The following is a 72,089-nucleotide window of genomic DNA, read 5'->3' on the forward strand; positions in this document are numbered from 1 at the left end:
TGTGCACGATAGGGCTCTAGTGACGGTCATGATTGAGCGCTGGCGACCGGAGACCCATACATTTCATCTCCGCACTGGCGAGGCTACCATCACCCTGCAGGATGTCGAGGTGATTTATGGTCTCACGATTAATGGACGGTCCTCCCTCCATGCATTGTATAGAGTGGAGCCTCGGAGATGCTTCGTATCGCCGAAGGATCGTCGGGGATTGGCTAGGCTCTCGGTTTCGAGCCTCCGCAGCAGAGGATATGCGTGGACGGAGTCGAGCTTGTTATTTAAGGTCCTCCCTCCATGCTCACTCGCGCCTTTTAGATCTACGCATCCGATTGGCGAGACGACGCCTCATGTCAGCCGATGTTGACCGACGTACTCGCTTATATCTTCTCATCATAATCGGGGGCATCATGTTCCCGAACACACACCGTCATGGTGCGATATGAGCATTAGGTATCGCACTTTATCGAGGACCTGAACGATGTACCGGGATGTTATAGTGGGGGGCGCCACTTCTCCGCTTATATGTACGAGAGGATTTGATCGAGCCTCTACGGGCGAAGAGGCTTGAGGTCGCCGCATTTAGCCCTCTTCTTCGTGTAATATATTTAAGTGTGTGTAGATAAAACACTAAATATATTTTTCAAAACGTCGACCGATAAATAATTTTTTTGATGACTATGACGAGATATAGGTGTGGACTAGGTTGAGACCTTTTCGACCCATACCGCTCACCCTCCCGATGACTATCTTTGCTGAGGATATGCCATACGCGCGGAGATGGTCGCGAGGTCGTACCAGAGGTGTGGAGACGCATCATGTCATTCTCTCGTTTAGGGATCAGTAAGACCGCGTGACGGCGCTCGAGGTAAGTTTTTTTAATTTAACATTAGTTTGTTATTTTTGTTAGTCTTTTATTGTTAACTAGTTGAATTCCTTTTATAGGCTTTCATATAGATGCCGTATGATCGCCATAAATCATTTTGGGTCGGTTGCCCGGCGTTTTTTGTGGGGCTAGTGAGCACGTATGTGGACCGTACGGTGTCCATTGATCCATATGGACATCGTTGAACATCACGCACCGACCGCGTATTACGGCAGTTGGACATGTGCGATAATATACCCGCGCCATATACACATTAGGAGCACACCCACTACACCAGGGACGAGCGTTCGATCGACGGTGCGGCATGGCGGATTATTGTTATAAAAAGTACTTTTGGCACAAAAAAAAAGCTGTTGTATGTTGTTGCAATAATAGCCGTTACGAAAAGTTCATGCAACAAAATATTTTTTTTGTTGCCAAAATTATTTTTTACAATAATAATCAATTTATAGCGATAAAAAAAAAATTATTGCCAAATATATTTTTTTCTTGTAGCGTGTGAAGATTAGTACATTGGAAAAAATTGCAATAACATCAAAGTACACTGATTTTTTAAAATAATATTTTTCATTGTAAATATATATATATATGCCTACTTTAAATTGAATCCTTATCTTGTTTATAAGCAATAAAAGAAGTAAAAGAAAATTACTGAAGGAAAAGGATAGAACGAGAGTGGTGACGAATGACGTTAAAGTTGGGCCGTACAATTCTGCGAAATCTGACATGTCGACATGCCCAAATCTAGTTGCAAATCTCTTTTTCAGGAAGTAACTGCACGGTTTGTCCTTCAAATGAACTGGTCTTTAATTTTTGCCATTCAAAATAGAACTTATGCCTAGTGGCATAAGTTTTTTAAAAAAATTGCATAACTAATAAATATTATGATGCATAGCATAAATTTTGAATGACAAAAATTAAAGACCAGCACAAAAGAGGGATAAAAGTGCAAATGACCCCTTGCTTTTGTCACTACAGCCCTTTTGTCCTGGATGACAAATTCTAATGGGCTGGGCCTGGTGGCCCTTTCAAAGGTCATAACGGGCTGAGCTCAGTCACTTAGATGCTCGATTCCAGGGCTGGCCTTTAATTGGTGTCTAACATTTTTTTTTTCATTTTTTTTACGGATTAGTTTTTTTTTATTTACATGTATTATATTTTCATTTTCATGTTGTGTTTTTTAAGTTTTCGCTCGCTTGAACCGAGGCTCGGGTTCGAATCGCCATTGCATAAAATAAAAAATAATTTCGCAATAGGCGGAGGAGTGTATGGAAGTACATTGATTTGTAAAAAAACTAAAGTTATGTTAGAGAGATGGCGAGGCCTTTTCGAGACATATATTTTATTTTTTTTTACTTTTCAAGACAAACTTTTAATTATGCCTAAATGTATTATATGTTATTTCATACTTTTAGTTATTTACTGAAAAGTGTGTCATAAAATATAACTAATATTAGTATGCCCCATAAAGTTCGTTAACTTTTCTGCGTAGTAACAAAAAGTTTGCCTTAGAAGGAAAGTTCGCCATGAGGCATACTTGAGTTGCTTAATTAAAGAGACCGCCATAATGGCATAGTTTCAAAAATTTAGGAAAAGCATATTTTCATAGGCATAACTAAACTAGTGGAAAAAAGATGCCCCTCCGTCATAACTTTAATTTCTTAAGGAGGAGAGAGGTCGGATCCGCATACACTTAAAGGAGGATTGCGATTTGCCTCTTAGACATATATTTTATTTTTTTTAGGTATATTTTATGCAAACTTTTGTATTTGGGTATTATTTTTTAATAATATACTTTTAGTTATTTTAACTAAAAGTATTTATAAAATATAACTAAAAGTATGCGTCCATAATTAGGCGGAACCCTTTTCCTTAACACGATCTAAATTATATATAAAAAAGTTTCAAAGGCATTTATTTTTGTGTTATGCCTTAATTAAAAATCTCGCCCCATAAGGCATAGTTCCTTAAGTAAAAGTTTTGATGTAAATAGGCATAACTAAACTATGCCTTGAGCAAAAGTTATGCCCCTTCTAGATAACTTTAGTTTTTCCTTAAGGACTTTATTCGACACAAATCTACAAATTTTCCTCCAAAGTATGCACTTTACGAAATTATTTTTTATTTTATGCCGAGCAGGGGTTCGAACCATAACCTTAGTGTATCCAAGCTAAGGGCAAAACTTAAAGACCACAAAATGAGGGGTAAAATTTAAAGACCGCAAATGAGGGCAAAATTTAAAGACCACCCCAAAGAAAGCCTATTGCCGCGTTTTTTTTTTTTTTTTTTTTTTTTTTTTTGCGCGGATTGTTCTTCATTTGGGGTGGTCTTTAATTTTTGTCCTTCAAATTGGTGGTCTTTAAGTTTTACCCTCGCCTAACACCCCGAGGTTGTGGGTTCGAACCCCAGTTCAATAAAAAAAAAAAATCGCAAGGAAGAATTTTACAAATCTGTCCAGCGAAATTCTGCCTTAAGGCAGAATTTGGACCGCATAAGCATAATTCTAACCATGCAAATTCTGCTTGCAAATAATTCGTTATAGTATGTAATTTCTGCCTGAAGGAAAAAATTTAAAGACCACCATTTTGAGGGATAAAAATTAAAGACCATCCCCAGCGAAGGCCAATCCTGCAAATTGCCCTTGAGCGTTTGGACGGACCTTGAGTAGTAATCAGTTTTGGGCTTGGGATTCTTACACCACTGAGCAGATCAAAGTGGCCCACTTCAAAAACAACTATAATTTTTAGTTTTTGTTAAATTTAAGCTAATATAATTAGTGTATACCGTAAACATAGACCATACGATTATTATAGGGTCATTGGCACTTAGGCCCCTATTTTGTGCTGGTATTTAATTTTGTCCCCCATAACAAATAACCTTTTAGTAGGGTATAAATATATATTTTCATATCATAATATCCCACATGTTATGCCCCGTTAGGTATAAATTTGATTGCTAAAGAACAAAATTTAAAGACAAGCCCATTTGAAGGAAAAATGTGCAATTTCATTATAGGCTTATTATACACATGGTATGCACTTGTTGTTCGTTGAGTGTACATTTGCGATGACTATAAAAGTTTATAGCTATGTGCTTCTGAGTATTTTTATTTGCGCGATTAAAACCATAAACTTCCCTTTTGGGTTAGGTTCCTTCTTAACAAATTCCCTTTCGTGACCCAATTACTTTTCTTATTTTTTCTTCTGAATTTTTTTGCCTAATATATCGACTAGTGAGTGAATTTAATTTCTTCTCCAAGGAAACAATCCAACAATCAAGAGGATACAATTCACATGAATCCAATAGCTTCAAATCTTGTATATGTATTAAGAAATTCAATAAATATATATAAATATTTGACTGAAAATATAATTATTACTGTTTATTAACTTGACGTCGCTATAAGAACTAAATACTTTAAAGAATGAGAAAATATATTTAACAAATGTAGTATATTATGTATCATGTAAATAGACATTTGATTAGATGAAGATCCAATTCAGAAGTTATTTGAATTCGACACTCCTTTCAATGACTTTGAACACTATTGACCAATGCGAACAAATATACATGCTCCTCAATCGAGAAAAGGATCAAAATAGTATATTATTTTTGAGTTTGAACCTAAAATCATACATATTCTTTCCTCACGTGAAGACTAATAGTACATTATGTTTGCGTAAATAACTTTTAGTCAAACTCCCAAATATCTTTTTTAAAATATAACGAAAAAGGGCAAAAATAAAGAACTTTTAGAAAAGATATAAAAATACCATTTATTCATCTATTTTGCTAAAACTACCCCTCAATTCAACTTTTTGGCCGATTTATGTCCTTAGACTAATGGACAACACTAATTTTTTTCTTTTCAAAAAGCTGAAAAAGGATTTTTATAAAAATGACTAAAAAATTAAATTTTTTTATGGCCCCTATTTTGTGTTTTTGATTTTTCCCCATAACAAAATCTTTTTTTAAATCTAGAAGAAAATTATGGAGTATTAGTTTTGCACATTTTACTTAAAAAAACAATCATATTTTCAGATTTAAAAATTGAATTTTCTAAAAAAATGGGGTTTCCACCCGTTAAAAAAAGTTTTCCAAATTTAAAAAAATTCCACATGTTTTAATGAAAATCCAATTCTGTTTTATATATATATATATATATATATATATATAAGGCTTACTACATTTGTTTTTTAAAAAAACGGGTTTTGAAAAATTATTTTTCCTTATTCTACAAATAACGATTTTTATTTCTTTTTAAAAAATAAATCAGCTTTTTTGCCTAATAAAATGTCATGTGTAATTTAAATATTTTTTTTTAAAAAACAAAATTAGTGTTGTCCGTTAGTCAAAGGAATAAATGAGCCAAAAAGTTGAATTGAGGGGTAGTTTTAGCAAAATAGATGAATAAAGGGTATTTTTATACCTTTTCTAAAAGTTCGGGGGCATTTTCGTTCTTTTTCGTTAAATTTCTAAAAAAAATATTTATTTGACTAAAAGTAGTACCATTATGCAAACATGTAATGTTTATTAGTGGTCTATGTGAAGAATATGTATGATTTGAACTCGAACCTTTCAAAGATAATGTACTATTTTGGTCCTTTTCTCCTCCTCAATCACCAAAAAGTTTCAATATCTCCACCCAAGAATTGCATGCAAGGCCATGCAGAAAGCACAATAATCACAACAAAATTATGTTGTTTGCTAAATTTTAATAGCTACTCCTAGCATAATATTAGCACACCAGGCCAAACTCCCAAAACAAGAACAACTCAGATGTTTTCAGCTTTCTTGCTGCAAGGGATGCATTAAACTTCGTATCAATTATCACCTCCATTTGCTTAACAAATTAAAACTTGCATGCTTTTTATTTATCTTTTGGCTTCCTGCGCCGTGTTCAGTTCTCATATTAGGGTTCTGATTAATTCAAAGTCGTACTACGTAAGACTCATTAAATAAGTGAGCTCCCTACCAAAATTTTTTTCATACCCAAAAATCAAATCCGAAACTTCTGATTAAACATCAACGAAGAAATCCTATCCATTCCACGGTAATCCTAGATGAAACATTCTTTTTATTTACGATAGTAATATAGTAATTTCTTTCAGTGCAAGACTTCTCTTCCTCGGCATTACCATAAAGAGGCTCTGCACAAACTTCTTGATGGGGAATTAACTAAAAAAATATCTTAAAATGATTGTCTTCTTCATAGTTGTCGAATGAATTATTGTTTTACAGCAAAGAAAAAATAAAGCAGCATTCGTATCAATCTAGTACTAATTAAACTGCAGCCTTATTCCTGTTAGCTTTTACTATAATATTTCTAATATTCTTAAAAGGAAAAGCTTAATTATTGCTCGTGTTCTGCGCATGCTTCCTACCTCTCACATTAATATTGGTTTACAGGGGTTTCTGAAGTTTACCTATTATTAATTAATAGTCCCTCCGTCCCATAATAAGTGTAACTTGAGCTAAAAAAATTTGTCCCATAATATGTATCATCTTAGGAAATCAAGACATAAATTGACTAGTTTTTTTTCAATTCTACCCTTAGACAATACAGTAACATCTAAATGATGATTGGAAAAGCCACATAGTAACTTGGTATTGTTGAATTTCCAATGTCAAAAGGTTTACTTCTTGTGCATGCTCTACTCAAAAGGTAAAAGTAATTTATTTTTATTAGATAGAGTAATTTGGTAAACTTCACATTACATTATTGGTTTTTAATATGCGTGTTTTTGACTAAGGTGACATTTATTATGGAACGGAGGGAGTATGTCTTAAACTCCCTTCTTTGGCTCTTTAGCTTTACTTCTTTCTACATACCGACGTAGGATTCAAGTTAGCAATGGCAAGCACAATCCCTTGATAAAAAGTGTTAACTGACATCGCTTCTTCAAAAGTTATTTACATAAATTAAGTACACTAGAATAACTTTACCTCAATTCTAAGCTTTGCGTGTACGAGCTTAGTCACATTATTGGTTTCAAGCCCGATAAACGAGAAAAGTTACAATAGATTGGAAGCCAGCATAATACTTGCCAATACATGAAGCAGACCGGCACTCTTTAAAAATAATAGTACAATATAATTAAGCATCAATTTAAGACAAGAAGTAAAACTTAGAACTTTTATTGCTCTAAACCTAAACTTGCATACAAATTGAGTTGTGATAACGTACAGGTATTCGTTGCTGGCAAAAAAATCTTGCGACATAGAGGTTAGCAAATGAAAAGGATCACTTGGCATTCCTCTTTATAGTTAATATAATACTTGAGAAAACGCAAATTTTTGACGAAATAAATCAAAGAGACGAAATACCATCAACTTTGTATAAGTTAATATTTTGGATTGGAGGTCCTAGATTTGAGGTGGGGGTTAGGTGACACGTCTACCCTCCCTGCATTCACATGGTGGGATTATACTGGGCTTGTTGTTGTTGTTGTTGTTGAGGTCCTAGATGCTTGGATTGATCGACTCCTGTTTTTTCTCACTACAACTTTTTCAGCTCCACCACCCAGTTAAATTTTATCTAATAGAGCTTCATAAGTTATGGTTTGATCAAAATATGATATTAATTAATGCAAGATTTAAAATAGAAATATTTTGCATTCATTTTTGTATGCGTTTGTATTTATATGTATTTTAGTTCTGGGAAAGTGTAGTAATATTTATCTAATCTCTCATAAAAAAAAAATAGGATAGAGTAGTTTGATTATATATTGAGATTTGGCTTCCTCAATTTCTATTTTAATTTATTGTCACGTCTTGTTTATGGAGTGACTATTCAATCTAGGTTTCATTTTACTTAGCATGAGAGGAGGTTAAAGACAATAAAATATCATTGAGTTATTACAAGTCATATTTTATAGGAATATAGCAAAAAGAAATACTGCATATTCAATTCATCATAAAACTTATAAAACTACATGGACTATTTGTACGACGTGGCTTTCTTTAACAATTTAACCAAAAAAAGAAACTTACCACATTGAGTGAGTGTTGAATTGTATGACCAGTTCATCTAAAAGCTTAAGACATCGTGCAGACATGATTCTTTTTATAGCTAAGCATATAAAATTTCTTTTTTTAATAATGATAGCGGTGAGATTCGAAACCAACAAAATCTTTGTCTGCTCTAATAATATATTGAAGTGCGTGGTCATCTCATTTCAAAGCTTAAGCGGTTAGAAAGAGCACATCCTTAGTAGTAGTACTTAATTAATATATCGGAAAAGGCTCAAATATGCCATCCAACTATTTCATTTATGCCACTCGTCAATAGTTTGGCTCATTTAATGTAACTATAGAAATGGGCTCGTTTATGCCGTCAACTATAGGAAAACCATTTATGCCACTCATCAATATTTTGACTCATTTATTCGTTCCAAAATGACTCATCCATGCCATTTTTTATTAATGCCGATTTTATAATACCGGATATGACACGTGGCCTCCAATTAGAGGTCTACATCGTTCAATTAAACCATTTTAATTTTAAATACCAAATTAATAAAAATCCGACTCATACACCTTACCCACTCACAACCATAATCTAGTTGGAGGCCACGTGTCATATATGATATTGTAAAATCGAACTTTAATGAAATATGGAATTGATGAGCAGATAAATCTTTAGTAAATAGTACTTAATTAATATATTATGTTGGATGGCATATTTGAGCTTTTCGTTAATATATTATGTCTCGATTGTGATCAAGAAAGAGGGTGGGGGCTGTTGCGTTAAAAACTAACAACAAATAAACAATACCACTATACTATACTTTGATGGTGTATATATATGTTCTATATTTGAGGTTAGTTTATGCCATTTTAAATTTTTGATTAAGATAAACCGAATAATTAGTAATTCTTTCCTCTCAATAGGGGAGAGGGGGTTTGATGGTCCAACTTTTCACAAACAATAGTGATTACAAAGCTTGTTCCAGAATTTAATAATAATGTTAATATAGAAAAGGGGATTGGAAGTATGGCATAAAGCAAAGCATGAACTGAATTTCTTAATCTGGAACTTGATTATGTTTAAAGTTAAAGAATCTGATTAGGCACATATAAGCTTTAGAGATTCTTCTCTTTGAGGTATCAAACTCATCATTGCTTAATGGGCAGGACCACAATCTATGTGAGAACTCAAAATAAAAGGCCCACTTGCCTAAAAAGCCCATAATAAGCCGCATGCGTTTTCGTCTGGTTGTCCATTGCATTTTCGAGTTTTTACATGGTTTTAATTATGACGTTTTAATCACTAAACTAGTTTAGTTAATTATGATTAAGGAGGATTTACAATTACTACTACAAATTTTTTGAAAACAAACCGTGCGACTTCCAAATCATTCCCACGAATGCCCCTATTTCGGGGTGGTCCTTAATTTTTGCCTTTCAGCACTTAGCGTGACATAAGTTTAGATTTCGCTAGGTATAAGTTTATATTTCTTTCCACAAGTTATGGCGAACACAATAAAACTTTCAAAAATAAACATAAAAATGGCCAAAAACACATCAAACTCCACAAAATCAGACACGAAAAAAAGGATAAAGAACATATGCCCCAAAAAATATAACTCCAGTTTCTGAACACTACAACAAATTCTGAAATATTATAGAACTTATACCGCATAACATAATTCCTATAGAACTTATGGCAAGCGACGCAAATGTTCAATTTCCAAAAATACAATGTTACAAAACTTATGCCGAGCGAAGCAGATCTGAATATTTTCATTAAATGAACAACAGAGGAAAAAATCAAAGACCACAGATACGAAGGGCAAAAATTAAAGAACAGTGCGTTTGAAGGCCAATTCGTGCAACAACTTCATTATTCATTGTTTCTCACTAATTGAATCAGTTTGGGTTCAAACTTGTAGAGTTGCTACACAATGGGTAGGTACTAAGGGCAGCACTGTTAATTTTTGGTGTGATAGATGGATCCTCAATACCCCAACCATTAGGGAAACCATCCAAGGTCCTTTGAATGGAGGAGAAGATCAATTGAAGGTAATGGACATTAAAAGAGGTATTAATCTCTCATTTGATCTTCCACCCCAAACTAAACACCTCATTTCTAATACCTTTATACCTCCCAACAATATTGAAGAGGACTATAACTATTGGAGGTTGACTAGTAATGGGGAATTCTCATCAAGGACTGCTTACAATTTCATTTCTAGTAGGAGCTCCAACCCCACTACCAGAACCAACCTTAAGATCAGCTGGATTTGGAAATTAAAAGTTCCAGACAAGATTAAGTTTTTCCTTTGGCTCATGAACCATAACAAGCTACCCACTAGTTCCTATCTTCATCATATTGAGCTCAATGTTAACCCCAGTGCAAGTACTGTAATCATCCTGATCCATATTTTCTTTGAGTGCATTGTTACCACAAATTTCTGAAATGCTGTCGTTCACCACTGTAGTCATGCAAATGCAACCCTTACTTTTTTTAACTGTAGCACTAACTTTTATAATAGTTGGTGGTCTCTGAAAAGGAAAGGTATAACCATCTCCTAAATTGGAACACCTTTCTACCATTTTGTCTATGGCAAATCTGGCTTAATAGAAATGCAAATCTCTTCAATGATAAAATTGACCAGCCCATTTTTGAAAACTCCTATGGAAAAGTTGTTGAGTACACTCAACTCACACAACACTCAAACCCAGAGCATAGCAACATCAGAATTTCTCTTAAATGGGAACCCCCCAATAATGGCATCTTTAAACTTAATACTGATGGCTCTTGTCTAGGAAACCCAGGAGTAGGAGGGGTTATTCAGACTAATAGAGGGGATTGGGTGGTGGGTTTCACCAAAGGCTTGCCAAACACTACAAATACATATACAGAACTAGCAACTCTTATGCAGGGTCTTCAATTGGCATATGAACACAATCTCAAGCCATTGGAAATCAACTGTGATTCCACAGAGGTAATTAACGTGTTGAAAAATAGACATACTCCTTACAATGCTATTATTTCGGAATGCAGGTTGTTCATGCAGAGGCTGGGCCTTCCGGTGCTTAAACACACATACCGGGAACAGAACAGGGTGGCGGATTTGTTGGCCAAGGAAGGTGCTAGGCAGAAGCTTTTTGATGCAGTCAAAGTCAATGTGGTTCCTCCTTTTTTTGTTATCAAGGCTTTTTGGGATGATATGAGGGGAGCTACTTTTGAAAGATTTGTAAATTTGACTAATGTTCAAACAATGGCTGAAACGCCAGGGCATGTAACGGGCATAAGCCTAGACAGCGGTTAACCTTTGTTTTGTTACATAGTGCACTAGTATCTATTTAACCTAAAAAAAAAAAAAAAAAAAAAAAAACAGTTTGGGTTTCTTTATACCCTTTTCTCTCTCCAGTGTTGTTTATGAGTATTAAATCTCAAGGTCGTTTGGTTTGAGGTTTAAGACATTATCTATGGTTTTGCTAATAACATGATTTATATGTCAAGATTACTTGTCTTATAACTTACGGGAATTTTAGTATCGAAAATCAAATGTTGTATAATTAATATAGGTATAAGTTATGCAAGAATTAATGTAATATTTTATACAATATAGAAGGTGAAATAAGTAAAATGTGTATTAAGCGCATCTAAAGACAAAAAATATCCTTACAATAAGTAATCTAAAATGCAATTCTTGTAATTATTTATTCAGCGTATAATAATTCTTGTATTAGTTATTTTCCTCATAACAATCCCCTTATTATTAATCGCCGTACAAACAATCCATATTATAATTCCCATATAATTAATAAATCAAACTGAATGACCCCTTGTAAGATTCAAAGTAAACATAATTTCCTGGGTCAGTTAAGTTAGACATCAGATCAATATTACCGGATTTCGTCATTCTTAAGGTAATACTTTGCACCATAATCACTAGAGCATAAATTAAAGCTTTCATTTATAACCACAAAGTCCACTCTTAACTTTTATGTTTTAACATATTCTGAAATTTTCTGAAAGTCATTTAATTTATTTTATTTTATTCTATTTCAATGTATGAAAATTGTAAGTAGATTTCCCACACTACCCCTCAATCTCATCTCTCATGTAGATGGGGATACCCTTATATATTCAATTGTCATGAGAGGAATGATTTGATGTGAGTGCCCACACTGTTAAGTTTGGTATGCCGTCCCAATCATCTCTCATCTTGTCATCATCTTTGTCTTTTGAAACATTTGAAGCATAAGTTTGCATAAATTTGTAAATTAAGGTACTTGTAATAATTTGCCCATACAGTACAGCATTTTTTCCTTCTAGAAATTTCAAGAGACTTTGAATTTTAAATTTTCATTTTTGTGTTTTTGATTCTAGGGCTTCATTCAATAGAAGACAATTTGATTGCTATCATTATAATATCACAAAGTGCTCACCACAGAGTGTTCACCAATTCAAGGGCAGAGTACACATGAGAGGTTGTATGCGTTATGGTTATCCCAAATTTAAAAAAAAAAAAAAAAAAAACATTTACTTTCATACGGCATATTTACCCGACACTATTATCATTTGGAAAGTCAAATTAATTATTTTCTTGGCCTTTTTTCTTTTACTATACCAGATGGGAGACTTGTAGTGCCACAATAATAATATGTACTCCTTGAAAGTCCACGTCCAGTTCCGATAATCCTACATATAATAATGTTACCCCAAAAAAAAAAAACCTATACATAATAGATCTAGTAATTCAACTATCCACATGCATTTCATCTTGAATTATTAGTAACTATCACGTTATGATTGATGGAAGCCAAATTGTTGATGTAGAACTAGATAATTGCCGTGACGGAATTAAGAACTTTCTTGACTAATGCATGAACTTCGTAAAATTTAGGCAGATTCTTCATTATGATCCACGTACGTAACATAAAAAAAGAAGAAGATAATAATGTGTTATCACAACCATTAAAATCTTATAACGTAACACAGTACAAAATCAGAAGCTTAGAATGCACAATTAGAGGCTTAAACGAATTATATAGAGCCAAGCTAAAGGTGTAGTAACTTTAATTCCTCGTTGTTGATGTAGTTGTATGCACAGATGGTATACAAAATATTACATAATCAAGTCACTTATTATCTCTTGATAAACATTTTTTTTTCTTCTCTTTACATAGGCTAGGGGAAGGGGAAATAGGGGAGGGAATTACAATGTTGGGATTCGAACCCTCACCAACAAGGTGAAAGTTCAGGTAGCGAACCAACTGAGCTACTAGATCCCTACCTTGATAAACATTACTTGATGTCTATAATATCATTTCTTCTATATAATACTAATCGACAGGACCTCACTTGAATAATTTGATAAAAATGACAACCTTGCTATCATTTATTATAAATTCATTGATAATAGTTATTTTTTAACATTACAATATATATGACGTAAATAGATATTAATTATGAAGTGCTGCAAATTTATGTCGGAATACCTAGGGATCTCCTTAAACTTAACACGTTTTATTTATTAATTACACATTCAAACATAGCATTTCGATAGCTTCGAGCCCCTAACTAAGCTTACCTGATTGGGCTGAGACACACACACCCCTTAAAGAGAGTGTATCCACATTCTTTACCACATCAACGTTTAGGGGTTAAGACTATCAAACTGCCAAGTTCACGGGATAATTAAGACAAAAATAATATAAGACACATGTCATGCATCTATCGAGTTAATATAAATATAAAGTACTGTATGAAATACTCTACTTTTTTCCAAGAGGATTTATACTTATGAATCCATAATCAAGAATCTGCTCCAAATTGGATCAAGACTTTGGATGAGAGAGGAGCCAATAAGCCGTTAATTTCGGAATAATCTTGAATTTCCAGCAAGATCACAGCCTTAATCAAGAGAGTGTTGACCAGACAACATGGTTTGACCAAGTTTTAAGGTTGGGACCTTAGGTACAGTGCTACATGAAAAAAAACTCAGTAATTAAACAGTAGTATAAACAGACAGCCCCTACAGCTGGAAACAGTACTACTAGGACAATGAGGTAAAATTATGGGGATTAGATTCCCTAATTCCTTGTTATGTTCTGAGGACTAATGGCCCATGGGGAGGAAATTATTTATATTTCTTAAAAACAATTAATTTTAGAAAAGAAAAAGATGGGACTGACACATCAATTAACAAACAAATAGTAAATGAATGGAAAGCAGAAGAGATAGGAGTATTATTCAGTAGTACTTTGTCAATAGCACCACTATCTTTTCAATTGTACAATCTTAAACCTCACACTTTACTCTACCCATCAATCAAAGCAACTTCTCTAGACAGCATCTTTTCCACACAACTTGGGGGCCCCATATCCTTTTTCATTTCATTTTTAATTCTTAAAAACTCAATATTGTAAATATTGAGAAGCAGAAATTTCAACTCTCATACTTGCTCTTGTATCTCACTAACTCCTTTCATATATTTATCAGAGGTTTCGGCTTCAAACTTTGTGAACAAAGTAGTCTTTGGTAGAGTGCATTTTATTCTCATGGTGAAATTATTTGCTACGAATTCAAATTAGCCAGGCTCTAAAACGGATAGCGGCCACCAAATGAGAGACAAAAAATATCCATCTATTCTATTTTTGTGATTCCATAGTTATTCAGAGAATCAAATACTATTCTTTATTAAAATTTTGAGAAAAATTAATTTTTATAAATTTGTTATATGAAATTTGGTTTTATGTCGTTTTTTAATATATAAAAGAATATTTTACAAATTTAAGAAATCAGTATCCAAATCCACATCAAGATTACATAATTGACACCCATACTTTGAGTCCATTTTTTCTCTCCAGAAGAGAGTATTAAAAGAAACTCTAATATTTGTTTCATATTCTTGGATATGAAGATTGTTATAAGCTAAATTGAGTTGCATCAAATGTTAATTGTAAAAGGAAAAAAAAGTATAAACAATATTACTATTATTATCCAAGATTTAATTGTTCTTGTGGGGAATATTACATTGCTATTTACATATCTGTGTTACTGTGTACAAGCATCAAACAAGAAATGCAGGCCTAGTACAATGGTATACATCATCAATCAAAATGTAGAAGTGATTTGGTGGGCCATGACATGCATAGTACACAGTAGAAATGAACAGTAGAACTCAAGAAGTTTGATGGACCACAGTAGCACAAGATTATTTCTGAAAGAAGAGAAGAATTGTTAGGTTGGTTGGCACTGAGAGAAAAATGAGTGTGTAACAGCAAAGAGAGGTCTGTTAGAACAGTTGGCAAATGTGTCAGTTAAAAATTAGAAAAAAAAAAAAGAAGAAAAAGTTATGTCAAGCTTGGTCTTCAAGAGAAGAACAAGAACCTCTTCCAATCTAGTGTATATAGTACTAGTATGTGAAATCATTTATTAATTGGAAATAAAAAAAAGCATAGTGTATAGGACTGAGTGTATGTATTACATTATTTTAAAGGAAAGAAAATTACAAGGAGTAAAGTATGGGGGAAAAAAAGGGGTAGGATTAGGTTCTGTAATAATTTAAGCAACCATTTCTGTAAGAGCAGTTGGCAGTAGTTAGTATGTCTTTTAAAATCATAGATGTCACCATTTTGCTTGGGCAGGTAAAATACCTTTCACTCTCTCTCTCTCTCTCTCTCTATATTATTGTATAGTATAAAGTTTGCTTCTTTGCTAGTTCTTGAAAGTTGAAAGTACCCATTGGGTGAATTTACGTGGTGTAAAAAGGAAACTATCAAGAACCCAATTCAGGCTACTGTTTGCTATATAATTGGGGTTAGGATTTGGTGCTTTTTATTGTCATTTTTAGCTAACATATTTCAGAATATCTGAAAAGTCTTATTGAGTCTATTCTTTTTCTTGATACTTGTGGGGCTTTTTTCTTTGAGTTGTCTTTGATTCTAAGCTTCAACTGAGACAATTGGTATATTTCCTTAACAAGAACCATTTTTTTCTTTCTTTAACACCCCATTCTCATCTCCATATTGAAATTTGCTGGAAGATAAATAAAGAAGAGTGAAGAGATTAATGTGAAGCTTGTAACTTTCTCTCTGCTGTTGTTTTTAAATAAACAAAAGGAATCTGCTTTCTTTTCATTAGTGTGTGAGCTGTTATTTCACCAATGCTTTTCACTTGTTCATTTCTCTACTTTATGCTCTGAAAGTTTCATACTTTCTTGTCCCTGGGAATTACTTTTTTCTCTTATTAGACTATAGGTTTGATCCTAGGGTTCTTGAAAACAAACAAGGGGGTAAAGATTTTATGCCTGCTACTTTGGATTTTTTTTACCTTTGTGTGTGTATCTACATTGAGAGATTTCTTTTGCTTTAACCTCTTCCTCTCATTACTACTATATAAAGCTGCCAGGTTATTTTGTTCCTTGTTGAGTCTTGCAAGATATTACCACTTCTTTTTGGTCAAACCCCACTTACCTTTTCTTTTTTATTTTTCTTGCACAGAGTTCCTTTCTGTCAAATAGCAATCAAACACTTAGCTTGGGTTAAAAACATTGCATTGGGTGTTGCCTTTTTGAAGGTGCACACGAACTGAGTTCAGAACAACATTTGTGGATCCTCTTTGTATTTTCTTGAAAATGGGTACTAAGGAAAATGGTGATACTTCCTTCAATTCCCTTTCTACAGGGATGATTAATAGAGCAGATTCAATGACCAATGTTGACCCTTTTAGTGGTTCTGGTTGGGATCCACTTCTTTCATTGAATCACAAGGGTAATTTTAAAGGATCTTCAGTTGTTAGTCACAATGAGTTTACCAATTTGCCTTATCAATCATCTCACTTTGTTAACTATCCATCTGATTCAAATCTGGCTGAAATGGTCCCAAAGATTCCATCTTTTGGAAATGAAAGTTACTCAGAGTTGGTCAATACTTTTCCTTTACAAGAACAGCTTAGAGGGGCAAATTGTTATGCTAACTATGTCAAGAATAGAGGAATTGCCACTGAAGGAGAATGCCAAATTTCTGGTGAAGGTGCTGTGGAGGTTTCACCTAATGGGAAGAGAAAAATATCCAATGCCAACAAGGTATATTGCCATCTTTCTAAGTCTTTCTGATTACTCAAATGGTCACTCAACTATCTGAATTTACCTAGTAAAGTTATGTTTCTTTTATTTGTAACAGAAGAGTCATTTTACTATGCATATAGCACTCAGAAGGTCACTAAACCGGCTAAATACCTATGTTACATTCTAAATTATCAATCTTTATCACTTAAATGTGCATGTAGTCTGCACTATCCGGTATGCTAGCATCATGATTCAAAATGTCCATTTAGTTTTTGTTCTTTCTTCAATGTAGACTGTTGAAGGGGAGCTGCAGAAGGCTCCATCAAGGGATAGTTCAGACTGTTCAAAAGAACAAGATGGAAAAAGACTCAAAACAGACCGAAATAATAGCTCTAATTTAAGAAGCAAGCAAGCAGGGAAACAAGTTATTAAGGATGACTCTGATGGTGGGGAAAATCCAAAGGATAATTATGTTCATGTTAGGGCTAAAAGAGGGCAAGCCACAAACAGCCACAGCCTTGCAGAAAGGGTAACTCCTACTTGCTCCAAAAGATAATGTTGCAATTCAATCTAAGTTGTTTATCCTTTTTGACATATTGGATGAATCTTTAAAGTTTTTCTGGCTGGCAGGTGAGGAGAGAAAGGATCAGTGAGAGGATGAGATTGCTTCAAGAACTAGTCCCAGGCTGCAATAAGGTAGTTACTGGCTTTTATGTTGCTTAAGTTCTTGGTCATTTGTCCTTATATAAAAAGTTCTTGGTTATTTGTTATACATAGTTAAAATTGGTAATTTTGTTCCGACAGATAACTGGGAAAGCTGTGATGCTTGATGAGATTATCAACTACGTGCAATCGCTGCAACAGCAAGTTGAGGTAAACATTCTTTGTTAGTGTATAATATAGCCCCCGGTTCATAATATTGTGTTTACTGTGCCTGAGTAGATTGAATCTTGATTTTACCAATGAAACACAATTTTAGACTATGTTGCTCAGACCCTTAAGAAATGTCGATAGTATGCGTTTCGGATCCTCTAAAAGCAGTGTATTTCCAGAGGATCTGACACACGTGCTCCGAGCAACATAGGTTCTAGATAGACACGCTAAAACATGTAGGATTAATCCAATGGTACTTTAACTTGTTCTGTTAGTATGAATTTTTTTTTCGTCTGATGAAGAATCTTAGGTGATCATGGTTTTGTTTTGGAATAGTAAGCTTAGCCTAGCAAGTTGATGGGAATTCAGTCATAAGATATCCGTCAAAATGAGTATTAATTTGACTAAGAATATGTTCATTGCCCAGGTCCAATACAGGGAGGAATATTCTTTTTGTCAGTCATACTTTAATTCTGATCATCCTTTGTTAGAATGAGTGCTCCATCCTTTCAAGAACTGATTAAACTGATACTGAAATTGATGTGATTTGATGCTGCAGTTCCTGTCAATGAAACTTGCTACTGTAAATCCAGAGCTGAACTTCGATATTGATCGTATTTTATCAAAAGAGGTAAGTTTAAGTATAGTGGATGTGATCATCCATATTCAATTTTTTCACTATGAAGTTGAAAATTCATCTGCCTCACCGTTAAATGTAGATGCTCCATCAGCAAACTAGCAATGCAGCTCTTCTTGGTCTTGGTCCAGGGCTGAGTTCCTCTCTTCCTTTTCCTGGAATTTCACATGGAAGTTTTCCTGGTATCCCAGGAACAACGCAACCCTTCCACCCCTTGCCCCAGGTATAAACAAAGCTCTCTCATCTGAAAAGACTTAATCTGCACCCGATGTTTACACTAAGAAAATGAATGCAAGACATGACTTTGCATATAAGCTTTTCTCACTTAACCTTAGTTAAGTTATATGAGATCTTAGTTTGATATGTGACTCATATTTTTAAATTGTTTGGTATGGGTTAAATACCGAGTGCGGAAAAGTATTTTCGATCCCTCATCTTTGCAGTGCAAAGACGGGAATTTCGTTATGGGTGTTCAAGATTAATATATAAAAAAAGTAAACTTAGACGTATATACTTACTATATATATATATATATATATATATATAACTGAACACCCTTCACTGTATGTCGCTACACCACTGCATCCTTGTTGCACATTCTACTCATCGTCAAAGAAATGATAATAATCAAAACCTACTTTTTCATGCAGAATTTATGGGACAATGAGCTCCAAAGCCTTCTTCAAATGGGATTTGATTCTACTTCATCTATGAACAATATGGGACCAAATGGTAATAACCATTAGCTACTAATACACATTCATTTTGAAAGAACATTAAATTTGGTTTATTTTTCTGTTTCTTAAGTTTAAAACTGATTTCATGTAAGCAGGGCGGTCAAAGTTGGATCTGTAGATTTTTGGGACATGTTTATCATAATCAAGATTCAATTACCCCAATTGACTGCAAAATCTGTTTGCATACCTGGACAGAAGATATAGTGAAAATTTACTTTACTTTTCTGGAGTTGTATAGGATATTAGCTCCTAACTCATTTTGTGTTCTTCGAGTTTTAGCAGAAGAGAATATTTTAGATTTTAAGAAATGACTGTACATTGAAAACAAGTCATCATTTGGGGAAAGATGGCTTGTTTCAATTATGTTTGTGCAAGTGTAAGAATTTGTTTCTAAGCTTTACGAGGATTTTTTGAGAGAAGAACACTACTAATTTTCTTGTAAAGTCTTGTGATATCGGAAATGAGATGGAATGGTACATCAATTTATTAGTGCTTTCTCTTTTCCTGAGACAAATTCAATTCTTGAGAGCTTATAAAATGTCTTTTTTATGTTTCTTGCTTTTCCTTTCCCCTCCCTCTAAACTCAATTATTCAGTAAAATAAAACTCAAAAAGTCCCTTAAGTTTTCCATTAAAAAAAGTCGTTTCCGGTTAAAGTGAACTCAACAGTAGCTTCCTCTTTCTTGCTTCTGATTGAATACTTATGTTGGTAAAACGAGAGTGTGAAGACCATTGGAAAGTTGAGGCAGCTTTCGATCTCTCTCCCTGGACTCTGCTACAGCTAAGCGTATGGACTCAGTCATGATTATTTTATAGTGTTGCTTTCTCACGTTCAGTTTCTCTTCTCTAATTTTCTTTTTACCCAGAAGAACTTGTATATTATTAATTGTTTACCCCAAAATTTGAGTTCTTTCTTGAATGAAATCTTCGCGAAGCCCCCAGTTTTCTTGGACCGTATATCTGCTTTCCGGTGATTTGTACATAATGCATAGGAAATAGGGGTGGATATCGGTAAAAATTTGCAAGAATTGATGTCTCATATGTTAAGAATAGATGTCTGGAAAATCTTCTTCTTTGGTTTAAGTATAGGCGGGTAAAAAGTATAGAGTCCACACAGGACTTTTTATATAGCATAAGCTAATTGCTATAATGAAAGTTCTGTTCATGCTTCGTGATGGTGAGTTTATGTGAAAATAATTCAAATTATAAAATACATGAAGAATTTGTTGTTTACCTTATCGAAAAGGCAAAATGGCTAATGAATTTATTATATAGTCAGTTCATGTTTTTTTATTTTTTATGTCAAGTTTTTGTTATCTATTCTTGCTATTGTTGTGTGCTTACTGATCAGAATGACTTGGCATAGGGTACAAACAGGGGTAGGAACACCCTCGGCAAAAAATTACAGTGTATATATAGGGTAGATTTTCTATGTTTATGTATATATATTAACTTTTGAATACCCTGAACAAATGCAAAAGTTAGCTCAAGCGGTCCAGGTGTTCAAAATTGTCTCTATTTCGAACCCCCTGAATGAAAATCCTGGATCTGCCACTGGCTACAAAAGCATTTTGTAGTGATGATCCATAACTAAGAGCTAGGGAGGAAGGTTATACTGGACCGGTTATGAAAGCTTTTAGTTGAATTTTTTAGATTTACAGGTAAAGCAATGTTCCATTTTCTTTTAAGTTATTTCAAAATAGTTTTGCCTTAACCACATAGAATCAGTTGATTTTTTGGAAATTTACATTTATTTGGGTTCTACATCTCAGCTGTGTTAATTTGGAACTTCTCTTTCCCATTATGAAATGTTAGTTCCAATGTTTTCCCTGTAGGCTAATTATGATAGACAAGATGGTGGCATTTCTGTGTTATTAAGCTGCAGTTTCTGGTATTTTTTTGTTTTGCTTGCCTAAAATTGGTGGCTAGAAGAAATGCATTCTAATCTTCAACTTCGTTGTCTGGAATTTTTTTATTTTGTTTTATCGTGTATGAAATCCATGTGGATTTGCATAAGTTGGCTGGAAACTTTTTTCTGCCTCCGACCCTGCAGCATTAACAAAGTCACATATCTATGTGCTTTTCTAATAACTATAAAAATCAGAATTTACACTCTGATGGTTACCTAGATGTGAAAAGTATTATTACTTGAATATGAGGCATAGCACTAGAGATTACTCATTCTAATCATCATTGAGTGACTGAAATCTAAATAGAAATTTGTGGCTGAAAGGGAACTTAGATGATTGCTTAAAAAGCTATTCTTGCAATATGTATAGGTAAAACTGCATAGACCTATCAACTTTATTATTAGGAAAAGTAAGAAGGAAATACAATTTTTGAAAGCCGAAAGTTATCACAACAAGCTACGTGTGTTTAACTATTTGTTGTGGTCAATTCATGTTAGAAGGGAATCTCTTCTTTGTCTCTTTTAGTGGTCTTATGGGTTGAAAATGAGACTTTTAGATTAATGACATCAAAATATAATGCATGAAGTTAAAAGTGGAAATGTTGAATGACAAATCAGATCTGTTGTGATTTCTAAGAACTTGTATGGTTATGCAAATGCAGTTTTAATGTGACTAGAGTATTATACTAGTACTGAAGGAAGAGCTAATTACTGAACAAAGTTCTGCTTCATAGTTAGTAACGAAAGTTGGTGCAAATAAAGAAGAGATTATGACATAAGAAATTAGTGCATCCAACTTGAATGCAACCTTCACAATAGTAACATGAAGAGAGTGAATACTAGGTAGCCAGAAAACCGTTCTTGCTTTAAACTTTGACCAGAAGTTGTATATTAGGGTTGTAGAATATTTTTGAAACTGTGAAGTTTATGACGCAGAATAAGATGTGGAATTTAGGCATGATAGCTGGATAGCATGCATTTGTAGCAAAACTGATTATGCTGGAAAAATTTAAGGCTTAGGTGCAACATACTTCTAGCAGGAAGTTTGATCCTGAAATACCTATACCCGAGAATGTGGTGGTAGATACATATGAAAGAGATTATTCACGCACTTTAGCCCAACCAACATTGACTACACTGCTAGAGGAGGTATGTGAAGCTGTGCAGAAATATTTAAGCTTAATTTGTCCATGGTAATATGCAGATTATTGTTTTCTTCTACAAGGGGATGATTCCTATAGCTAAATGGAATACCTATTTTGAACTGAAAGATCTTGAAGTTCTCTTAATAAGCACCCTGTTAGAGGTTCTTGAAATTCTGTAGTATTTCATTTGCTGAATTGTACCTCCTATATGTTATGCACTTAGACTCAGACATCATCGAACGATGGAGTGAAAAATCTAATTCATGTTGCTCAGTGGGCACAGCTTGAGGAGAATGTTTCCAGCTCCTTGTTCCTCTTCTAAGGCATGTGAGCCATTTCTGCTTTATTGCATCCAGACAGTCATTTGTTCTACATATTTTTGGCTTCAAACTCCAATGGAGTCCTGCTGGCATTGCTAAATGCTCTGCCACGAAGCAAGCTTTCACGAATACGACAGATGTGGAAGTGGCTAAAGAAGTCGGAGGAAGAAAGTAGTTGGGCAACTGTATACACGAGGGTACATTAGTATTCTGGGAATTAACAGATGTTGCTTAACTTTACAATAGTGACCTCTTGGAGTGCATTTAAAACTAGCGAGCAGAGGCATGTATTATTATTGATATTGCTTGAAGTGCATTAACCACATTTTACTCGTAAATGAGAACTGTCATATACTATGAGAAAAGATAGGAAGGTTTGACTTACTTTAATGAGTGACGCAACTAGCTCTTTATGATTTATTCTCTATACATAGATATTTCCATTTCCATGTTCATATTGTAGCAGCAACATCCATCCCAACAGCTTGCACCTTTGATGTACAACTCTTTTCTTTGTAATATTCGGTATTTTATATACTCCTATATGTTGATGAGATCTGATGTTTAACATGGACCGTAATTACATATATGATTAGATTTGAGCCTGCATACATGTATCTGATGCTTTGGGCCCATGCTCAATTTTATTTTTACAATCAGCATATGCAACTTTGCACTTAACTTTGTATGCTGTTGCTCAGTGATTGGAACCATCTCATGATAGAAATAAGTGCTAATCATACATGTAAAAAGTTGCTCTTCTAAGCATATGCAGATACCATCTAGCCCTTCTATTCTCCTACACCTAGATATTATTAGCTAGGTAATCTTTAAGTAAGTCCTATGTTTAGTTTGATATGTGCCTAAAAGTTTGATCGGCTATATGCTTTTGCAGGTCCACTTTAAAGTTACAGAGAGCAGATAAACACAACACAGAAACATAAGTTCTTAATAGAGCCGCTGCTTTACAACATGGTTCTTGTGGCTGCAAGGGCACAAATTTTATTAAGAATTAAACTACTCTAAAATACTAATAAGGGCTTTGTATCAAACATCGTCATAATTATTTGGCATGGTGTGTTAACTGCTAGATCTAATTGGCAGATATTAGCCAAATTTTAATAAGTTGGCATAAAATGATTTTTAATTGTACCACATAACCCATAAAATAGCTCCCACATCCGTTTGTTTTGCATTTCTCACACAACTTTCTCCTCTCTCCCTAAAATCTATTTCTCTCTCTCTCTCTCTCTCTCTCTCTCTCTCTCTCTCTTATTTTTCCATCTCTCCTCCACTTTTTCACTCTCTTTCCTTCCATCTCCTAAAATTTGGCCAATCAAAATCGAAAATCTATCATGATATATCATGTATACACTCTGGGAATTCAATGGAGAAGAAAAGTACCATGTATACTTTCTGATATATATTGTGAAGTATCATGTATACATTTTGATATATGTTGTGAAGTACCATGTATGCATTATGATATACATTCTGTGAAGTACCATGCAGACATTATAATATATACGCTGTGAAGTACCATGTATACATTCTAATATATAATGTGAAATACCATGTATACATTCTAGGAATTATGAAGCATCATGTATACATTATGGGAATTGTGAAGCACCATGTATACATTCTGAGAATTGGATGTGGACAAACTTTCAGATACATATTGGGAAGACATTTTCAGTTATGTATACAAATTATAATAATGTATACAATGTAGCACATTCATATAATAAGCTAAAATATTTCTGATTAAAATTTTAATCTACCAAACTTATTTTATAAATATTTAATGCGTGTTGCTAATATAACAAAATTAGTTTTGTGAAAGAATTTTGAGCGAGCATACAATCTGAAATTTGATGGGGAAGAAGAATATTTTGTGACCTACTCCCTCCGTCCCTATATGATATAGTTTGATTGGGCGCGGAGTTTAAGAAATAAAGAAAGACTTTTTGAATCTTGTGATCTAAAATAAGTCAAAGATATTTGTGTGGTTATAAATCATCTCATTAAGCATAAAAGGTAAAGTTTAAAGTTAAATTGTTGTCAAATAAGAAAATGTATCATTCTTTTTGGGACAGACTAAAAAGAAAAATGTATCACATAAATTGCGACAGAGGTAGTAATATTTTGAAAGAAGTTTGAGCGTGTATACATTCTAAAATTCAATGGGAAGAAAAATATTTTGTCAATTAATTTTTGAAAGAAATTTGAGCAAGTATATATTCTGAAATTCGTTGTGGAAGACGATATCTAACTTTTTAAGTTTATAATAATTGGGTAAAGATACCTAATTAATATAGTATAGCATGATATAAGGAAGAAGATATTTCTTCCCCTATTTTAGGATAGACAATATTACGTGAATAAGGAGGAAAAAAAATTGTAACTGAATTGTGTTGGCATCCCTATCATTAAGCCATCTCTTTACCTATTTGGCTACTTAGTGTCAATCTTTTTAGGCTTAAAATATGCCAACATGTTTTGGGCTAAAAATATGCCAATACTAAGAATACCTGTAGCAAAGCATCAATTCCCCCATAATTTGCATAGTCTGGCGTTGCTTGTAGAATCACGAAAAGCCCATCATTTACCTGCAATATGGGGATATACCAAACAACCCAGTAGCTTTATGTTCCGAATAGCCCAATAACTAACATATATCTTTGTGAAATGACAACATAACTTTTTGAGAAATCTTTTCTTACAGTCCAGTTAATACAAAAATAGATAATTGCATATAGTATACATAAGAAAAGTATCCGCTCTGACTTTCGAGGAAGAACGAGAAAAAGCTTTTAAAACTTCTAACCTACGTTTTCAGAATTTTAACTTTCGCTTAGTTCTATTGGCTCCATTTATAATAACTTAAAATACGTTTTTTTATTTGTCGATTGAATGGAATGGAAATTTTGTGGTAAAAAACCGACTTGCATTTTTGAATTGAAACTTGTAAATGTCATTCTTATCCATTCCCCCTTGCAAAGCCTTTTTTGCAAAAAGTAAAGATGTTCCTTTTAGTAATTTTTGAAGACAGCAAAATGTGGCAACAGTTGTTTGAACTCGCATGAGATGGATACACATAAAAACTAGAACTAGAAAGAAGTCCACACATAAAAGTCGGAGGGAACCCACAGTACATTATCGAATAATACAATACACATTGCCATTAGATGCCGGCAAATCACTTCAATATATTATGATGGAACATTAAGGCAAATTTAAGGTTATCATGACGAAATTTCGAAGCCAATATGTTAGGCTTTATTTCTAGGACATCTCACATGACCAAACAAACCATGATGGACATTCGTTAAAATTGAAACGACACCCATAGAATAGCATGACCTCTGCGCAAGAATTACACGTTAATTCTTGTTCGACATTCGATAAATTAAAACGATACAAAATAGAATTGCATGCCTTTTGCGGAAAATGTCACGTACAAATCAAGGAAGTAAGATTTCAATACTACTTCCAAAAGAATCATAAGTTTTGATAACTCAAAAGTATAAAAAGAAAACAAGACTTCACTAGATACATAAATTCTTTTTCTTTCATATCATTAACAGGGGAATTGAACTTTGGCTCTGCGAGCAGCTGGTCCTAAGTCCGGTTAGGAGGAAGGTTGTGATACGCAGGTTGACGTAAAATTAGTCAATTAATCATAATGATTAATTTATATGCAATGTCAGTGTAAAAAGATTACACCATCTTATCACATTTACCAGTTGTAACAAGTATTCTATCTTATTTTCGAGATTACAAATCCACATTTTAAGAAAGCTTACATGTAGAAATTCTTTGAATGACCTGACATAGTACAACAACAACAATAAGCCCAGTATAATCCCACCAAAAAGGTCCGGAGGGTAAAGTTCTTGATGATACCTAACCCCCACCTTGAAAAGGTAAAAGAATTGTTTAAGAAAAACCGACATAGTAATTTTTTAAATTTTTTTTTACACTACCGATACATATAAGTTAAACTTATATAAAATACGTTGAGGTATGTTCATCTGACCTTATATTGTTTGAGATTAATGTGTATTAGTTATTCTTATTACATTACCATGGGAGGAAAAGTTTAACGAATGTTCGGCCCCGTTTGGACATGTAATTTGGATATTTTAAGGAGTATTTTCTCTCATAGCTACATAAAAACCCCACAACTTGTGAAAACTATCAAAACATTCTCAATTTTTATACAATCTTACCAAATGAGCAAGTCATACTTCATAACAAAATTAATACGCTAATTCATAACAACCGACTCAAAATTAATACTAAAAGACCTTTATAAAAATACAACATCAATTGATCAAATTTTAGTTCAATAAATAAAATTAAACTATGGGTCTTTTTTTACAAAATTAAAAGGTTAGTAGACATGAATAAAATTTGATGGAAGTTAATGAGATTGGTAAATGATTGATGGAGGTAATTATTAAAAATATCTACCAACTTATGTATCTTTTTTTACAAAATATAAACTTATGGGTTAAATTTTATATTTCAAAAAATTGAAACCGTGGTTTCAAATCATGCGTAAAAATACATGTTAAATGCTGGTTTAAAATCATGCTTTCAAAACTTATGACGAAACGCCTACTTAGTAACCAAGAAGAAAACGGAAAGGAACAACAAGTGGGGTCGTCACACTCAATTCAAAGAGTAAATAAATTAAGATATAGACAGGTTGAAGATACCCCTAACTTTCTTTTTTGACAAAATGAACATGAAGCTCTCAAGTTTAACAGAACCTTGGATCGTGACACCCGTTTGAGTTAAAGCTATTGGACTGTTCAATGGAGTCGAGAATATTTGAGCAAATCTATAAAAGTACTCCTAACAAGAAAGTAATGAACTGGCAATTGATATAGCAAAGATACTTTCTATCTAGCACGTCACTATTTAACGTGTCTAATTCACGGATATCAGGGAAGTTTGTTAAGTAATAAAACAAACAAACAATCAGCCAGCTCAACTATTATTAATACAGACAGAAGAGAAAACATAAGAATTTCTTTGACCAAAATATAGTATAGTATAATTATATTAATTAAAATAAGGTAGAATAAATAATCTTTTTTTTTTCTTGAAAAAAAAAGACATGGGGTAGTTAACAAGTCACATAAAAGCCAGTAGGTTGCGCCACCAAACACCACATCAATTTTTCCCTGCCCCTCTTTTAAATTTATTAAATATTTAATGCAGTCATGTTGATGTTCATGCTCCCCAACTTCCACTTGAGAGTGTTACACTCTCACCACGTACTGTACTAATTAAGGCCTCCATCTTCAACTTTAATACTCTTCCTTCCAGCTACAAACACATTAATTACATGATCAACTCTTTTGCCCTTTCCAGTCATTTAGCCAAAATAGGGTTTGTATAAAAAAAATTTGTACAACTATTAATATGTTAATTTTAGCCGACTATCATTGACTCGATGATAATATAAAGTAGCGTAATCAGAATTTTCACTAAAAATATTCAAAATATAAAAAAGTAGACATAAGAAGAAGTCAATTAGATTCAATATCTAATATATACAATATGATTTTTCAACAAAAAGAATTCGGATGAACCCCTTATGCCTCAAGCTCTACTTGTGAATGATAAACGTGAGATTTTATGACTTCGATGTCACAGGTTTAACTCTTCTTAATCCCACGCTATAGGTGTAGTTTAATTGTATTATTGATTTCCTCCCATGTAATAGAAACTAAAAAGATTATCTAGAGAAAGACATAGTGTTTATTGTTCATTTGTAATTTTATGACTTGGTTAGCACATAATTGACAATTGTGAAATTTATTACTCCGTAGAAATCTATTAATATTTGCTAAAGAAATGAAAATCAATAGGCATTCCTTGTTTTCTTATCAAGGGACTGTTCGAGTAAATCCATTATAATAAACTGATCAATGCAAAAGGGTGTATTGAACAAGTCTTTTTTACAATCTTGTGGATCATGTCTTTCTTACATTAAGTGATATAAGAGTAATAATTTAACGTTTAGTTAAGAATTTACACCAATTGTCAAGTTTGTAACCACTGCCATGAGTAATGGCAGGAAAATTAGGTCGAGGGACGGCCATGTATTAATTAGTGGCCAAGTTGTAAAATTTATACCGTAGCTTTATTTTTATTTGTAGACATTTCTAACTTTTTGTTAAGTTTTATAGTTAAAATATTCCATGGAATATACTTTTCTTAAAAATAATGAAAAGCTTTTTATATAAACAAATACTCGAACAACGCGCTGCAACTAACGTAGTACTACACATACAAAGGAAACTCTGCTAAACATTAAATTTTTACAAAACTTCCCTTGCACAATGATTAAATTAAGATTATCTTATTCTATACTTGGAGATTTTCAACTTACTATATACTCAAAAATTAGAGAAGATTTCCTTTCCAATTATTCCGCCGAAAATTTGCATTTGTATCATCCACAACCAGCGAGATCAATTAAAGTATTTTTCTAATTAGAAAAAAGTCCAAAACCAAAAAAATAAATAATCATTGAGTTTTTTTTAATCGGAAGCAATTTCACTTTAAGTACACAGAAAGTTAGGAACATGCAGATAGAGTTGACTGTATTCAAATTTCAATCTACTATTTGTCGGTGTTTTACTAACTTCGGCGAAAGATAAGGTTACAAAAGGACAAATGTATTTTATAGCCTCACTCCTACTCAAATTTATCTCTATTAGGGGTACTATTGGAAATCCAAGCCAAACATCTTATTTGTATGGATTAATTTTCACGAATACTTGTGATTTTTTACTAGAACAACACATTAACTATTTCACGAATACTTGCTATTTCTATCAACACAAGAGCACATGTCACTTGACAACACATGTCGGATAACTCTTGTTCATCGAAGCTTAGTTATCCAAACAACTTATCATACATTTGCCAGAATTTTAAGAAATGAAAATAACATGGATTTTAAGGGAACAATGTCACAAAGAGACAGCTCCAACACACTAAACTGGTCATTTGATACTTGGTTTCCAGGCCTTAACCAGAAAAAACCTATTGCATCTCTTATAGTTGTGAGAAAACTGTACAATCATTTAGTTACACTATATTGAGTTTTCAACATACAAATCCTTCCAGGACACTTGGTTTGCCCTTTATATCTTGAGAGATTCTCCAAAAAAGAAAAAAGACGAGGAGATTTATGTGTGCAAAAGCTGCATGCTGCTATACTATTCAACTTCCACTAAAATTCCGTGTTTAATGTGTTTCAAAGACAAATTCTTCTTACAAAAGAATATAACAAAAAAAGAATCCAGAGATGATAAAGAAATTACATGACACAGTGGAAGGGGGTGCTTAAAATGAACACTATTCACCATTCTTAATGGGCTTTCTCTATTCAAATATGCTGCTGCTGCATTTGCTTCAACCATCTGCTCCAATGTTAACTTTGCTTCATCTTGTCAAGTGCAAACAGCTTTAACGGTCTCCCGGGTTGGCCGGACCCATTGCTTCTTCTCATTTACATGAATGTACCAAGGTCAGGTTTCAACTTGACTGTTTCAGTTGAACTAATATTATCCCTAAACTATTGAGGATTTAATCGACCTGCTCACCGATCAAGTCAAGGCCAACGAGCAGGAACGATATACCTTGAAACAGCAAGAAGTAAAAGTGGATTCCTTGAGCTGATAGTAGGCTCCTTACTGAAGCTGTCAACAGTAAGAAAGCCAAGGCCAATTCTTTTGTGTATATTCTGTTGTGCTTCTTCTTCCTCGATGCCTTTTTCTCCTTCTCCTTAATTTCCTCCCTCAGTTCCTCCAAATCAGGCACTGAAACACCTCGTTGGTGTTTCGGTTTTCCATCAACCAATGAGGTAAGATCTCCCTCGGAGGAACGCCCAGATTTCTTCGTGACTTCCCATTCATCCGAAACACCTCGCTGGTGTTTTGGTTTTTCCTCAACCAATGATGCAAGATCGCCCTCGGAAGAACGTCCTGATTTCTTGGTGACTACCCATTCGTATGCACTTCCGAGTTGGAAGAGGCCTGAGACCATGGCATTAAACTTGGTCACGGACATGGTGTTCTCGAATAAAAGGTATGGCACAATGAACGGGAAAGATTTAGGCGCCGGAAGTATATTGAGAAATGACATGGTGGCAGGGATGTAACAGACAACCCATGATGGGAGCGTTGCCTCGGGAATGAACATTGTCATTGGGAGGATTATGCAAAACAGAGTGAATGAATAAAATGGCAATATCAACTTCCTCAGAAGGAAGAAAAGAAATATCAAGTTGCCTTTCTTCCAAATGCTTATCTGCAAATCAAATTTCAAGCATTAATGCTAGGCATAACATTCAAATATGCTAACTTAACAAATATAGTCAAACCTCTCTATAACAACATCGTTTGTTCTAAAAAAATTTGGCTGCTATAGTGAAATGATGTTATAGAGAATATATGATATAACATAACATGAAAGATCGGTTCCATAGAGAACATGGTTGTTATAGTGAAATGTTATTACAGAGGATGATTGTTCCAGAGAGTTCTGACGGTAGAATTGAAGGTCACTAAGTGAAAGCAATCCAATTTTGATAATTTACCTTTGATTTAATGATGGCAGGTAAACAGAGACGGAACAACTGCATTGGCCCCGAATGCCATCTATGTTGTTGCTTCCTATACGCTTCATATGATTCCGGTAACTCACACTGGCACTGAAGTATCAACAAATTCAAATTTTAGGCTCTCAACAAAACAACTACTTACAATAAAAGAATACTCGAGAACGAAGCTTCTTGCAGTAAATTTTACCTCTACATCATTGAGAAAGATGAATTTCCAACCATGAAGATGTGCCCGAACCGCAATGTCCATATCCTCAACCGTTGTCCTTTCCAACCAACCACCAGATTCTTCCAATGCCTTAATCCTCCATACTCCAGCAGTCCCATTAAAGCCAAAGAAATTAAGAAAAATACCATTCACCTGCTGCTCCACTTCAAAATGAAATGCCAAATTAATGTGCTGCAATCTTGTAAGTAGATTTTCATCCTTATTCACAAATGACCACCTTGCTTGTACCAATCCTATGTCCTCATTATCCTACAATTCAAAATCAAGAAGGATACATACACTTAATAAAACAAACCACTCACATCAGCACATTCTACACTACCACTACCAAAAAATAATAGTAAGAATTAGCAACGAACAAATTCCATAGCTAAAGAGAAAAATCCGGCGCTAATCCTAATTCCAGTTTTTTTTGGTAGTGTAAGTGACAGCAGTATTAGTATCATTGAACCATTTAACAAACCATACACAATTAAAGGAGATTATCACATGGGGTTAGAATCCAATTGGAAGGTAAATTGTATACCTTAAAGTAAGGAACGGTTCTTTTAAGGAAATCAGGCATGGGCTGAAAATCGGCATCGAAAATGGCAACAAATTCATAATCTTTAACATAGCTGCAATTCATAGCTGACTTAAGATTTCCAGCTTTATAACCTTCTCTTATCACTCTATGTCTGTATATAATATTAGCACCTTCCTTCTGCCATTTTCGAACCTCCTCATTAATCAATGTTTGTGTAGTAGGATCATCAGAATCATCAAGAACTTGAATCAACAATCTTGATTTAGGCCACTCTAAACAACACACAGCACCAATTGATTGCTGATAAACCTGACAATTAACAATAACAACAATAAATAACCCACCGACAACATAAAAATGAGTTCTTTAAAATCTTGGAAAGACAAAAAATTGAAAATTTTAAAATTTACCTCTTTTTCATTACACATAGGGATCTGAACAAGAACCATGGGGTAGTAACCAGTACCATCACCAGATTCCAGATCCATAGCACCCTGTTTGGCAACTGGTTTAATCTTTCTCATTTTCACCCAAAAACACCCTAAACACAGTACTAATCTATCCACACTTTGGATAAGAAAAAGTACAATACAAGCATTGGCTAAAAACTGAAGAGGAGGAGCAAGATACTCCACTCTAATCAACACCCATTTAGAATAAAATGAATCAAAAACACTCTTAACAACTAATGGATTAGCAAATGTATGAAAATCCAATGAGTATAAGTACTGTAATTGAAGATCTGGTGCATTAAAATGCCATCCTTTGAAATAAGCTGTTATTTCAAACCCTAATAATATCACAGACAACCATAAAAACATCTTTATGCAAGTATAGAACCGGTTCTTGACAGCTGGATTCTCAGTGTTTTTGTGGTCGGTTGTGTCAGTTCTACCGGCAGCAACACGGCGGTGTATGACGGCTGTAAGGTTGAACAATGCTGATGCTATTGAGGTTAAACAACCTGCGGCTTTGTGTGCTTTAAGGAGAAGTACCCATGTAAGTTGTTTGGCATTTTTGTTTCTGTTTTTTTCACGTTTGTATGGAGACATGTTGTTGTTGTTGTTTGGTATTAAGAAATCATCTTCTGATGGTCCTTCAAGTTCAACCATTGACCAGTTGTTTGGATTCTCCATTTTTACAACTACTGGTGTACCTCTATGTGTTTCTTTTGTCCACCAGTTAAATGATGGTGCCATTTTTTTTGAGTTCTTGAAATAGAAAAACCCCAGATGGGAAATTTTTGGTTAAATGTTGTAAAGAATGAAACTTTTGGGTAATATGAACACAATGGGTTGAGTTCTTGATGGGAAAAGTGGGTTGAAAGTTGTAAAGATTGAAACTTTGGGTATATTTCAGCTATAATGAACAATGGGTTGAGTTCCTGAAACACACCCAGATGGGAAAATTAGCTTAACTTTGGGTTTTTTTCAGCTTAAATGAACACAATGTGAGCAAAACCCAGATGGAAAAAAGTAAAGGGTCGTTGAGTTTAAGATTTTTGAACTGGAAAAAATTAAAAAAACACTATGAGGATGGAGTCATAGTGAAAGAGTAAAATTGAAAAAAGTGAAAGAGATAAGAAGAGAGTAGAGACGCGTGTGAAGATGCAAAGGCGTCTCTATTTCACGAAGACAGGCAGACCATCACACATAGAGAGAAATGAGGTTTAAGTATAAGGGGAATATGAAAATTTGCAAAACAGTACAGTATATTGAATGTAGAGAGAGAGTGAAGAGAGGACCATATAAGAGTTAAAAAAAGAATGGGGGCAAGGCTATAATGGTTATGATTTTTGGTTGAAGAAAGTACAAAGTCCCCTTGGATTACAGCTTGCAACTTAAAAAAAGTAAAAAAGGGTTCACAATTTGTAGTAGTAGAAAAAGATGTGTTTTAGACATAGAAAGAGAAAAGAAGAAGTGTTGTTATGGTAACAGCTCAACACGTCTTTGATTTTTTGATTCTCAGTTTTCCATAAAATTGGAAAATCAAAAGGAAATTGACAGCACGTTGTTCTTTGTTCAATACCACCACTCTTGTTTTTTCAAAAAAAAATTACCAGAGTGGTTTTATTGATTTATCCTCCTTTTTTCACCCTCACATGACCAAAAATCAAATCGGACATGAAACTTGTGGGCTATTGCGTTTTCTCTTTCTGTTTTTTTTTTTTTTTTTCTGTGAGAGATTTACTTTTCCACCTACTACTCCTTAATGGAGTTTTATAATAATGAATCAAAAGTGGCACAAAGAACCGAACACCCCAGAAAGAAGAAGAATGAAAAAACACATATTATATTCATAATAATAACATAATACGTGGATATTTGTAGATAGACAGAGATTCAAATGAAGTTTATATGGTAAAAATATTGTAACAGGACTGTAAAAGATCTTATGAAGCTTCAAATCTTCCTTCCTCCTTTGATGGAATTATTCACCGTGTGAATTCCAAAAGGTTAGAAATCGAGATTCAAGATTTGCCTTTAGATTATGGACAATAAGAATATTTTCTAATATAATGATATACAGATAATTTGATATAGATGTAAAAGTCGTATGTATTCACACACGAAAAGAATGTAGGAGGAGGATGTGACAAAGGGCTTAGCTAATCATCAAACCTTAACTTGCAATGGCATAGTGATTAGGGAGATAAGATCTGGGGATAATGTGCTTTTAAGGGGTTTTTGTTTTTTGCTATGAATTCATATTTTTGTAGAATAAAGAAAAAGAAAATGAAATTTTGTTTTGGTATATGTTTTCTTGTGTTCGGTCATTTTCGACATTCCTTGACCGAGAAAACAGCGGGTCATGGCCGTCATCAAAGGGTTAATGTCCAAATCACCCTTTTGAAAATAGTACATGAAGAATTTATGTTACATTTTAAAAAAATAATACTCCTCTGTTTCAATTATGTGAACCTATTTTCTTATTAATCCGTGCTAAAAAGAATGACCTCTTTCTATATTTGGAAACAATTTACATTTATGTAATGATTTATAGCCACACAAAATATATGTGACTCATTTAGGATCACAACTTTAAAAATCTTCTCATCTTTCTTAAACTTCGTGCCCAATCAAATGGGTTCACATAAATTAAAACGGAGGAAGTAAGTATTAGTATATTACTATTTTAAGTTGCTATACAATACAACTCGCGATACTGAACTTGATTTGATAAGTTAAAAAATTAAAATTATACTGAATAATTCAGAATTTGAAGTTGTGAGTTCTGCATAATATTTTTTGTACATATTTAGTAAATTTTTCAACAAATATAGAGACTTTTGGATTGAAGTTATTGAGTTTTTTGGAACTATCTAAGATAGCTTTGTTCTTAGTGGACGTTTTCCATCTTATTAGTGTATATAACTCTGAACTCGTGAAAAAAAATTAAAAAATAAATAGGAGGAGTTGATGGTCATCACACACCGTTTGTCTACTTTTTCTTTCGTCTTAACCGGTTTTGTCTTTGTGGTGATAATACTTTTCAATAATTAGCGTCATTCACGCTCGTCCAACAAGAGAATACGCAAACAAAAACTTGCCACTTCACTATACGAATATTTGTACGTATAAAAATTTATTGGTGGACCTCTTTCTTTCCTTTTTCTATTTCTTTTTAAGTAAACGATGATATCACATCGCCTTTTTACAATACTTCCGAAAATAACGAATTTGCCTTGAACAAGTGGAGCGCTACACAAAAAGCTACACCAAATCTTTCCTTTTCTAAAGGTAAATATATTCAAAAATATACAGTAACATATTGTTACCGTTTAGAAGCATAGTACTCATAAATTTATGGAGTGTTCTACGCGTAGTTATACTACTTAATATGGTAATATGAGATCACTATTATTGAATCAAGAAAAGAAAGTAAAAGTCCATGAAATTATTGTGTTAATAGTTACTCCTTAAAGTTAAACTTTTAATAAGCTTATCTCAACCTTTTAAGGAAAATGAATTTATAGGAGCGCAAATGTCACCCCCCAAACCATAACCCTCGCTGCGTATCACGACTCGGTGCGCACTTTGCGTGTGATGGAGCAAATCACACTCTTTGAATCAACATGGGGCATGTACTGATGCCGTGATGCGGAATATCATATAAACATGCGTGGTGAGAGTAAAACAGGAGATTAAATAATCATAAGTCTGAAAATATATAATACATGTTGAGTCAATACTGGCTATACGACTCTGAACATCTGACATGGCATAACTGAACTAATCTAGTGTATAAAACCTCTGATATGAGTCTGACTGCAAAACTGTTTACGGGGACAAGGCCCCCGGTATACCTTTACTGCATAACTGGCAATAAATAAATAAAGATAAAACCCCGAATGAGATGGGGCTCACCGATAGCTGATACGTGCAAAGTCTTAACGAGCTGATCTGTCGTCCTGTAAATCTGCATCGTGAAATGCAAGCCCCCGGGCAAAAAAAAGGGACGTCAATACCTTCGAATTGTACTGGTATGTAAAGCAACTGAATGAAATGAGCATGACACATGAAATAATAGAATTGAAACTGAAACTGTAAGCTGTAAGTTGAACATGAACATGAGCATCGTTGACATGAGCAAAATGTACATTTTATATATATATGTGTGTGTGTGTGTGTATCTTGTGAGAGAGCCGTAGTATAACTAATAACATGGAATCACCGCGCGGATACGTGTAGTCTAGTACCTAGTCTGACCAGCAGAGCAGCCCTACACCTTGCTAGGGTATGAGACATAAGCATGACATGAAAATGGATCTAATTCAACTGTCTAAAGGTGTCGTCCTAATCTGGGCGGATGGACCCTTCCTTACATTAGCATACATAGTTTTAGGCTATTTGAACCTTCTTAGTAAACCTATGCTACTCCCAAAAACATGAACATGGATATAGTTGGCATCTGGGCCGATGGTCTATATAACATGGCTTGTAAGCATGACTTGTAAACTTGATTCATAAACATGGCTTGTAAACATGATTTAGTGAGGATAGTATAACATAGATATAAGTATATAATATAACTGGTATGAAAACATGGATGCATGTAGAATTTCATGAAATATACATAAAAATTCATAACTTGCATTTAAGAACCCATGAAATGCAAGTATGGGTTTTCATATATATATATATATATATATATATATATATATATATATATATATATATATATATATATATATATATATATATATAGTAACGAATTAATCATACAAACATGGAATATTATATATCATGGTACATGTACTTATGGTTATCATGAACACGTCTAGAACCCTAGTTTTGGTAAACTTTCGTATAATCATGGAAGGACGTGGTGTGGGAAAGAACAATGATGTTCCTACACGTAGATAGAAACCCTACATAGCTGTAACGCTCCAAAACTTGTAATAGAATTTCGAAAGCTTGAACCTTGAGCCTTGAGATAGGTTTGCTTGAAAACCATAGGTTAGGAACAATGATTTTCTATTCAGAAAACATGGATACATGTGAGAATTCACTTGGAATGGTTGGAATAGGCTTACCTTGGTGTATGATATTGATGGAAGAAGAAAACCTTCATGCTAGGGTTTGGGAACGTGAAAAATGAGAATAAAAGGCTGAAGTCCCGTATTTATATTTTACTGCGTCGGAAATTATATGGTCATGAAGTACGGTCCGTAATTATTTTTACTGTCACAAGTTACGGCCCGTATTTATATTATACGGCTAATAGTACGGGCTGTACTTCTAAGTACCGTCTGTATAAAATGGGCATATTTAAGTTGGCAAATTCCAGAAACTGAGATTTTTCCCTTAGGATTTACGGACCGGAATACAGTCCGTATTTCATTATACGGCCACAAGTACGGTCTATATATAAATAAAATATACGGTTCGTATAACAGGGCGTAAAAGTTGAATTTTACTGAACTGAAATGGATTTAATCTCAACACTTCCTGTTTGATTTTTCAAGTCCCGAATCATGATCATAGTTTAGTTAGGAGGTACGAGGTTTTACAGCAAATATATATATATATGTTCTACGGTGAAATCAAATCATTTACTTCAGCAGTTCAACTACTCCAATCTCTATGCATGTACAAATTTGGCTTAAAATATGTGAGTGTAACTTTTTACCGTCTTTTGCTTAGATGTACAATAACTCTATTTCACAAGAAATGATGATCTTATTTGTCAAAATTATTAGTAGAATAGGTTTTTTCCCCTCATAACCACTCCGCAGGAAAAAAAAAATGATTTTCCTATTAAATATAGGAGTATTAAATATATATTTTCTCACTCCCACAAATGCTATGCCGTTTTGTGATCTCAGAGCCACGCTTTACATGTCATAGGAGCTAGCATTAACAAGAAAATAAAAAGAACATACAAAAATAGGCCTCCCCGATGATTAATAAGCATTTTCCCCCCTATGATTAAGCATTGGACTGATTAAATTATGAAGTGAAGGACTGAAGGTCAAGAACAACCTTCTTAAACTCTGAACCAAGCACCGACAGTTTGCGGTAAAATACAAATGTCTAGTGTAGTAAAAAAGAAAACCGGTAAATTCGTTGATTTGATTAAAAAGAGGCTTAACAGGATGTTGAATTTTTTATTTTAAAAAATGCATTTTCAAATATTTTAAATACTTGATATAATGTATTCATATAATTTAGTAAAATATAAATTCAAAAGTTGAATTTTTCAAGACACCGGTTCGGAAGTTTCGATGGTTAATACTTTGGGTTGGTTTTGTCATTTGTGGTCATGTGTCAATTACCTGACTCTTTTCTTTCAAGCTACACTTTAATACCAAAAACCCCAAAATTCACTCCAAGTCTATATGACTATATCCATTAGTATGATTTATGATAGATCTGAACAGTGGCGGATTCAGAATTTTCATTCAGGATATTCGGGAAAAAAAAGAAGCTAAATATACATTGTAATTTTTTGCTAAGGGTGTTCAAAAGTTAATATATACACATAAACACAGAAAATTTACGTTATATATACGCTGTAATTTTTTGCCGAGGATGTTCACCCGAATACCCTGACCCCCAAGTAGATCTGCCCTTGAATTGACTTTTTCACTTCTATAATTTGTAAAACTTCAAGTATTATAGTTAAGATATTATACCAGACTTCATTGTCTTGGGTAGAGTTGTAGATATTTTTCAAATGGATAAAAGGTGTGTAAAAATACTAAGTGGGTTAAAATTTATAGTAAAAACTTTGACTATTAAAAAATAAATTGAAGTATAATATTTGCAAATCAAATGAGCTGTACTATGTGAATAACATGAAAATTACTTTGTTAAAAGATTCGTTTTCATATGTCTTGGATCTGAATTAAACAAATATTCTACCAATGCGAGTAATTTCTATGGGATATATATTTTAGATCTCAAAATCAAGTTACGGATATTTCTTATGAGGCTATATGTTTTTAAATTTGAAAAACATTATTATCAATGCTAGAACAAATAATTGTACTTGATCAAGATTTCAAAAGTTTTTAATTGGAGAAAAGTTACTTTTCTAATTTACTAGATGGTGTATTATAGCCCTAGACTTGAATTTGTGTATCTATGTATACGTAGTTGTGTTTGGCGGTGATAATATATATATATATTTTTTGCTAATAAACATACCTAAGTTTGCACCTATATATATATATATATATATATATATATTATGTTCAAACCACGATTAATATAACATTATAGTTTGTCTTTCCGTTCCAAAATTTTATTATATTAGAATACAAAGTTGGCAAAAATTTATTAATACTTTTTAAAAGAGAAAACTAAAAGGAAACTATGAGATAAAACAATAGCAATATTTAAGATCAATTGATACTTTGAATTTTAATAATTTAAAGGTGTAAAATATTTTATTGTTAATGTATGTACATTGGACCTAAACAATACTTATTATTTTTTATCAAATTTTGATTTGGATAATTCTAATTCAAAATATTAAATTAATTTTGCATGTTTAAAACGAAAAAATTAAATTTGATTTTCTATTTAAACAAAGAACTACTATTTTTTAATTTTTAGTAAATATTTTTGGTTTAAAACTCATTTTTTCATATGTCTTTTCGATTTTTTAAGGGTCAATTAGAATTATAATTTGACTAATTAACCTTATTAATTAATCTCTATTTAATATTATTTTTCTTTTACGACATTAATCTCTTTTCACATTTATTAGAGTAAGGAAAAAAATGAAAAAGTAATTAAATTCTATCTTATTTTAAACTATAAATATTTTAAGTATATTTATTTTAGTAAACATAACAAATAAATGACAAATAGCATAAAGCTTTTTACGGCTAAATATACCTTTTTGAAGAAAAGCAATAATATGGGGTCCATGTTTTTGTTGTACAATAATTTTATTTGCTCCCACTAATGGGTTGATACGCGTATGGTAATGAATATATGACTTAATGAGTATAATTTGAAATTACATGAATATTATTTGATTTTTTAACGTTTTTTTTTTAATGAGTTTGGAGATTATCTTTTTAATACTTGGTGTTTTTAGTAGAACATTTTTTATATAATTGTACTTTAGATTATAGTGTATTATCTTTGGATAGATAAATATACACATTGCTTGTTTTTTTTTTAATATGAAATCCACATTTTTTTTTTTGATAGAACTTTTTTTTCCTTTTTTTTTTTTTTTTTTTAGTATTGGTTGGTGTGGGGCCACTTTTTTTTTAGGGAGACGGACGACGAAGCATGAGTATAAACCCATGCTTCTAATTTATGCTAGTTTTAAAAAACGCTTCTTTTTTTCTTTCTCAAATTTTGGTCAAATACTAAATTTTCTGAAATAAGTATTTTCTTTTTAAAAGTAAACACTTTTAATGCTACAAAAAATTGACCTAACATGTTACTATAAATCAATAGTATCAAATTCAAACTGTAGTGTCACGACTCAAAAACTTTTTTGGGACCTTCTTCTAGTCAGGATTGTCAAATTAGACCTTCCTAAGAGTTTCTCATTTGGACCACCAGCCCATAAATCAAGGAGTATTACGACAATAGTTCAAGCTAAAATAAGTGCAATATCTCCTAAAAAAATATATTTCTTTATACTTGTAGTAGAGCAGAATGCCAATTAAAATTGTCTCTCAAACAAAACAAATAAAACAAAAAAGTGTGCCAGTTTTTTAAAATTCAAAAATTCTGCCAAATGCCAGTTTAGTAGAGCAACCCGACAACACATGAGAAAGCTCCTTAAAATGGAATTGTCTGAGGCACGTGCGACTACTCAATCGAGGCACGTGTGACAGTACTCTCTCTATCTCAATTTATATGACATCATTTGATTTGACACATAGTTTAAGAACGAACGAGACTTTTGAAATTTGGGGTTCTAAAATAAACTTTGAACATTTCTATGGCTAGAAATCATTTTATAACTAGCGGAAAAAGCCGGTCGTCAACCACCGCCGGCCAAATATCGTTTGTTTACTCCTACCTACGCCGGCTACGTGCAATCACCAAATTTTCAAGTACTACTATCAAAATTGTTCATCATGTGAAAAGGAAAAATATGTGGATTTTGTTAAGTTATGACCAGTAAATTTTACCCTATGGATTTACTAATTTTATAATCATAAAAATGTTATGACTCGTGATAATAATTTCACAATTATTATTATTATTAAGTTATGTTTAAATTCAAGTTTCCTCATATAGATTTAAAAAATGTGCTTTTGGTCCTTTTGATATCAGGCTACGGATATTTAACATTCAATTAATTGAAATATGCACTTTTGATCTCTTTGCTAGTGAATATTCATAAATTTACCACAATCACTACCATACCACTATTTAATTACTCATTTGTTATGATAAGTCTATGATATTACTTCATATTTGATAGTAATATAGTTCTAAAAGTTGTTCAAATATATCATACTTCCTCAATAAAGCAACTAAAATAAAACATTTTAATTAATTAAAGATTAAATGTATTTAATCAAATATTATAAGGACCATCATCATAATTTATCAATAGTATATTAAGGAACTAAAATTATCTCTTAAGTTAATCTTGCAAAATGTAGAAGAACATACACGAAGAAGTGAAGAACAACGAAAAAATTGAAAAGAGACGTAAGTGAATACTTTATTGAGGGAATCCAAAGCGTGTAGGGTCAACTATGAAAAAACAATTTAATCTTTAACCAGATGTGTTATGTTTGAGCGAAAACCATAGAGTATTAATCCAACATATTAATTTTCAAGATTATATTCATCATTGCCGTTGGCTTTATACAACTGGATAGCTCAATTATACATCTAGGGGTCTTAATTTATAATTTGATGAATTAACAATAGATAACTTTATTTATTAATCAAAATAAACAATGATTAGTGACATCTAAAGTTGTCTTTTTAATTTGCTCGTTTGGGTTCCACGGCCAATGACCACATTACACTTTTAGTGCCTCTAATCAATCTCTTAAGAATTTAAAAAAAAAAAAAAATCTAAAGAAGTCGTGTTAAGTACGACCTTGTTAAGGGTCTACTACTACAATTTATAATAGAGTGGAAATATTATTGGTGCAAAAAGTCCGTGATCATGTTTACTTATGCATGACATATGAAAAATTATTGACACTTCAGACAACATAAGATTTAAATGATTGTCAAAATCAACAACATGTGTAAGTTAATTCTAGGTTGGATTTGATTGAAAAATAGAAAAAGAAGTTTAATGGGGGGATGATTGCGACCAATCGAAATGGAAATATTAGAGCTTGATTAATTAATTTTTTTCGTCGGTGCGACCAACTCTTTCCGTTATTTAATACTATTCAAAAATACATTATCTTGACGTTTGTATGATTCTGCTGGTTTTCGTTTTTCTTTTTAAGTAAATTGTTGGTTGCCTTAAATTTTGATTCATATTTAAATCATCCCAAATCCTTTTGTTTCCCTTTTTCTTTTCTCTCTCTCTCTCTCTCTTTAAGAAAGAAGAATTATGGTCAAGATTTTTTAATATTTTAATGACAATCTCATTTAACTTATAGGTTGTCATATACCCTGTATAAAATAACAATGGTGTAACGCGTACCCACATTACGACATTACTATAATGAGGAGTGCATTGAGACATGAGATTGGATAACCGCTATGTTCGTAATATGGAATTAATTTTTTTTCTTTCAAATATTCCTGAAGATTCTTGATCCTATTAGACCGTCTGAACATAATTTGTTTTTCCCCCCTATTGGTTGAAGAAAGAATAAAAAACGAGAGGACATTTTATTTTTGACTTGTGTTAGGCAAAGATTCAAAGGGCTTATGCCAAGTTAGTGGACATCACGTAAGAAGGTATTGTTATGAGAATATTGCAACTAAATTTATCAGATGCAATGTATAGTACGAGTCAACGAACAAAAAATACTTTGACCTTCTCTCTTGTTTTATTTGTTATAATATATTTTTAACTTTGGATTAGCTTCATCAGACAACTTCGCTCTTTTATTTAGTTTAAACACAATTTTAGTCCACCTTAACCAAAATCGACACTGTTGGTGTCACGTTACTGCTGTAGTAATAAAAATAGTGCAAATGGAAATTGGAAAGAAGGAAAAAAAATGTATAGCCATCGTGGGTTCAATTAGCGAACTTCTTCAAATGTTGAGTACGTGTTTGGTATGAGAGTGATATTTTCATAAATCTTAAATAGTGAAAATATTGTTAGTATTTGATTGATCGAACTCACAAAAGTATTTTCCTAAAAGAAATTTACATGCCATGGAAAATGACATATTATGTAGGGTCCAAGTCAACTTTTCTTTAACAAATACTTTTATGATGCATGTCATCTGTTAAAATCAACATTTAATATAACTAAAATTAACACAAAAGCAACATTCCATGACCCCTGCCTACATGAGTACATTCTACTATTATATGTAAGCTACATATTTTGTTACTAACCAAACACCAAAATTAATCTGGAAAAAAGCTTTCCAAGTTAAGAAATTTTCCTAAGCTTTCCAAGTTAAGAAATTTTCCTAAGCTTTCCAAGTTAAGACATCACAAGTAAATACACCCTTAGTAATTGTAAATCAGGGTTTGCCAGAATTAGCTGTCTTTAACAGTTAGCATGTCAACTAATGAAACTTTTATTTCCATGCAGTATTTGAAACTTATTATCTCAATTACCACTGAAAAGGTAAACCGTTTTTCTGAAAGCTAAATAAGACTTCTCAATATTGGATTTTCTTTTCTTGAAAGAAAGATCAAGAACTATCCTGTTACTAGTAATTTTTTATTTTTTGATAAATAGGGTCCTCGTTTATAATAATAACAAAGCGATAAAAACACCTGGCCACAAATCCAAATGAAGGCCAAATTAGATAAGTGGTGCACAGACAAAATCAACTGGAGCACTTTTTGTTGTCCATCGGAGATAACAAAGTTCACTTTTACCTTTTTATTTAATTTAATCCCCTACTTCTACGGCAGTCAAATCAGTACTTACATTAATTACTAGTCTCACTCATAATAAAAAGTTAAAAACTCAGTCAGGCAAATTAGTTTCTGTACTAATTTTGGAGGATTTTCTTTACATTATTAAGCTATAGAGCTAAGTAGCTAAAGTTATCAGCATCACGAGGTGTGCAAAATGTGTTGGGAAAAGCCATCTCAATCTAAATGAAGGACACCTAATTCCTGTCTTCTTGTTTGGCATCTAGACCTGGGCTTTCAATTCTGATAGGGAAACAATAGCATAACACTAAAATATAGTCTTCTTACTCAAGAATCGATCGACTGCAAATGAGTAGTTAGAACAATGATAAAGTTATCTTAATCTGACCCATAAATTATCAATTTGAGCCATGAAATAAGCAATTGATGTTTGCTTCATGATGAATTACCTATATTGCATCCTTGAAGTGCAGCATTTTCTAAATCTTGCGTGAACACGAAATATTTCGTGCATCAGAGTTAAATTTATTACCCAAGAATATTCTCCACTAGCTTCAACTAGCTAGTGTGTGCTACTTGTAAGTTCCTTTGATAATGATACGCAAACAAGAATACTCATTTGATTCACTTTGTTGAAGTCCTAGTGGTACTCGAGTAATTAAATGCATAGTCATCACTATCAAGAATAATCGAATGCAATGAGAATTTGCATATAGCTTCTGGGCTATACATAAAAAAAAATTAAAAAAATAAAATAAAAAGCAAACTGTAATAATAAAATGGACACGTGAGATTAAAAATTAGTTTATAGATGCATTCAATAAACAACCCTCTTCAAAATTGTACACGAACCCAAGCAAGATGAAAACCATATTTGGATTCAGGGTTAACGGCCGAAATTAGATAGTTGAGCTGTCACTTCATAAAATCTATAACTTATACTGATCTTTGCTAATAGACAGCAATTAGAATTGGAACCATCAACTTGAGAGAACCTCTTATATTGTCCAAAAAATGATACTTATTCTACAAGGTGGAAAGACCGCCATTTTTTTAATTTTGTCGGTTGTCGTAATAAAATGGGAAGATTAAAAATAAAATAAATTTAATGATATGCTTTTTTCATGACAATAACAGTATGTGAATAGGTTCTATACACCTTTACTATTTCATCATTAGCTACATCCCACTAACATAAATACTGAATAATTTTACCTACTGAAACCTATCAGATAATAAAATCTTTATTAACAATTTTATTTTGTTATAATTTGAATTGTGGTCTCTCATAATTTTCACCCGCTTCATTAATGATTAGCCACAATTTTGACTGCAAGTGATATTCTTTTATCCCCTGCCTCCTCGGTGGCGTGCTGGAATGATAATACTCAAGTCAAGCTGGAATAGCATGAAGTGGCTAGAATAAAGCCATTCCAATAGACACATGGTACAAAATGTCAGTCACAAGTTAATAACAAGGTTTGGGTAATTCCAAATGATGGATGGATAACGATGGGATTGTGTTAAAAATAATCTAAAAACATTACTAATCGGTAGAAAAATATTTGGCACTTTTGTGTCAAGTTTGTCAATGTTCACCAACATTTGGCACGCACGTCAATGCCTGCTTAACCTATATAGTTTTCCTCTTCTTGTGTTCTTACTCTTTGGAATTCTTTTTACAGTTTTACTCGTACTATATTTCCTGTGTGTGTTTGGGGCGGGGTGGGGGGTGCATTAGAAGATACCAAAAGTGTTGGACAATGCCAGACCAGCAATTCTGCCTCTCAAGCCTTCTGGACTTTCGAGAGCAATGAGTATTTAAATTTGTGGGAGAAATTTTAAATAGAAGGGGATGGGCTGCACTTGGATTTGGTTTAGTTTAGTCCCTTGAAAAACTAGTTTTGGAAAATAATTATAAATAGAAATTGTGTTTTTAGATTAGCTTTGAGAATGGGTTCTGTGTTTTCATTATTCCCTTTTCTCTATCCTCTTTTCCGGAAAGAACTACGTTATTGGATACAAAGAAATAGAACGTACAAACAAGATCAAAAAGAACAATAATAACAAAAAACACATAGCTGCTGAGATCTTTCACCGCTTTAAATGAAAAATCACAAACAAAGCGCAATTTAAAACTTGTATCAAGACAAGAATTTTACAGAAACGCTCAGTTTCATAATGTTAACAAAAATAAAAGAGCATAAAGGAATAAGCTCTCCATTGCAGATTATAAATTTTGTGTGCTGTACAGAACATGGACATATTCCTGCATGTCACTGTTCCTCGATTCCTAAACTGTTCTATACGATATCCTTCCAGTTGATATTCACATTTTTGGAATAAACTTGGCACTATTGAGGAACCAAAAAATCAGTTAACTGTCCGGAAATGCGATTGACTATGAACCTTAATCTGCCTTTGGCAAAGATCTAATTAGCCAAAGAATCCAATTTTTTCGCATTCTTCTAAGCTTCAACTCCAATATTGAAAATACTGTAAATGTCGCTGCAGATTGCCACAGTACTTGAAGAAACAGCTAATAGTATCATGACCCATGACACTAACCTGTCTCTCTTGGTTGCAATCCCATGTGTATCCCTGATCAATGGCAAAGGTGGGAAATTAATTTTGAATATGTGACAATGATTACACAGAATAGTTAAATACTTTTCAAGAATTTTCATCAAAGAAACGATTGGACAATTAATAAGCATTAAGATTCATTGTTAAACCAGCCTGAAAAGGGAAGATGGTAGACATAGGTACTCACCTAAGGACAATTGCAGCAGGGAAAATGAAACCAACAGAGACAGTAGCTGTGGCACCAGTAAACTGGAAGGCATCCCAGATGCTAGGCACACAATTTGCTCCCAAAAATATGAAACAGATAAGAGCTGCTGTGACTGAAAAGAATCTGCGATTATCATAGGCAATAGGAATTGCATATGGGAAAAAGAGGCCATCCATATTGAGGCGAAGGGAAAAGAAGACAATTGGGAAAACAAGCATCAAGTGTAGCACGTAGCTCACTCGCACCACATCATTAAGTAATGAGCTGTAAGGAATCCCAAGTTCACCATCAAAGTTGGCGAGTACATCATCCAAGGTATGATCGCCAAAGAGAAGGAATCCAAAAAAGCTGGTCGCTACATATACAGTTGAGCATAAGACAATTGAAGTCCGGACTATTGACTTCATCTGGCTGCCATCTCTTAGCTCATTCTCTATAGGATGTACTGCAAGTTTGCCACATTCATTGAAAAGAGTATTAGAGCTTGTACTTTGTATTAGAAACTTTTAGCCACTCATTGAGCATTTATGAAGAGACTAACATTTAGGACAAGGCGTTGTCTAGCAAGTGAGGTTTCTTTTGCTCCATTTTGGTTGAAAAAATAGCCTAGCCTTGTTAATTGAAAAAAAAAAAAAATGTCTTGCAAAGAAAGAGCAGAAATGAACAATGCTTTTTTCCATTCTTTCTGAACCCTGTTTCTGTTTCTTTCTGTTCCTATAATGCTGCATGATTATTGTACAACCATTAAGCATTTTGATCCTTTCTGATGCAAATGAACTTCCAAGAGAAGTCCGCTTTTTTCCCGTTCGCCCACAGTACCAAGAAGTCACCCCACTTGCAATATGGCACTGTCATTCTACCAGACCTCTATGCAGGGAGAATCAACTCCAAGCAGAAGTAGACCCAAAAGAAATTAATGACAAAGAGTAGGCCAGATACAACTAACAAATATAAAAGTGAGAAATTTGCAAGCTATTGACTTATAGCCCAAAACATAGTGCTGAATATTACTTTTAGGATCAGTAAGTTGTGCTGGACATGCACAGAATGAGAGCAACATTTCCCAGGAGTAAAGGTTTGATCATGAAATGTGACTATACCCTATGTCACATGAAATTGGGTATGCGGAATGTGCCCAGTACGAGGACGATCAATTTTTGCAAGTTTTCGATGTATTTGAAGGGTCTGGACGAAGTATCCATACCCATTTCATGCCCGTTTGACATGAGTATGCCAAAGAAAATGAAGATTCTGTGTAATATTATTGATACCTAGAGCCAAATGTAGTATTCCTTACTAAGATAATTGAGGTATAATTTTCTTATCCTGAAAAAGAAAAGACAGAAAACAAATATTTGACAATTGCTTAAATTCAAAATGCCTAATATTCCTGAATTAATTAAGTTTAAATATTTAAGTAACCTCGAGTAGCAATTTCACTTTGATTCTTTCATTTACATTCAAAAGCTTCAGTTTTAAAGTCTTCTCTTTCCTTTTTTTTTGGGTGTCTATGTTACCACGATAAAGTAAAACTGACTACAGAAAGGTTTCAGCTCCTTTTTTTTTTTTTTTTTTTCAAAACTAGTAAACTTTGTTGACAAAGATCGGAGGTATTTGGACCCCAAAAGGGATTACGGTTTTTAGATCCTTGGGAAATCCCTTTTCTTAACATATATAGAAAATCACCTACATGTCCTCGCATAGACATCCACGACTTCAAGCTCTTCAAAGAGCTGCTATACTAAAATGCAGAATATATGCTTAGGAGAAATGTATGACAAAGAAAATCTAGACATTACTCAGATTTGACGATGCTCAGATGGATGTGTGGGTTTATTAGGAGGGATATGGTTAGGAACGAAGTTGTACGGGGCAAGGTGGAAGTGGCACCCGTGGCGAACAAGATGAGGGAAGCGAGATTGAGATGGTTCGGGCATGTGAAGAGAAGGTGTGTGGATGCGCCAGTAAGGAGATGTGAGAGGTTGGCTATAACAAGAGTTAGGACAGGTAGAGGTAGGCCGAAGAAGAACTGGGGGAGGTGATTAGACAAGATATGACACAACTTCAGTTTATTGAGGACATAATCCTAGATAGGAAGGATTAGGATAGAAGGTTAGTAGGTAGCCCAGTATTCTCCTTATTAGTAGTATCAGTTAGTAATCGCGTAGATTCTTTTCTTCAAAGTGTATTACTATCTGTTGTTTCACTTGTTTTTTAATCTTGCTACTTTGTTGTCATATTTTTCTTGATATCATGCTTCAAATCATTTTCTTTCGAGCCAACGGTCTATCGGAAACAACTTCCCTATCCCACTCTGCGTACATCCTACCCTCCCCAGACCTCACTTGTGGGACTATACTGGCTATGTTGTTGTTGTCATTTTAAAGCCTTTGGGAAATTTCACCAGCATGGTTTGGGTGTGTAAAGTTCACATCAGACAAGATAATTGAATTAAATGTCCGCTCACTTACATATTAGTTTAGTATTAAGGTTATTCTTTGACTATATGCGTATAAGTGATCAAAGGAAACTAGAACTTACTATTGTGATGGCAAATATAGGCAGTAACAAGTACTGGAACAGTTGTGAATAGCTTCCAGAAAGACGCCTGATCAACAAGTTTAGGCAGCAAGCGAGGCATTCCGATGCTTCCATTAATGAACTTAACAATGACTATTCCAGCTGTGATCACCACAAATACAACAGCCAAAGCGACTGACAAGGCTGATGTGTATCTCAATGAATCTGCCCAACACAATAGAAAAGTAATGCGTATTAGTGATGGAGGGCAGATAGTGCATTTACAGGCAGCTACTAAAAGTAGAGAAACCAGTAAGTGAGGGTGGGGCGGAGCCAGGTAGGTTTAAGGGGTTTCACCCCGAACCCCCTTCGGCGAAGAATTACACTATATATACACAAGGGCGGAGCTAGGTAGGGGGTCATCCGAACCCCCTTTGGTGGAAAATTACACTGTTTATACATGGAAAAAATTATATTTTACGTATATATAGTTGAACCCCCTTTGGCTTCTGCGTGTGTATACCTTTTCATATTTTGAACCCCTTAGTGAAAATCTTGCCTCCGCCCCTGTATATACAAGGTTAAAATTATTTTTTATGTGAATATAGTAGATGTTGAGCCCCCTTGATTTCTTGTATATTTACTTCATATTTTTTAACCCTCTTCATGAAAATCCTGGCTCCGCCTGTAATATCGTATTGCCAGCTGATTTAGATAGACTTCCCAAAAACAACTGGACTATACATCCCTTAGACAAGGAGAACCCACCTACTTCATTTTAAGAGATTAGACTGTATGATAAATGATTAGCCAATAAAAAACTTATGGCATGGACATAGTGTAAGACATGTGGAAAGTTTCACAAATCAATTGTATTTTATGTAGTAATAAGTTGAGTAGTGTAATCAAGCTCTTTATACCTTGGTCAGCTGATTATTTTCTTCGTTAACTAGTTTCTAACACTTGAACTTTGAAAATAGAAAATCAAATTAATACATATCGCGGAAATTTGGTTTATTTACCATCACATTACATCACTAGCACTAAACCTCAAGCACATGATTGGCATGTCTACTGTGAGATGATATCTCGCTTTGAATGATCCCTTAATCGTTTTTACTAATTCTTGGTTCTCATGAGGCCCCAGTTAGCTAATATACACATGCATTCTCAACTTAAAGCTGAGTTTCACAAGATATCCACTCACAAATTGGAACTAGAACCCTCAACTCATATTAGAATTTAGCTGTTAAAGTGTGAACAAATTTTTTCCCTATGATGAAAAGAAAAGGGAAATGCATTTATCAAAAAAAGGAAAGGAACTTATTTATGATTAATTTGTCTAGACTCTTGATAGATAAACTTACTCCTTACAATTCATTCCATGTGACCTGGTCCTTTTTGTCAGCTTATAACTTTAATTCTGTTGGGAGAAAATTAGCACTCCTCTATTCCCTATCACTCTAACCACTTTCCTTTATTCTTTTCTTTTTGTATTCTGTATCACTCTATCCACTTTCATTTGTTCTGTCAGAATTACAAGATTGGATCTAAATGAAAAGTCAGTCCATCACCACTTCAGATAAGTTGAAAGAGTTGTTACTTCATATTGCAGATTCTTTGATATGGCAATTTTCTAAGTACCATGCTTTTCGAACTTGTTAAGTCTCATATTAAACTTATCTAACTCTAGTACAATAAAATGTACTACATTCCTTAATTTAAGAAAGTAGTCATAGACTCATGGAAGAGCAGCGAATGTGAAGCAGTAATCATCTCCCTTTGTCTTGAATGCTTGTTTTAACTACCAAAAAAAGTTCCAAGAGCCTCACTTTATACTTCCACAAAGTTATCCTCTTCTATTATTTTTCTGATTCAAAAAATATAAACCCACAAATATTTTCATTTAACAAACCAGTCAAATTGAAGATGGACAAACAACTCTTGGATGGACGGAAAAGAATTGGACATTCATAACATATATAATACCTTATATAGTAATCCAAATAAAAAATCTGTTTTATTCGACAAACTTACAACTAGAATATACATGGATACATTGGGTGTGGAACAAGTTTGTTTCGGAAAAGAGAGCTTGAGTAGGGGAGATTACTAGGACAAAGAATGAATTTACGGAGTGTCACACTGATTCAAAGAGAAATTAGCTATGTTATAGCAGTATTTTAGATAACTCCAGAAATTCCGAGGATGACAAGTTACCTTGGTTTGAGCTATTAGATGTATTTGAAGATGATAATCATCAAGTGCACTTGAGAAACTTCCCATAATTTGTTTTTAACAGGTAACATATAGAAACTTCCCATGTTTGTGACTACAAATACAGTTCATTTTCTATCTTAGCAAGGTTAGGACATCAACCTATTTTCCTTTTCTTCCCAGAACCCATGTCACAATTCCTATAAGGATATAAAACTAGAATAACATATGAAGCATGGGGAGGGAGGGAGAGATGATGGGTTGGTAGGAATACTCACCAACGCGTTTGAATGAAATAAGAGGAGCAAAAACAAGGAGCGTAGTAAGAAGCAGCAAGTTAGCGCGTGAATTCCACCAATGTTGGCCAAACCATTCTTCCATCACACCCGAATAATGCACCCCATCTGATGAAGTTCCGGACAAAACATCACCTGCAGTACAAACGTCAAAGCATCTAATTTAACATCAGTTTGGACATCCATTTTCGCAATTTCTGCAAAACTACAAAAGAAGTACTACAAACAACTATTTTTTCTTGTAGTTAAAAGTACATTTATAATGTCTGACCGCGCATAAAAAACAGTTTAATTCCTCAAATGTACTAATGTTATATAAAATGGGACAGAGAATAAAAATTATGAGTGATTCCACATAGCATAGCTTAGCAATTACCAGTTTGCTTCTCATCACAAACAGACCCTTCTCTCTCCAAACTCAAATAACAAAGAACTAATCTTGTCAAAAGATCCAATAGTATGAAAAAGAAAATTCAAAGCCGTGAACTTTGTTAAAAAAACTGAAAGTGAGAAATAACAAGTACTTCAACAAAATCAATAAATTTCAAAATTTAAAAGAAAAATATTAATCCCTCCCTTTCAATTTGTTTATGTTACTTTTCTTTTTAGCCTGTTTAAAAAAGAATATCTTTTTCCTTTTTTGGCAACTCTTTAATTCCAACTTTTCACATGACATCTTGATCACTAGATTAAATGGCATTTTAGTACATTCTACATATCTTTAGTTAACAATCACAAGATTCAAAAGTCTTTCTTTACTTTCTTAAACTCCGTGCCACAAACAAATTGAAAGGCAAGGAGTATAAACTGGAAAAGAAAATTCAAAGTCGTGAACTTAGTTAAAAAAACCTGAAAGTGAAAAAGAACCAGTATTTCAACAAAATCAATAAATTTCGAAATTTAAAAGAAAAATATTTATGTGAAGGTGTTTGATTGGGAACAGGGTTTAAGGAAAAAAGCAAGATTTTTGCAACTTGTGATCTAAAATAGATCATGTTCATTAAGGGTAAAATGGACATTTTAAAGTTAAAAATGATTTATTGTCACACTTTTCTCTATATCTCAAACACTATGCCACATTTCTATATTTCGAGAACTTTATGAGATTGATTTACAGCTAAACAAATATCTAAGCCTTATTTTGGATCATAAATTTCAAAAGTCTTCCTTTCTTGTTTAAATTTTGTGCCTAGTCAAATGATGTCAAACACTATGCCACATTTCTATATTTCGTCAGAGTGTTTGATAAAATAGAAAATAGCTTAAATTGATTTGCTTAAAATAAGTCAAAACCAAGAAGTTGCTCAAATTTTTTTTTGGCTTAAAAGCCATTTTAGTTTGACCAATAATTTTACCCTTTTTATCCTTGTATTTTCTATTTTTCATTACTACCCTTACTCATAAATTTCAAAAGAACAAAAAATAAGTTGGGGTAGTCAACTTTTTTTGTTTAAATTTTCAGCTTTCTAACAAATGTTAAATGGGTCTAATTATTTTTTTAATTAGACAAAATGACTTTAATTTAGCCAAACAGACAAAGTACTAAATATAGAAAGCTATGATTGTTTTTACCGACTAAGAGCCCGTTTGGATTGGCTTATAAGTATTAAGTTGAAAAATATAATGAGGTGAAGTGAGGTACCAATGATGATCATGTAAACAACAAGAGTCCCTAGATTATTAATCACAATACACGCTTGCAACAACGTCCTCCCAAACCCTCCAAAAGCATCACCAGCAAGTCCAGAATAAGAGACCGCCTTAGAAGCTTTAGTGAATCTCAACAACATCTCAATTGACTTCTCCGTCAACATAGCAGCAAGTACAATAACAATAACACCTGGAATTGCACCAAGTTGCTTAAGTGTAGCCGGAAGTGCCATAATTCCTGCACCGACAATTGTAGTTGAGAGATTAAAAACGGCGCCGGAGAAAGAAGCGCCGTTAAATCCGGCATCGGAGTGGACGGAATCGGCATCTTTTTGAGGTAAAAGAGGGGTAGTTTTAGGGCTCCGACGGTGTTTCCGGTCGGAGTAAGTCATTTTTTTGTAATTTTGGGGAAGTTGTGGGGGGTTATTTGCCATGAGGAAAAAAAAGAAGGCGTTACATGAAATGTTTAGTTAGACAGCGCTTTATTAAAGGGTTCAACCAATGAGTCACTGCCACGTAATCTAGTGGGTCCTAGGAGAATTTCGTGAGCCTGGTGCCTTGTTCCCCTTCATGTGCCAACCGTCACGTATATAGTCTCTCCGTTCACGTTTACTCATGTCTTACTTGGCACATTCTTATAAAGCAAATAAAAAAAATAATGTTATTATATCATCCTGTTATGAAATTATGAATGTCCATTTCTCAAATATAATGCTCCTTCCACCATGTTAATGGCTTGTTAATGGCTCTCATTTTCTTCCACCATTTCATATATTAAATACATATGTATTACTATAAATAGAGGCATAAATTTTCATATGAGATACACTGGTAATACATCTTGGAAGAACAATAAAATCTCTCCTCTTTGTCACTCTTTTATGGTTTTCATCCTTTTTAATATTGTGACTCTTTTAGCTTCATTTTATAACACGTTATCGCGAGACTACTAAGAGCCTCGAGCAAATACTTTAAAAGCCTCGAAGATGCAAGAAGAAATTCAAAGCCACGATTTGATTATTCATGATGAATGATTGCCAAGTAGAAGTAATCCTCAGGTTCTTATTTGGATTATAAAGCTACGGAGAAACTGATATATTTTGGGTAATATCTTTCATTAGAAATCATGGTGCTTTACTTGATATGCTAAAGATTAACGGTAAAGAGCTAATCGATGAAACTTGTTTTAAGTGTTTGAATGATATAATCAATATTTATTTTTATATTCCATTCACGCTTACAAGTTTTCAAACGTGAAATTTGCTTCCCAAAAGCAATAACGCAAAGGGATAATAAAGTGAACAACAAGAACAAATTCACTTAAATTCCAGCAGAATTTGTGATATAACCATCGAATGTGGTAATTATATTTACTTATGTCTATAAACACCAGAAGTGATAATATTTTCACAGGCTTATTGCACTTTACGAGTGAAGATGTGTTAGAGAAAAAAAAAATTCTCCACATTAATGTATGCCTGGAAGTAGCAATATCTTAAAAGAAATTTTAAACTATCACAATTTGATATGCTTATGGCCTGCACGTTCAGATGATTGTGTTTCATTTTCGAAGAATGAGAACTTTTGATATAAGCTATAAATATAGATTGAATTGAATGTGATAATATGTAGTAAAGCCTATAAATATAAATGTGCATTTAATTGTGAAAATAATACGAATCATCTCCAGAAGAAGTAGAATGATTGAGAAGAAATATTCTGAATATTATATGTTTTACTCCCGAAGTAGTAAACTCGGAAATTTGCTCCCGAAGTAGCAAAACTCGGACCTACTCTACGAAGTAGTAGAACTTTGAAACTCCGAAGTAGTATATCTTTGAAATCTACTCCCGAAGTAGTAGAACTTTGAAATTTACTCCTGAAGTAGTAAGACTTTAAACTTTACTCCCGAAGTTATAAAATTCCAAAACTTTACTCCTGAAGCAGAAAGAATTAGCAAAATATCTGAGAAATTCTCTAAAGCAATGTCTTCTTGTGTTTGAGCCAAATAACGAGCTATTGATGAGCGTCGTATTTCAAGCACATTTAAATAATCAGGTTTCGTTCCCTGAAGTGAATGAACAAATATCACAACTTATCTCCTGAAGAGATAAAATACAAGGAATATACATGTTATTTTTGTTGTATGAAATTAAGGCATTGCAATACGTACATGTCGTACGCAGAAACATCTTGAATTATTTTATTAAAGTATCATTTTAAAGCAAAAGGAAGCAGAGTAAAGTGCTTTCTACTATAACCACATTGATACATTATGATTAGTTATTATTGATTTCCTTGAAGGAAATAAACATTAATGTATCCCTTTCCTGAAGGATGTGATTACCATGTGGTTGCGCTTTAACACGAAATATTCGTTATGACTAATCTCCTTGAAGGAGATATATGAAATACGAAGTTTGGAGCTTAACGTTTACTTTTGTAATTACAGTTTAAAATTGTCTTTAAATTTCCATTTAATTATTTGTTTTCCTTCATGATATCAGTAGTGTCTAGCCAAATTTTCTTTTGTGATACCAGAAGTATCTAAAAAATATTTGGTAGTGAAAACTAATGATCAAAGGCTCCAGAAGAGCTAATTATTTATTTGCAAGTATCATGACACTAGCAGTGTCCAAATAATATCTGATCATGATAAATAAATTGAAGTCTCTTGAAGATGTTATATATGATAATACCATTCATCGTAGATCGTAATTGGTACGATCGAAACACGTAAATGAGACCTGAAGTTTACTAACAATAAAAATGGTTATCATATTGAGACTACAAATGATCGGAATATTAAATATCTTCAAGTTACTACGGGTAAGAAATACACATGTGAAATTTTACCCGAGCATGATGAGATCACATACCACGATAAACTAGAAGTTTATTGATATATAATTTCATGCAATAGTAAACAGAAGTTTATTAAAAGAAATAGCACTCGTCATAGTAAACTTGAAGTTTGTACGGATAATTTTATTTGACAAGACCATTTTGATCGTCACGATTTAAATCGATGTGCTAATTAGTATTAAAAACATATTGAAGAACTAGAAAAAATTTGTTTGTGTTGCTTGTTCTCATGATAAGTTGATTACACGAAACTGAATAAAAACGAAAAATATAAAAGGCGAATGTGGGCCCCTTCACCTGTAATGTGATGTCTTAAATAGATGCATCTATGAGATGGTCACATGTATGTTTATTGTCAACTGGCAGTTTGACAATTACGAAGTTGCTCGCTTAAAATGATTGAGTTGGAAGCACAATTTTCAGAATATGTAATCAAGACAATCATCTTGATAATGCTGGTTTATATCTAAGTTGGTTTGGCACTAGATGCCTCCATAATTAAACCATTGCTTATGAGAACAGAGTTTCAGATGTTGGTCTGAGATATGATATATTGCATACAACAGCACTTGTATGCTTCAGATCAATAAATTTTGATAAATTCTCCCCTCATATTTGGTTCAGGGTCAGGAACTAGATATTTCCATCTTATAACGTTTGATGTGCGGTATATGATTAATGGACATACCATGATGCACACAGATGGATTTTTCCAAAGAAAATGGGGACATATGTCACTAAAATAAGGGGGAGAGAATAAGCAGCTAAGAAATATGTTGTGAATTATTATCAGTATGATCCTCAAATAATTCAAGTCAAATGCTGAAAACATTTGCTGACCCAACTATTTCATATTTCATCTGCAAAATGCTTCTAATGTCCCTGAAGGATAGAGTCTACAGCATGCACGGAGCATGGTAGACCAATCGGTTCCAAATATAATAATCCTTGAAAAAGGGAGGAGCAAATGATCATAATAAGGAGGCAATGTGCTCTTGAAGAGCTATGACATAACACTTCATAAACCTTATGAGAGGTTCAGGTACCTGAAAATATTGAAGTGATGAGATCTCAGTAAGTTATGTCGAATTGCGAACCGATACAAAATGATATCTTGTCGACGATATCTTTGATACAATATGGCGCGCAATATTGTATAAGATTGTGAGGATCTGAGTTCTACGTTTCTTAAAGCATGCTGACGTAGAAATAATTATCAAGTGATATGATGCATCTTGGTATGTGTAAAGCTTATTGGACCAGCAGTCCAAACATCAGAAAATGTCACATTATTTATACTGATGGATGCTGTCACAGCCTATGTGGCTTACTTGATGAAATTTAGATGAAAATTCCTGAAGGATATAAAATGCCTGAAGCATTTGGTTTAAAGTCTCGGGAAATGTATTCAATCAGATTACAAAGATCATTATATGGTTTAAAACAATCAGGGCGCATGTGGTATAATCGCCTAAGAGAGTACTTGATAAATGAAGGATATATAAATGATGCCATTTGTCCATGTGTTTTTATTAAGAAAACAAAATCAGGGTTTATTATACTTGCTGTTTATGTTGATGACATAAATCTCATTGGAACTCCAGAAAAGAAAAGGCGATTGAATATTTGAAGGAAGAATTTGAGATGAAAGATCTCGGAAAGACAAAATCTGTCTTGGTCTGCAAATTGAACATTTCACAAAAGGGATCTTTATCCATCAATCTGCCTATATAGAGAAAGTTTTAAAACGGTTTTACATGGACAATGCGCATCCTTTAAGTACTCCAATGATTGTTCGCTCACTTGAAGTGAGTAAAGATCCGTTCCGACCTCAAGAAGAAAATGAAGAGCTTCTTGGTCCTAAGTACCATATCTTAGTGCAATTGGTGCACTTATGTATCTTGCTAACGCTACAAGACCTGACATAGCGTTCTCTACTAGCAAGATATAGCTCTTCTCCTACACGAAGACATTGGGAGTTAAGCATATATTGCAAGGAGGAACTAGCGATATGGGTGTCCGTTTTATACTAACAAAGGTAGTACGAGATCTTGTTGGTTATGCGGATCGGGTTATTTATCGATCCACATAAAGCTCGATCTCAAACGGGCTATCTGTTTACATGCGGAGAATGCTTGCTATATCATGGCGATGTCCACAAGTGTCCATTGTTGCTACTTCTTCGAATCATCTTGAGATAATAGCTATTCGTGAAGCAAAAGTAGAGAATGTGTGTGGTTGAGATCGTTGATACATTCCATCGAGAGAAAGATGTTCGGTATTATATGAAGATAATCTTTTATGCTCAATTAAAGGGAGGATTTATAAAAGGAGATAGAACGAACACATTTCACCAAAGTTATTTTTCACACATGATCTCCCGAAAGAATGGTGATATTGATGTACATGATTCGTTCAAGTGACAATCCAGATTTGTTCACCAAATCTTTGCCAACTTCAACTCTTGAGAAGATGATATTTAAGATTGGAATGCGAAGACTCGACATCCGAATCTTGGTCTTCGTCGGGGGAGTGAAAATACGCGTTGTACTTTCTTTTTCCCTTAATCAAGTTTTGTCCCGTTGGGTTTTCTTGGTAGGTTTTTAATGAGGCAACTCTCAAAGCGTATTACTAGATATGTGTACTCTATTTCCTTCATTGAGGCTTTTTCCCACGGGGTTTTTCCCAATAATTATGCACATATCTATGGACATCAAAGGGAGTGTTATGAAATTATGAATGTCCATCAAATATAATGCTCCTTCCACCATGTTAATGGTTCTTCCTTTTCTTCCACCATGTTAATGGCTCTCCCATTTTCTTCCACCATTTCATATATTAAATACATATGTATTACTATAAATAGAGGCATAAATTTTCATATGAGACTGGTAATACATCTTGGAAGAACAATAAAATCTCTCCTCTTTGTCACTCTATTTCTATGGTTTTCATCCTTTAATATTGTGACTCTTTTAGCTTCATTTTATAACACATCCTTAATTATTATAAGTCATCTCATTCATTGGAAAATGAATTATAAGTAAACAGTACTTAATGAATAGGATAAAATAGGTACAAAATGAAAAATATTCTGTTAATTTTTTAGAACTGAACAAGTAATATGGACATCTATTTTTTATATAGTGAACAAGTAAAGTTAAGACGGAGGGTGTAGATTAAAAGAATTTCTTGGAAATTTCAAAATTAAAAAAACTTAATGAGTTAGGCCAAAATATCAAAAACTTGACTTAATCCGTATTTGTTTATGGGCTAATGAAGTATTTCGCATTCATGTAAAAATCGGAAAAAAGCCGCATTTAAAGGAAGTGTAATATCGGCAGTCTATCATAACCTTATAAATATTAATGATTGATTTATGACTTTAACTTATAACGAATAAGTTATACTGACACAACTTTATGATTGCTTCAAGACTTTCGTTAGAATTATAGATTATCGTTGCTTCAAGCTAGTTTAGTTTGTAGCTAAGCTATGGTTATGTACTAATCTCATTGGTGATCGATAAAATTTAATTACTTACCAAAAAAAGACTTTATTTAAAATTATAAAATTAGATTATTATAATTTTGTCTTACATGAATGAAGAAGGTGCTGAGTCAGGATCTAGTAAGGAGACAACAACCAAGCTTGGTCCATTTGTCATCATTCAATGGTCTCTTTTTCTTGAATGGGAATGTAAACATTTGTTTGCGCGGATTGGCTTCTTTTTGGGGGAGTCTTTAATTTTTGTCCCTCAAGTTGCTGGTCTTTAATTTTTGTCATTCACTTAAAAAGGTGGCCAAAAATATCTTGAGTTTTTGGGTTCAAATCCCCGCTCAATAAAAAAAAAAAAAAATCCCAAGATAAGACCTTTTAAGGTGTAACTAAAAGTCTATCTTATAAGGTAAAGAACGTGAGGTTTATGTAACTTCACCCGAATAAATAAATTATTATTATTATTATGTTTTACTTTCGAACTCAAACGCCGAGTATATTTTCACCACCTTTTTAAAAAATAAAAATTAAAAATAAAAGAATTGAGGGACAAAAATTAAAGACCAGTCCGTATGAAGGGCAATCGTGGAAATTGTCCGAATGTAAACAATGAGAGAATGGGTCCAAACAAAGAATCAAACAGGAAACGGCAGGAGTACAACATGGTAGTTATGTCGATGTTTGAATTAAATTATTGAAAATACGAGCGATAACGTAAAATTATTTGAGTTTTGTAAAACACAACCGGTCTCAAATCTAAATTAAAGAATAATATCGCAATAAGCTAATAATTACAGAGAATTCTTATAGTCTACCTCCAGTAATTTAAAATTGGCGTGTAGTAAATTGATATACTAATAATGACTAGTGGCATGAGCTAAACAAGAAGGAAATGACAAAAGCCAAATAAATTATGCACTAATGCATATATCTGCTCTCTTTCAGCCGGTTATGTAGTTTCAAATCAAATGCAAGACAATAAAAACTCTTCTTTAAGGACAGTCGTTTATAGACTAAGACATGAGTATAAAGCAAGTGTTTAGAAAGTTAACCTGACCTGTTTGGTTTATCATCAACTTTTTTTTTTTTTTTTTTTTTGAAGATTATCAAGATCAACCGTATTAATGGGATCTCTGATAGTAAGTTCAAGTCCCAGAAAACAAGCTTGTCTTAATAACATAAGTAAGGATTCAAAAGTCTTGTCAGCCTCTTCAATCATAAGCTAATGGATGCATAACATGTATATCATCAAAGTGTGTGGTAGGAAAAATTTGAATTTCTCCATCTTTAACCGGAGAGGTTTCGAATTCGAGCATCCAGGTGGAGAATTTCTTGATAAAAACACTTTACCCCTCCTTAAGGCCTACCCAATGAGAATCTAGATTAGTAGGGCTAGTGATTCTGGATACCATATGGTTAAACAAAAAGGGCTCGACGTAAGTCATTCAAATTATATAAGTTTTTATCAATTAATTACGTTAAATAAGCATGTGAAAAAAAACATGATTTTTAATTAAAGATCTAAAAAGCAAGAACTTAATGTTCCCAGTTTATAGAGCTTGGGCCAAGCGTGATACTTGGGACTCTCCAGCCCTTTCTGGCATCAATATCTTGGAGGGGAATTAATTTGGACTTACGAGCTTCAAAATTCATACAGCTAACAAGTGTCGGTTCAACGGCTATAGTTCTTTTTTTTTTTTTTTTTTTTTGGGGTGCTATTTTCCTTTCTTCTATTCATTTTTGGGCAGATATATGCTTTAGGAAGACATGAGTCCTCTATCAGTTTTCACGTGATACTCTATCCGAATCGCTTTGCTTTTTAAAGTATGCTAGCGAAACCATGCAATAAAGGATTGCGTATCTGCTATTTTGTTCAGACGAAATCCTAACATAATCACTCCGGATAGAATTAGAATCTTGACATTGCACCACTTATATTCAATAAATAACCAGGAATGTTATTTACATAACACCACTCTAGTGTAGTATGTGTTAGAAAACGATATGAAGAAAGCGGAAAAAAGAAGGCTTGAATTAAAATTTTCTTAAAGAAGATATTCTTATTATACAGATTTAGGGAAAATATTGACAATCTTGTTTGAATACAAGCAGCCACAAATATGATGCTTGCAAATTTTTCTGATTATACTTCATTGGGAAGTCACATTAATTTATAGGGCAAAAGCCAGACTTATTCCGAAAAGTCATTTTATTTCACAAACAGATATGTCCTTTTATTTTGAATTAAAATTTTGGATTTAAATTCAAATAAACTGATTTTCTGTTATAAAAATAAAATAAAATAAAATAATTAATTTATTACTCGCCCGGCTCAAGCCAGTCCAAGTATTTTATTTATTTAAATATATTAATACATATATATATTTAAGTTTTGTACTATCAAATATATGATAATATTTTTTTCATAAAATGTAAAAAGTAGACAAGTACTTAAAATAGGGCCAAATATGGCTTCAACAATCGATGTATTATTCACCCATATTTCCCTATTACATAACAAAGTATCAAACAGTATGTTAACTATCAAACAGTATGTTCTACAGTAGTAGCTTATAGATTACAGATGACATGTACCAAACACATCCAAAATAACCAGATCTCCAAGTTACCAATACTAATTTCGATTTCAAAAGTAATAAAACATTGACTAAATGGAATTGTCCGCATTTACGTATACTGATGAGCATTCAGTATATCAGTATTTCATAACAGGCAACCAGCACCACGTCAGTGATGATTAAATACAACGTTTCTAAGAAAAATCCTAAGGGGTGAAAGATATCTGTGTTTCTTAAATTCTACCTAGGCTCGTTGTTGCCTAACACCGATTTCCCTGAGCCAGAAAACCCCAGTGACATCGTCCATATTGAAAATGATGGAAGAATGGTTTTTGGAAAATATAAAAACTGTTTTTCAACCAGACACCAACCCAAAAAAAAGAAAAAATTAGTTTTTCAGTGTTTGCAAAAACCGAAGAGCTTTTCTTTCTTGGTGTTTGGTAGGAAAAGATTCTTCACAGGAAAAAAGAGGGGAGGGGGGGATAGAAATCTCTACTTCAAAAATTTGAAGCATATGCCACCTAGTTTTCAACATGTCAACAATCAAGCTTGATTTCTTGTTCTCCCGTGATGTACTTGTAATCTGATTCTACAGTTCTAAATTTTGTGCAACTACAAGAAAGATCTAGGAATTAAGGGGATGAACAAACTTTTACCGTCCACTTTATGGTAACTCACTAAAAATGTACAGAATGGTTCAAACTTGATAGGATATATAGTTCATAGCAGTGCTACAGACTTTGATTGCACGCATAAAACACACGAAACAAGTGCTTGCTTTAAGGGTTTACGTTAGCAATATATACAAGCAGTTAAGTAACCCTACAAACAGGAACAGCTTTGCACTTACTGGTTGATCAAAACCTATTGAGCTCAACCAGCATCACCCAAGTCACCGTACTCGCTTCCTCTTGGACTTCCGCTCCAAGTTGACCTCCTTGGGCTCTTTTGATGAGCCACCCAATTTGGCACCCACTGCAGAACTCCACAGTGCCCTTTCAACATCTGATGCAGTAAAACAGTCTCCTTTTGCTGATAACTCCTATTAACCAATTGTCAAAGGAGAACAAGATGAGACACCCTATGCGTCAGAGGCAACAATATACAATGTACCACAGGTTTAGAGTAGAAGTTCAACCTAATTACAAACACTATAAAGGTTCTGTTTGGGTTTGGGGAAAAGCGTCTTAACATCAGAGGTAAAGAGGCCACACTAGGCCACTTCCTCTCAAAAGATACAAACTCTCAATCCTTCATAAGATTAACCGCTTAGGTAAATTTAGGAGGAGGTGGGGAATCTGTGAGGTCAGGTCTCTCTTACATGTTTTTACTTCAAGAGATTATTGACATTCCAACTTGTGGGGATCAATCAGCATATGAAACTCAATTCAACTACCAAAAATACTTCAGGCTCATCACATGAATTTTGCCTTCTTGCTTCACCAGCGTATCAGGTCCTTGACGCACCTATTGTGCTACTGGCCAAAGCATCAGTCTTTTGTCTCTAGTGAGGTCAACCCTATAGTCACGATGACCGCTTTCTCCCACCATCCTTGATAGTGCCTCTCTTAAGTTTTGTTTTCTTCATCCAAAGGAAAGGACATCTGAGACAAAACTACAAGAGCCGTAAGCACACTTCTAGGAGTTACGGGTTGCTAATTACGGGTTGACAGTTGGCATTCTTTGATATCCTGGTGAAAGAACAAGAGAGGATTTTTCTGGTTCTTCTGAACATGACATGCATTAAAAAAAAAGTTTGGCACATGGCATGAAGAGATATAACCTTGAAGGAAACTTAAGGAATGCAGAGATACACGTGCTATGCAAGGACAGAAAACCACATACTCAATGACGTACAAGTATGAAAACAGGATAATGATGGGCTGGTATCCATGTATTCTTGTCCTAGCTAATCAGATTGTCTTTTGAAGCTAGAAAGAGAAAGCATCATTGTGCTATTACAAAACGCTTCCCGCTTGATAATGGCGCCATTACAGGAATATTGTGTTTGCGATCAGACTGTCATTCAGATAACAAGTATGGAGTCCTACTTGCTGTAATCTGTATAACATCGAAGTCTAGGCCCTTTGTCAAGTATTCCAATGAATCAAACTTAAACGGTTTACCATTTGAGTAATTGATAATCTCATTCTCGAAAAATAGGCTAACTAAACCAAGATCAAAGCATCATTATAACTAAAACATAGAGAAAACGTCTAGCTAACCTTGGCTTTTGCCTGCAATTTGTCCACCAAAACTAGATACTGTTTCAAAGTATAGTCTTTTGAGTTACCGATTGCAGCAACCATTGCCTAACAAAACAGCATTTTCACATAAATCAAACAGTTTAGTATACTTCAATTATCAAATTGCAGATAACCAAATAGAGTTTTCCAGAGCTAGAAGGTCATGATAAATTTACTTCATCCGACATAAACGGTGCAATATCTGGCGCATAAGCAGCCAGAACAGCGGAGGCAGTGGCTGGACCGACGCCTTTCAACACAGTGAGCTCCGTAATAGCTTTCTTGATATCAGGTAGAGACTGAAATGCCTTCTCTGAAGCAGATCTCACCACAGAGTCGTCCAGTGATGATACAAAATCCAACAGCCTAGGCCTGAATGACAATTGTCATATGTTACTTGCACTTTTTTTGTAGCCTTAAGTACAGTGTCTAATGTAACATAAATGTAGTTATATTCTTCAAAATACAATTAAATTAGGCAAGAAATGCACAAACGACCGAATATGTAAAACACACTCATATCGAGTTCATACTTATAATCGAGTTCATACTTATAATCGAGTCCATGTAACATACTTCTCTATTTCAATTTGTCTGTCTTACTTTCCCTTTTAGTCCGTTTGAAAACTAATGTCTCATTCCTTTTTTGACAACTCTTTTATTCCAATTTTCCTCATAGCAAACCCACAAGATTAAAAAGCATTTTAGTACATTCTACACATCTTTAGTTTAAGACCACAAGCTTCAAAAGTCTTCTTTACTTTCTTAAAAATCAAAAACAGGACAAACAAATTCATTACTATTACTACTCCGTCTATTTTACTTGTCTTGTATTGACTTGGCACACTTCTTAAGAAACCATAAATAGAATGACAATTTTACTACATCACACGCCCAATTATTAGTAAGTCATCTAATGATTGAAATCAACCAAGTAGTCACTAACAATTCAAGTTTCCAAATCAATAACTAATAATAAGGGTAAAATAGGTATGAAATGTAAATTATCTCTTGGTTTCCCCAACTGGACAAGTTAAAGTGAACAACTTTTTTCAGTATACACGACAAGTAAAAATGGACGGAGGGAGTATCAATTGTCAAAAGTAAATACATGAGTATATTTTGGTATATGCTAGATGAATAGAGAGAAATTAAAACCTCCATTTGCCTCTTGTAAGCTTCCATTGCATGAGTTTAGTGAGTTCGGGATTAGTGATGTAACTAGGGTTTCTTTGACGGAGAACACCGGGAAGTTCATTACGGTAGAAATCATCGAGAGAAACGAGGTTGGGCTTGTTCAGCGACTCCATATGGGCTCCGTATGAAGATAAGGCCTCCTTCCATTGGCCCAAATCCGAGCATTTCAACTCCATCGCCGGCGAATACAAGTCTATCGCGCCATTTCCTATAAATGTTAAATATTTATATGCTACCTGTCACCTCTGAGAGTCCACTAGGTTCTGTGAATTTACTTTATTAACCTCGGGTTAATTTGATTAATTTATGATTGCATAAGTATATAGTTTTAGTTTGAAGCAAGTCTGTTAAAACCTATTCGAGGTTGTTTAACTAACACATACATATGGTATTAGAGTTTCAATTATATTCATAGTTTTACAGTAAAAGTTATTCTCTCTTAAACCCTTTCTTCCAGTTAATATATTTAATGAAAATTGATGTTGTTTTTAGGGTTATCTAGAAAACATCCACACACGTTTTAGAATTAGCAATGTTGGCATATTGTGACCATATGGTTTCTTTTGGTGTAGTTTTAGCATTATGAGATAATATTTGACAAAGTTTCTACACGCATAATTTGGAAATAACTTTTGTGGCTTTTGGAAAAAAAGTCAAGTAGGCTTTTGAATTGAGTATACGTGAAGTTGAAGGCTAGCTCACTTGATGAACTCTCTGTTTTATACAGATAAGGTGAAAGGTTCAAACTTTTTTATGGTATCAGCTGCTCAGATGTGCTTCTACTTCATCATTATTGCATCTTCTTCCTCAATCCAATCTTACTCTTCAAGCCCTTCTTCCTTTTGCCTTACGAATTCTCTAACGAGTTCAAGTCAAGACTATAAAAATAAAACTAGATCATTTTCTCGGTTTCTCCTTTATATTCAAGGAAATTCTTAGGCACACAATGTTGGAGCCCACATTACAGACGAGCCCAAATCACAGGAGAAGCCCGGGTCTGTCTAAACAACAAAGACCCAACAATATATAGTTTTTTCTTCCACCTCGTATTTCATTTTTTTGCGCGGATTGTCCTTCAAAGGCATTGGTCTTTAATTTTTGTCCCTCAAATTGGTGGTCTTTAATTTTTTCCCTTCACCTAATATCCCGAGGTTTTGGGTTCGAACCCCAGCTCAGTAAAAAAAAAAAAAAAAAAAAATCACAAGGCAAAGGTTTGTAGCAAAGTTAGGTCTGTTTGGGCAAGCTTAACTTTTACCCAAAATTAGGCCTTAAGGCCTAACTTTTGCCCAAATTAGGCCTATTCGGGCAAAAGTTAGGACTTAAGGCAGAGGTTTGTAAAATTTCAAAAAAATAAAAAAATTGCTTTAAGACAGAGTTTTGCCTTATGCCTTAAGGTGGATTTTGAAACTCTGCCTGAGGTAGAGTTTTGCATGCAAAATTCTGCCTTGCGAATTCAAACTCTACCATGTAATTTTTTTTAAAAAAAAAAATTTGACTGAGCGGGTGTTCGAACCCGAAACTAAAATTTTTTTAGTGAAGGACAAAAATTAAATACCACTAATTTGAGAGACAAAAATTAAAGACCAGCGCCTTTGATGGGCAGTCGTGCAAATGACCCATCGTATTTTTCTTGTCTGCTTTCTACATTTGGGCCAAAGCCCATCTTTTATGAGTTGTGAAACTTACATAAACAACTACACGTATAGCTTTGTTCATATTAGTAGGGAGCGGAAACCAAAACTATTTCTGGTAAGGGAAAAAAAACTTGATTTGGTACGCTCAATTTTACATTTTTAGAGAAATTATAAGTCATTTTCTTCTCTCTGCGATTTGTGATCAAATCCGTGGAAATATTAGCTATTTCTCCACTTTGACAACCACAAAATGCAATTGAAACAAAATTTTACATTTGTCAATGTCTTTTATAATGTCTAGACGTCCCTATGAACAGAAAAAGAACCAAAACGAACAAAAAGTAATTAGAGGATTCTTTTATGCTAAATGATAAAGAGAAAACTCTCGATAGTAGAGGCTTACATGATGAATCAGATTGTACTTAAAGCAGATTTTGTTGGATTGTAAATTAAAGTAGAGAGACCCTAAAAAATCCACTAGACAAATTCCTAAAATAAGTAGTTGGAAATTAATTTTTGTGACAAAACAACGAGCTCGGGGTCACACTTGTACCTTCAATGAAAAACGTATCCACCTATAGGCTGTAACACATTCATCATATTCATGTTTAACGGTCCCAATGGATCTAGTGGTCACGACAAATATTACACATAATCTTATTCCTATACGGCTATACCTCACGTTAAAGAGAAAGAAGTAATGTAAATGATTTTCAGAACTTTCTGGATCGAATGCAACACTATCAAAATATCTGTTAATGTTTAATGTTGTTATTCGGAGTAACGTACGACGTACGTAATATAGAAATATAAGATTTTTCTAGATCAACAGGCTCCTTTTTTTTGTTGTTGGTGAATTTATTCCAAACTTCGATCTGCAGGCTATCAAAGGTTAATCTTCAAGTCGGTACGTGATGGATCATCCGCATGGATATGGTGATCTAAATATGTGGCTCTTGGAATACTTCCATTTTATATTCACATGATCAGAAGATTGCACAAGCTGATTTTATTAGTCGTCTCTACTCTCTTATGTATCAACATGACAACAACTTGCATCACGAAGGACCTTTATATATGTTGCAAAAATGAAGTGTTCTTTTCATATTTTGTTATGTTTGTTCTTTAATTCCTTTCAGAATGTTGAAGACCAGCATTATACTAAAGTATATATATTTATGTTTTTAATTAGGTCTCCTCTTAGAATAGTTTGTACTTCTTTGCACCTTGTGAATCGTTACATATAATTGCTTCCTGGCAGATACGTACTTAATATTTTATTTTATGAGTTTTGAATTATAATTATTTTTGAATCAATAATTTATATATTTTAACTATATTTTTTCAACATCATTATAGAATTTGAGTCAACGCTAGTGAATTATCGGAATTATCGAATTCAAGGGCATATTCAAAATTTGAAGAACATGGATTTTGATTTCTAGCCCAACCTTTATCTTTTCCTCTATTTCCGACTCTGATCAAACTCGTGAACATAACGGTGGTTCCACCCATACAAGCTCCCTGAGACATGGCAGAGGAGTTGGGTAAAGTTGAACATTTATCATGAGTTCCAATTTGTTACTTCTTCTCTCGCGAGTTATGTGACATTTTCGCTTATCGAGAGTCAATTTGATTAATTCTAAAGCTAAATTCGATTAGATTATATTCTAAAATTAAAAATACTATGAAAAGTACTACAAACTACAATTCTTTTCATGTCAAAATGATAAAAATAAAAAAAGTTAAACTATTAATTAAAGTTCACGTAGCTTGAATCTCGATAAATAAATGAAAAGTGTCACTTAAATTGAGACTGAGGGAGCAGATGATAGGACGTTGAAATCATAGAGGAATTTGATGCATGCATGGCCGGCGTGTAAGGTTCTCATCGACACGCTATATATGGTTGCAAACGTTTGTCCACAATTCCATATATTCGGCCGTAATTAATATAATCCCTTTCAATACCCAACTTTGGCCTGATAATAAGCTAAAAAGGTACTACTAATATTACGTTTCCCCTTGAGCTTTGACTTAATCCTTACGTAAGACATGTATTCATGTTCAACTGAATACAGTTAGGGGTCGTTTGGTACACGGTATATGGTGGGATATCCATCACTAACTTGTTAATTTTGTACCATGTTTGATAGATATCTTCTATCAAACACGGTATAAAATGAAGGTCAACCTCAAGGATGGGATATCCCACCTTATCCCATTAACCTTAGGATTATTTTATTCCATCTCTTAAATGGTATAAATTAGTCTCAGGATTATAATCCGGAGATTATAATCCTGAGATATAATCCCGGGATAAACTAGTCCGCGTACCAAACCACCCCTTAGGAGTTAGGACCAACAACTTTTTCTGTTACAAGGTCGAAAACTTTTTTTTTTTATGTGTTCTGTTTTTCTTTTAAAGGAAAAAAAAAATATTACCCTTTAGATATATATAGCCTTGAGGTTATTTTTCAAAACATTTGGGACAAAATAAAGCTTCTGAAAAATAACAAAAATAATCTCAGAATAAATTCGATGTAACATTTGATTGGCAGCAATGATCAGCAACATGAGAAAAAATAGTTTCACATATCTTATGCAACATCTGGTTGATATTATTAAGTTTCGCAATGCTAATATATAGTACTCCTTTACGTTATGCAATAATTTATATAGTTTCAATGTAGAATAAAATATGAAATAACATCTATACTACTTATATATTACCTATATTATCATTTGTCACATAACGATCTTAACATAATTATTCATTGCATGAATAATTTATATATTATAATCTATGCATAATTCGATAGTGAGCAATCATATTCTGAGTGTCTGAACAAATCAAATAAGAAAAGAAACGCAAGCTCATAAGAAATCATGCGCTGTGCTTTTTGGCAAATTATGGAACACTCAATTTCCTCCATAGTAGGTTAATGTTTGACAAGAAAAAAATATCTGAGATATTTGATATGGCATTTAATGCAAGTTCTGCTCTGCAATAAATAATTTGAGCAGAAGTTGTGGATTTGGTTTTCGGCAATTTATAGACGTGTTTCTCAGTAGAGATGAAGAAAAAAAAAAAAAAAAAGAAGACTACTCCACAGCGGTGGCGAATGGTGATTCAATAGTGCAGGCCACGTTAAAATCAACAAAAAAATATATTTCTCCCGAGTGGAATTCGATCTTGGCTCCTCATGGTTTAGCTAAAGCCTACAACCTTTAACCCAGAAGCACCAAGATCTTTTATTGTATCTTGCGTCTTATTTATTATTTTATACCAACATTTCAATATCCGTTATAATAATCTATATAGGATATCGCTCCTGCATTACACGAGTCTTGCAGGCAAAAAAATAGTACATGGGTCCGCCACTGCCCACAAGTAAGGGACAAAATAATTGGGGACTTCTTTTTGGGTATAATTATTCTGCTTTCAAAATTCATTGATCACACTAATTTAAATTTACACCGTGTAAGACAATCAAAAGGAAAGCGCTCCCTATCACGATTTTTGCATTCCAAAACTCAAAACTCGAAACCTAGCAATCCAATCATTATATTACCCAAAGTGCTTTTGGGGACTTCAACTGCTAAAGTGCCAAATTTCTGATCTTGAATTTTGGTTTCGTCCAAAAAGAAAATGAAGTACAACAAATGCCGGAATTTTGGATAATTAAACCATGTCTGTGTGACCTCCAAAATATAAAGCTTGAATTTTAAAAGGAAATCTTATGTTGACAATATTTTAGGGCTACCCTTTAATTTAGTCATATACCGGTCTTACGATTTGACAAAGTACTTCCTCCGGTCCTTTCAGGTTAGCAAAAAAATTTGATCCAAAAGATATGTTAAATTTTAGAAAGCTGAGAAAACATTAAGAGAGAAAAAAAAAAAAAAAAAAGATCCGACTATACACACTCTTTAGTCTTTACTCTGAAAAGACATCACATGACCAGTATCAACAGTAGTCAGAATCAGTGGCGGAGTCAGAATATATATTAAGGGATGCGTAAAATATAGATATGTTGCTACACAGGTTCGAATACACAACCTTAGACAAGTTTTGCAATTAACCATTGCGCTAAACTATCAGCTTGTATCAAAGAGTGTCAACACTAGTATACATATCTATAAAACCAAAATGTCACTAATCTATACAATGTAATTTTCCGGTG

At 33.5% G+C, this 72,089-nt stretch overlaps 4 protein-coding genes across 6 annotated transcripts; 1 reads left to right on the forward strand and 3 right to left on the reverse strand.

Annotated features, from left to right (window-relative positions):
• Nucleotides 1-14,914: 14,914 nt before the first annotated feature.
• Nucleotides 14,915-19,669, forward strand: LOC132033503 (transcription factor bHLH74-like). Of its 2 annotated transcripts, XM_059423489.1 has the most exons (9): nucleotides 14,915-15,487; nucleotides 16,343-16,926; nucleotides 17,201-17,437; nucleotides 17,539-17,604; nucleotides 17,713-17,781; nucleotides 18,341-18,412; nucleotides 18,501-18,641; nucleotides 19,069-19,150; nucleotides 19,251-19,669. In XM_059423489.1, the coding sequence occupies exons 2-9, from the start codon at nucleotides 16,477-16,479 to the stop codon at nucleotides 19,271-19,273; spliced, it is 1,140 nt and encodes a 379-aa protein (XP_059279472.1). In that variant the 5' UTR covers nucleotides 14,915-15,487; nucleotides 16,343-16,476; the 3' UTR covers nucleotides 19,274-19,669. The 2 variants fall into 2 exon arrangements, with proteins under 2 accessions (XP_059279472.1, XP_059279471.1); XM_059423488.1 differs by lacking the exon at nucleotides 14,915-15,487 and having other exon boundaries at nucleotides 15,497-16,926.
• A 10,104-nt stretch (nucleotides 19,670-29,773) lies between these two features.
• Nucleotides 29,774-33,812, reverse strand: LOC132033504 (probable xyloglucan glycosyltransferase 12). Its single transcript, XM_059423490.1, has 5 exons — nucleotides 32,347-33,812; nucleotides 31,937-32,245; nucleotides 31,369-31,659; nucleotides 31,158-31,271; nucleotides 29,774-30,868 (listed from the first exon to the last, which is right to left on the reverse strand). Exons 1-5 carry the CDS (start codon nucleotides 33,133-33,135, stop codon nucleotides 30,146-30,148), a joined length of 2,226 nt encoding a protein of 741 aa, XP_059279473.1. The 5' UTR covers nucleotides 33,136-33,812; the 3' UTR covers nucleotides 29,774-30,145.
• A 12,715-nt stretch (nucleotides 33,813-46,527) lies between these two features.
• Nucleotides 46,528-54,355, reverse strand: LOC132033505 (amino acid transporter AVT6A-like). Its single transcript, XM_059423491.1, has 5 exons — nucleotides 53,876-54,355; nucleotides 52,216-52,368; nucleotides 49,742-49,945; nucleotides 47,180-47,645; nucleotides 46,528-47,007 (listed from the first exon to the last, which is right to left on the reverse strand). The coding sequence occupies exons 1-5, from the start codon at nucleotides 54,315-54,317 to the stop codon at nucleotides 46,875-46,877; spliced, it is 1,398 nt and encodes a 465-aa protein (XP_059279474.1). The 5' UTR covers nucleotides 54,318-54,355; the 3' UTR covers nucleotides 46,528-46,874.
• Nucleotides 54,356-63,509: 9,154 nt separating this feature from the next.
• On the reverse strand, nucleotides 63,510-66,488 carry LOC132033506 (uncharacterized). 2 transcript variants are annotated; one of them, XR_009408748.1, is made up of 5 exons: nucleotides 66,230-66,488; nucleotides 65,248-65,443; nucleotides 65,051-65,137; nucleotides 64,147-64,429; nucleotides 63,728-63,867 (listed from the first exon to the last, which is right to left on the reverse strand). XR_009408748.1 is itself a non-coding variant. In XM_059423492.1 (4 exons), the coding sequence occupies exons 1-4, from the start codon at nucleotides 66,442-66,444 to the stop codon at nucleotides 63,718-63,720; spliced, it is 648 nt and encodes a 215-aa protein (XP_059279475.1). In that variant the 5' UTR covers nucleotides 66,445-66,483; the 3' UTR covers nucleotides 63,510-63,717. The 2 variants fall into 2 exon arrangements, 1 of the variants encoding a protein (XP_059279475.1); XM_059423492.1 differs by lacking the exon at nucleotides 64,147-64,429 and having other exon boundaries at nucleotides 63,510-63,867; nucleotides 66,230-66,483.
• Nucleotides 66,489-72,089: the final 5,601 nt, after the last annotated feature.

Source organism: Lycium ferocissimum, chromosome 10 (assembly GCF_029784015.1).
Source record: "Lycium ferocissimum isolate CSIRO_LF1 chromosome 10, AGI_CSIRO_Lferr_CH_V1, whole genome shotgun sequence".
Taxonomy (NCBI): Eukaryota; Viridiplantae; Streptophyta; class Magnoliopsida; order Solanales; family Solanaceae; genus Lycium; species Lycium ferocissimum.

Coding starts and splice junctions, on each gene's coding strand:
- LOC132033505 (XM_059423491.1), bottom strand. CDS start 54,317: ATGGCAAATAACCCCCCACAACTTCCCCAAAATTACAAAAAAATGACT. Junction 49,946..52,215: donor TATTTCATTCAAACGCGTTG/GTGAGTATTCCT, acceptor TGTGTTGGGCAG/ATTCATTGAGATACACATCA. Junction 47,646..49,741: donor CTATATTTGCCATCACAATA/GTAAGTTCTAGT, acceptor GCAAACTTGCAG/TACATCCTATAGAGAATGAG.
- LOC132033506 (XM_059423492.1), bottom strand. CDS start 66,444: ATGGAGTTGAAATGCTCGGATTTGGGCCAATGGAAGGAGGCCTTATCT. Junction 65,444..66,229: donor CTTACAAGAGGCAAATGGAG/GTTTTAATTTCT, acceptor ATTGTCATTCAG/GCCTAGGCTGTTGGATTTTG. Junction 63,868..65,050: donor AATTGCAGGCAAAAGCCAAG/GTTAGCTAGACG, acceptor ATTGGTTAATAG/GAGTTATCAGCAAAAGGAGA.
- LOC132033504 (XM_059423490.1), bottom strand. CDS start 33,135: ATGGCACCATCATTTAACTGGTGGACAAAAGAAACACATAGAGGTACA. Junction 32,246..32,346: donor CTATGTGTAATGAAAAAGAG/GTAAATTTTAAA, acceptor GTTAATTGTCAG/GTTTATCAGCAATCAATTGG. Junction 30,869..31,157: donor CTGCCATCATTAAATCAAAG/GTAAATTATCAA, acceptor TTTGATTTGCAG/ATAAGCATTTGGAAGAAAGG.
- LOC132033503 (XM_059423489.1), top strand. CDS start 16,477: ATGGGTACTAAGGAAAATGGTGATACTTCCTTCAATTCCCTTTCTACA. Junction 16,927..17,200: donor AAATATCCAATGCCAACAAG/GTATATTGCCAT, acceptor TCTTCAATGTAG/ACTGTTGAAGGGGAGCTGCA. Junction 17,438..17,538: donor GCCACAGCCTTGCAGAAAGG/GTAACTCCTACT, acceptor TCTGGCTGGCAG/GTGAGGAGAGAAAGGATCAG.